This window comes from Leptidea sinapis, chromosome 13 (assembly GCF_905404315.1).
Source record: "Leptidea sinapis chromosome 13, ilLepSina1.1, whole genome shotgun sequence".
Lineage (NCBI taxonomy): Eukaryota > Metazoa > Arthropoda > Insecta > Lepidoptera > Pieridae > Leptidea > Leptidea sinapis.
Window position 1 is genome coordinate 14,717,587 of NC_066277.1, and position 56,637 is coordinate 14,774,223.

At 34.1% G+C, this 56,637-nt stretch overlaps 1 protein-coding gene across 1 annotated transcript; it reads right to left on the reverse strand.

The window, feature by feature from the left end:
- Positions 1 to 15,984: 15,984 nt before the first annotated feature.
- Positions 15,985 to 49,778, reverse strand: LOC126967665 (CCAAT/enhancer-binding protein). The gene is made up of 2 exons (XM_050812249.1): positions 48,799 to 49,778; positions 15,985 to 16,179 (listed from the first exon to the last, which is right to left on the reverse strand). The coding sequence occupies exon 1, from the start codon at positions 49,642 to 49,644 to the stop codon at positions 48,805 to 48,807; it is 840 nt and encodes a 279-aa protein (XP_050668206.1). The 5' UTR covers positions 49,645 to 49,778; the 3' UTR covers positions 15,985 to 16,179; positions 48,799 to 48,804.
- Positions 49,779 to 56,637: the final 6,859 nt, after the last annotated feature.

Below are 56,637 nucleotides of genomic sequence, written 5' to 3' on the forward strand. Positions count from 1 at the left end.
GCACACCATGAAGTAATCCTCATTAAATTCCTGGATGGACGCTGGATTTATATATTATATTAAGATATTTTTAATTTAAAATTTAGTGAATTCTGTGGATTATAATATAATGATGATTATAAAATGTAAATTGGATTTTCAGCGCCATAAAACCTATTTGTTATTACAAAAAAAAACTGTATCACCCGTCTAAATTCATAAAAATCATCAAAATCTTTACTCTCATATAATTTGCAGTTGGGTACTAACTTAACATTGTAGGGATAATTCTGTGTTATAGTTCGGTATATCGCCCTAAGAACGATGACATTAGGCTCACTTTACGAGCAAGCATGTTGAAATTTTTTTTTATATTACCTTATTTGATTTTCCTGCTATTAGAACCGATTTTCCACAAACCAATTTGGAGGAATTACTTTTAATGTTAAACAAAAACTAACCTTTATTATTTTTTCAAAGAGAAAATTTTAATTATGAAGCCGATTTTCTTAGAATTGCATAAAAAACAAATTTAAAACCTATCCAAATTTGCAAAAAAAAAGTAATTATTTGAAGTTATTATTTAACAAACCGTTAATTATTTCTTTATTTAAACATAACCTCTAAAAGTTTAAGCATAAATCTTAAATCTATATACCTACTATTCTTTTAATCAATAATATTGTACTTCATAGAAATTCAAAACTTCTAACTAAATTTATTCGTTATATAATAGTTAACAGCACACTAATAAAGGGATAGCCCTCCACGTGTCTCGCCTATCTTTGTGACCCACTTACACACACAGCCAAATTTATATTTGTTTGTGCGCGTGGGCAGGCCTTTGATATGCATCTCTATGCATTCACTGTACACAAACTTCGCTTGTTTGTGTAAAGTTTTCGTATGTGTTGACTTCAAAGTAACCTTTACGCGTGTGTATGTAAAATTTGGAGTAATGGTTGTCTATGTGTGCGTGGAATTTTTAAAGGGATTGTTTGAGTGTGTGCATTACTTATTATTAGTATTGTTTGTGTGGGTGAGCATTTGGTAGATTTCCTTGTGTTGGGCAGTTTATTATTGTTATGCATGACAGTTCTATTTTCCTGTATCATTTTCTAGTAGTTTTGTATACTATTGTGATTTTATACAAGACTAGTGCGCGACCGCAAGCTTACGCGCGTAAATTCTATCTTATGTTATATTTAAAAAGAATCATGATTTAAATTTTAAACTAAATGATCTTAAGTTATATCTTATAAGTATATATCTAAAACCTGATTCCTGCCGCCGAATTCCACCTTCGTACGACACGCCACAAATAAGAATAATATCATTCCCACCATCTGGATTCCACCACAGTGCGGTTTTAAAGGTTTACTTTCTCCCACGTACAACCAAGCTGTAGAATGAGCTTCCTTGTGCGGTGTTTCCAAGACGATACGACATAGGTACCTTCAAATAAGCGGGTACACTTTTTTAAAGGGCCGGCAACGCTCTTGATTCCTCTGGTCTTGCAAGAGAGTGTGGGCGACGGTGATCACTTAACACCAGGTGACCCGTACGCTCGATTGTCCTCCTTTTCCATATAAAAAGAAACTTATAATTAAAAATTTCTTATATTTAATACTTTTATATCTAACGTATATCACAGCGTAGCCTTAATTTATTATTGTAAGTTAGCAATACTCCTACTATTGTACGTTTACTATTACTAAGGCTGTAAGTTTTTACATCCGAATTACTTGGGTTCAAAAGCGTATTTTTCAAGATTGCCAAATGTATTAAAAAAGGATTGTGTGGTTTTATGAAACCACGGTAAAAGTGAAACTTTTTTTCACATTATAGACATTTAACTAAAAATTTTTGGAATAATATTCCATTAAGGGTATAAAAATCGCTTTATCAATCTTAATTTTATACTTGGAAAATTGGAATGATAATGGGAAATAATAAAAGTAGACTAAGTCTCCAACTAATATTTTTATTGAAATCTGTGTCTTAGCTCTGAAAAGGATTAAAAATGATGAATTTTGAATACTTTTGAATACATTCAATTATTTTTCATGTATATGTGACTGTTTCCCAATACTTTTCAATCAATATTTTTAATCAGGGAGAGTACGACATACATAATACTTAACAATTATTTAGATTATATACACATATTAAGAAAAAAAAACAAAATAGCGTGGAGCACTGGCACAAATGTGTAATAGTCACACACGGTCAGCTGCTGCGAACTATAGGCGCCGCCCGACCGTCACGCGACATGCAACACACAGACGAAAAGTTTGAGACAATGCAATAAAAGTTTCACTTTAAAATTTAAATCTATACTCAATAACGTATGTATAGAACGTCATTGTCTATGGTACTATAACTATGGAATTTATTGTTATATAATTTTGAAATCAGTTGGATAGGTGAATTTGAGCCATAATTGTTTCTGAAAACTCGTACATGTACTGGTAGATATGTACTAATACGACTATGATAAGGTGGTACACAATATCTTACAGATATTTTTACATAAAAATTAATATTATATATCAGTTTCTGAAATATGAGTGAATATAAAAAAAAAAAAACAATATTATTTTCAGTAATTGAACGACGCTGATAAAAAAAAAACTTTCGAGAATTTTTTTTCATAAAAACATAAAATTAATATCAGTTTCAAACATATGCGCAATTGTAAAAAAAAAACTATTATTTCAGTCACTCACTCACTCAGGCACATATCTGAGATACAAAAAAAAATCGAGATTTTTTTTAGAAAACTGATTCATATAATTTTTGACATATCAGCCATTTTGACAAAAAAACTATTGATATTTCAGGAACTGAAGTTAACAGGGAAGCCTCCAATCAGGAAATAATAGGACCTTGTAAGAAAATTAATTAATAGGATACACATTAACAATGGTCCGAAGATATTTTCCTTAACAGTAGCACGCGATCTCATGTTTACGTTTTAGCTTCTAGAATCTAGAGAGCAAGGGATATTGAATAAATTATTCATTGTTTATACCTTATGAAAAGCCCTAGTTGAGTCACAACGAACACGGATTTTGAGTCCAATTTGAAACCATATTTTCAGTAATCGTTAGTTAAATAAATTGTTATTGTCATATTAGAAACTTTAATTCTTTGAAAATTTGTTAAGTATGAAACGTGCAATAAGAAATGACATAAGTTTGAAAAAGTAATTATAATATACTAGCTGGCTCGACAGACATTGTTCTATAGATAATGAAAAAAAATCTGTTTTATAGGAATTTGCCAATAATATTTCAAAACATCAAGAATTATTTCGTAAAATATGCTCCCTGTAGTTATAGTGAAATTGTTTCACGGCAGAATTGTCAAACCGTGCGTCACTAAATACTCTCATAGAAAATATGTCCATACAAAACAAAAATTGGAAATAGAAATAATTATGGGTCCCAAATCGAAATAAAAACTATACATATAAAACTACTGCACTTCATGAAGTAATCCCCATTAAAATCCGTTCATTATTTTAGGAGTCCATCGCGGACAAACAACATGTCACGTAATTTATATATATTAGATTAAGGTAACAGTTGCATAAAACGGAGTGGATTTCGGCTCTCTCCATTTTTAGGGTTCCGTAGCGAAATGGCAAAAAACGGAACCCCTATGAATTCAACATGTCTCTCTGTCCGTCCGTATGTCATAGCCACTTTTTTATTAAAAATAATGAATATATATTGCGAAATATGTAATAAAAAATAATTAATAGTTAATAATTTGTATTTTCCTAAATTGTTATTAACATACTTGATTAGTAAAGTTATGAATTTTCTTAAGTTATATAATAATATGTAAAAAGTTATACTTTTAATTATAACATTATTTATACCCTTAGAAGAATTCTCCAACTAGATACCGCAGGCGTAGTCGCACAGTGCGGCAACCAATACTACCCAAGTGGGCGTACTTGAGCCAGTGTCGAACGATGTGTGAAGTTGACGTGCCACATGTTCTGTTGAACTTTGCTAATAATTGAAACTAAAATGCCAGGTTGCGTAGTAAAACTTTGTAAAAATAATACTACAAAAAATAAGATAGACACTGGGACACATAATATCATCAGTAAGTATTTTGTATTTTATTAACATCAATGTAAAAATCATGAAGCGTAAGTCAATGATATTATAGTATACTTTTAAATATCATCGGCGTATGTTACAAAATTTGAAAGACGACATTGAGTGTCAAGATGCCAGCACACAAGCATCTAATAGTTTTTTTTTTTATATGAGAGGGGGCAAACGGGCAAGAGGTTCATGGGATGGGGAGAGGTGACACATCAAGAAATGCGTTGCCGGCCTTTAAGGGAGTATGCTTTTTTCTTGAAGGTCACTAAGTCGTATCTGTTCGGGAAGACCGCTGCCGGTAGTTGATGCCACAAAATGGCTGTGCGAGGCATGAAATTTCGAACAAAACGCGCGGTTGTGGAATGCCAGACGTCTACGTGATGCGGATGGTACTTTGCACGTAATGTCCGGTGGTGGAATTCGGCCGCTGGAATCAACCCGAACAGCTCCTCTGAGCACTACCCGTGATAAATGTGGTAGAAGATGCAGAGAGAACCCACATCTCTACGCAATGCTAGAGAATCAAGCCAATCGGAGATGACTTGATCGTCGATGATTCGAGCCGCTCTTCGTTGTATGCGGTCAAATGGAAGAAGCTGGTATTGGGGAGCACCCGCCCAGAGGTGAGAACAGTACTCCATGTGAGGCCGAATTGCAGGCGGTGGCTTTTAGTGAAGTACTGTCTCGCCTTACTAACTACACCAAGCTTTTAAGGGGCCAGTTTGGCCTTCTCTTCCAACTCACCACGGAACTGAACGTCGCTCGATATATCGACGCCAAGTATCTAATAGTTGCCGTATTAAAAAAGCTATAGTTTTTTAATTAGTGCGGTTTATACCTATATGTGAAATTATGTATTTAGTTAGATAAGAGTAATAAGATAAGGTTGAATAAATACATACATAAATGGACAAATACAACACTATTTACATATAACATTGTGAGATTTTCTTACCCAGGATACCAATAAAGCCCCAAGAGCCAAAGAGAAAAAGCATTTGTAGGGAGGCGAGTCAGTCGAGAGTCCTATAACTGACTTTTCCTAGTCATCGCTCTTCGTATAATACGAAAGTAACCAGATTTTCACAGATTTCTGGATTTCCCCCAAAACACATTGGAATTTAGAAGACTAATAAAGCCTTATCCCCGAAAACATAACTATAAGGAATAAGTTTTCTGAGACATACATATAAAGCATAATTGTAAGCTGTTATGAAGTAGATTATAAGCACTTTAGCGAAGAACTTTGTAATTTCATTTTTGAAGTGAAAACTTTTTTTTACATCGTTATGATTGTAAAGCTGATAAAACGAAAAAGCGCGACAGTAAAATGAGACAGAAATATAAATTCATAAGATTTAACGTGGGAGGAAAAGAGAGTATTATACACTGTTTTGGTACCAGGTGATCATAGCTGAAGAAGAGATTGTCAGAATATATTCTGACGTCATGCGCACGACGTATCACTACATAGACACCAGGAGAACATAAATAAGGTAGCGGAGATAGTAATGTCTTTCATAGCGGTTGAAATCATGTGTCATCCTAACAACATGTACCAGGAATTCATATGCAGGGTAGAGGTTCACGCACAATTCAGATTTTACTTCTGACATGTGTACTTTGTACGCACGCATTTTTTTTGGTTATTTAAGTATTTAGATCAGTAATAATGAAACGAAAAAACTCGTGCGCTAGAACTAGTATTATAATAAATACTTAAAATTTGGTTCGTGCCAAAATATGGTAGAAACATTGTGAGATTCTCAACATACTCAAAATTCTACTCCGAGAGTGAATGACTACATCACTTGCACTGTTCTGTGACTTCCACAAAATATTTTATCAATCTATAAATTTAGGTACCGTAAAACAGTAAAAGACAGACAGAGTTACTTATGTTAATATCTGCCATTACATATTTTTTAGCTCCAACATCTTGATATGTGTGTGTTTGTTTCAGGCATTTATTTGAAATTTTAAAGTGATAACTTCCATAGATTGCTTTCGAATAGGTTTTTCAATGTATCTTTTCTACACACAATATAGTATTGGGATTCCCACACATAGGTTTATTTTACTGCCTGTGTACCAGATGAGGGCCGCGCAGGGCTGCCCCACAAAACGCATCCCACTTTAGAAATTAGGTCAGTATAAATATACGCTGCACTTGCACGCGTATAGGGCTGTCACGCGTCAAAAATTAATATCTATTTATGTTAAGTGACGTAAGATGAAAACAGAAAATTATATCTGATTACCATATAAATATAATTGGAATATGTTTGATTGCGTAATTAAAAGGCTATTTATATTTGTAACATATGTAACAATAGCAAATAAATAAGAGATAATTATAATAATCTAGTTATAAGCGTCTTATAAAAATAAATACAAAGTAAAATAATTAATTTTACTATTCAAAATACATTTCAAATTTACATAAATTTTATGGGAAAATATTTAAATTTTTAGCACATATTTGTTTTCTACATATTGTTATTGTATACATAGAGAAATAATTATGATATTATATTATATTTTGAGAAGACGCTGGAATATTTTTGTTCAATTTCGTTTTAAGGTAAAATTGTTTATTCATTACAAACCAAACGCTCGTATAAACATAATGTAACGTAAACATAAAACTGAAACTGAAAAAAAAACTACGTTTAAAAAAACTGACTTCAAAAACTGAAATGTATAATGTATAACTAAAAATTTAATTTAATACACTCTCTTGCAAACCTTTACCTTTAATATTAATTAAATACCATTATTTATATGTGACCTACCTATTGAAAGCTATATAGACGAATAAGTCGGTGCCATTCCATGGTCTGGTTTGCATCTTTCGAGAAATTTTTATGACAAACTATCAGCTGATGCATTCGATTTTAATTTGCAACACATTCCGACAAATCAGAACAAGATAATAATAAAATAAATAAATAAATTTTCTTACATTGTGACAACCCTAAAACAGAACAGCGGACGTTGTGGATAGTAACCACGCGGAAAGCAGATCTGTGATACCTACTATAATTTATTTAATATAAACAAATTGTTAACTAACCGTGAATACTTTATATTAATATGTCGTTTGATTAACTGATGATGGTTAACATTATGTTTATTATGTATGTACTAGCTAACCCGACAGACGATTCATAAAAAAAAAAAAAAATTTTGCGGATGAAATTTCGTAAAATCTGTTCTTAGCTGACCTGTACTCGGCGAAAGGAATATTCCGACCAAATTTCAAGTCTCTCCTAATGGTTCCAGAGATATTGTGATAAGTCAATATATATAGATGGAAATCTATTATACCTATATATTACAATAAAGATTCTTTTTATGAAAATATGGGTCGAGACGAGCAGGACGTTCAGCTGATGGTAATTGATGCGCCCTGCCCATTACAATGCAGTGCCGCTCAGGATTCTTGAAATACCCAAAAATTCTGAGTGGCACTACAACTGCGCTTGTCACCTTGAGACATAAGATTTCAAGTATCATTTGCCAAGTAATTTCACTAGCTACGGCACCCTTCAGACCGAAACACAGTAATGCTAAGCCACTACGGCTTCACGGCAGAAATAGGCGCCGTTGTGGTACCCATAATCTAGCCGGTATTCTGAGCAAAGGAGTCTCTCAATGATGTATCCTCCCAATGGTCAGATTATGTAAAAAGTACCAATTTTAAATTCTACTATAGAGATATTATACTAATAGAATCATTATCAATACAAAATATGTATATAACTCGTACGCAAGTCGTCACAAAAAAATTAAACAATAAATTAATTCATAAAAAAATATAATTTCCAGCCAATCTACATTACTTTCAAACGAAGCTTGCTCGAATAACAACAGTGTAACCGGAAAAATTTTAATTTTAAGAATGAATTCACAACATTCACTCAATTAACCAATAATTCAAACAATTTACCAGTGGAAGGCTCCTTTGCACAGGATGCCGGCTAGATTATGCGTACCACAACAGCGCCTATTGCTGCCGTGAAGCAGTAATGTGTAAGCATGACTGTGTTTCGGTCTGAAGGGCGCCGTAGCTAGTCAAATTACTGGGCAAATTAGACTTAACATCTTGTGTCTCAAGGTGAAGAGCGCAGTTATAGTGCAGCTCAGAATTTTTGGGGTTTTTCAAGAATCCTGAGCGGCACTGCATTGTAATCGGCAGGGCGTATCAATTACCATCAGCTGAATGTCCTGCTCGTCTCGTCCCTTATTTTTATAAAAAAAAAAAAAGTGGAAATGGACAGGTCATATGATAAGAGAAAAGACAGAGAAATGGGCAAGACTAATAACTGAATGGCAAACACTAGATAGCAAAAGAAACAGAGGTAGACAGCCTATGAGATGGAAGACGACATCAAGAAAATAGCGGGGCAACTATGGACTCGTACAGCAAAAGACAGGACAGAATAGAAATCTTTGGAGGAGGCCTTTGTCGGAAGACAAGCTGTACCAAAGTTTGCCGATATTATTCAAAGGCACTTTTTACTTTATTTCTTTTTTTTTATGGAATAGGAGGACAAACGAGCGTACGGGTCACCTGGTGTTAAGTGATCACCGCCGCCCACATTCTCTTGCAACACCAGAGGAATCACAACAGCATTACCGGCCTTTAAGGAAGGTGTACGCGCTTTTTTTGAAGGTACCCATGTCGTATCGTCCCGGAAACACCGCACAAGGAAGCTCATTCCACAGCTTTGTAGTACGTGGAAGAAAGCGCCTTGAAAACCGCACTATGGAGACTTGTGGCGTGTCGTGTGAAGGTGGAATTTCATTAGAATTATGTTAAATTTGTACAGCAATACATGCTTTTATTTTATTTATTTATTTGAAAAATACTGAATGATCGAGAAGGACTCGAGATGGAAATACTAGTTGGAAGACTTACTCCAGTATTTAACCCTTATTTAACTTGCGTGGTATCTGGTCCAAAGCTGGTTCCTGCCATTGAATTCCATCTTCGCACTATAAGCCACAAACTTTGATACCATCCCCACCATCTGGATGTGGGATGTCCCTCTACAGTGTGCTTTTCCAGGGTCTTTTTGCCACAAATGGAGCGTGGTGTTACCATAACATTACATGGGTTCCTTTAGAGGAAGAGAAAAATCCTTCCTTAAAGGCTGGCAACGCTTTTGTAATAATTTTGCTAGGCAGGAGTTTGTAGGTCAGCTATACTCTAACAACTTGTGACCTACTATTGCTTGTCTTTCTTTTTTTTCATGAAAATAAGGGACGAGACGAGCAGGACGTTCAGCTGATTGTAATTGGTCCTGTCCATTACAATTAAGTGCCGCACATCTTGAAAAACCCCAAAAATTCTGAATGGCACTACAACTACTCTCGTCACCTTGAGACATAACATGTTAAGTCTCATTTGCCTAGTAATTTCAATAGCGCCCTTCAGACCGAAACACAGTAATGCTTACACATTACTGCTTCACGGCAGAAATAGACGCCGTTGCGGTACCCATAATCTAGTCGGCATCCTGTGTAAAGGAGCCTCCCACTGGTAAGTTATTCCTTAGAAGAAGGTGGCTACTTGGTATAGGCTTTAGAAAAAAAACTTCACATGTTTCTATTTAATCTGGTGTGAACTACGTGTATTTTTCCAGTTATAATCGAATAGTTTGATACCCGTTAATCGCCAGTTGGCCCACTTAACTGAGAGGTTAAAAATAACCAACATTCCCGTTACCTCTGCCAACCGTTTAACCCTGTATAAGCTGAGGATACTGACCTGCGAATAGTTGACAGTCTGATAGTTTAGAGTTAGAAATATAAAAATCAAAAACATTTATTTCGCACTTTTCATATACAAATTAACATTTTATACTACTACTATAAGAGATTAGACTACGCTTGCCACGACGAGATTAGTGTGTTTAAAGTCAATTTAAAAATTATTTATTCCTTAGATTAAGGATTGGTCTCCGCTGTGCTCCAACTAGATACGCATAGATATATATGTCGGAGAATTAGAATATAAAAGTAATATGGCCTGTATGATTATATTCTACTCTGTGTATTGGGCTGAACTGATGGCGAACGTCATCTTTCAAAGTGTGTTTGAAGTTGTCACTGTGCACGTCACTGTCGGTGACGTGATTGAAGTTAGTTGTCCATCAGAAGAGCGCTCATTGAGAAGTCGCAGTCGTCTTCAAGCTAGCGCCCGCCCCGGTTGTGCGCACTGATCGACTTAAAACAACATGGAGATACCAACACCGTGACGCCCGATTTTAAATCCAAATAAATCTCCGAGATATATAAAAAAAACATGCAAAAACGACATAGTATTCGTTAATACCTCCAAAGAAGCTTCACAAGTGGTAGGAAAAGTGCATCGTAATCATAATCCTTCGCCTGTAATGGTTTAATGAGGGTAGACACCCCTATGACCGATCAAGGAATTTTTTTTTGACAGTAAGCAGAGACGAGCAGGACGTACAGCTGATGGTAATTGATGCGCCCTGCCCATTACAATGCAGTGCCCCTCAGGATTTATGCCTGGGCACGAACTACCAACTACCTTCGGCTAGAATTTAACATGGGGACTTTGTAAGAGCTTAAAAATGACCATCGATTAGCACATAGATTAGATTATTAATAGCAGATTAGAACCCTTGAACAAGTAATTATCGTAATACCATTGATTCACAGCCAGACCGAATAAAGGCATGCATTAGAGCCAAAGTTACTGATTTCGTATTCGAATTATTTTATATTTACTTTCGAAATTACATTTCACTGAAACTTCCCGATAGGATCGTCCAGCCACCACAAGTAGGACCCGTTCTCTAGCATGACGCATGGACCAACCATTGCCTTCCTCGACCATATTTTAGGGAAGGGATCGACCCGCCCCACGTCGCCGCCATTAGCACCAACTATAATAATTCAATATAAATTAATTAACTACATTCAATGAATACATAATATAAGTTTTATAACATTTAAATTTGAAAGAAATCCATTTTTTTAAAACGAATTTATTCACTTGACTATGTTTATCATAATACTGAAGAATTGGCAATGGAATTACACGTCAAAGTGAATGAAATCAAAAAATTAAGCTTTAAGCTAACTCTAAATTAATTAGGCACTATTCACATTGCAAATAAATCTAATTATAATTTTAGCTACTTTAATAGCAACCCTTGACCGCCCGATGATTTGTGTCTTGGCAGGCGAGTCTACGATTAGTCTCCGATGTGAATCACTGTGAAGTTAAGGTTGTGCCAGACAGGCGGATGCGTAGTCGTATTATTCAGTAACAAATCTGTTGCTTTGTAAATATTTGTGCAGTAATACTACATTATTATATCACACGACCTTTATATATCACAGTGGTTACGCTGCTCTTTGTGCTAGATGTCCTAAGTTCGAATCTCGGTAGTTGTAAACAATTGTAATATTATAATAATAATTATGTATATTATGTAAAATATATTATCATTGTCTCGCATCCATAGTAAGCAGTAGTTCGTTGCAATATAATATGCGTAGAAGTGCTAATTCACTAATTTATTTCGATTATCTAGCTAAGGGTCACTTATCATTTACGACCAATATATGAATGATGTGAAACTAGAACGTTCTCTTCACTCTGTTCGTCAAAATTTTAATAATTAGAAGGTCTAGCAGAAAATAATATTCTCTAGTTAATAAAGCGCTTGCAATATTTATTGGTTAGATGGACAAATGAATTAAAATAGCACTTTTTACGTATTATTATTAGTTTTTGCAGTGCTATTCATGTCTATTAATTCGGTTATGTAGTTAACATTCATAAACACATGATATTATTTTTTGTTTTTTTAATATAAGTAAAGATAACACTGGGAATTAAACATGCTTCCAATTTTTGAGAACTCGAATAGCAGGCTCATCAACATTATGGAGTCCTGTGCTAGATAAAGCGAGATTATTTGTAACATAAAAAAGTGTGTGTGTACTTATGTATGCACGCAAGAAGTTATACTTATTTGGCCTAACAAAGCAAAAATCCATAAAATTATTTATTCCTCGTGCTATTCTACGTTTGTATAAAGAAAAATATTGTAAAAATCTTGCAACGATGGCTTTGACAATTAATTATTAAATAACGAATACGGCGGTACGGGCTTTAACCCTTTGCCTATCCTAATAATAAACGAAGAAACCAAAAAAAAAATAACGACTGTCGCAAACGTCAGAAAATTTTAAGAAACAACTTAACTCTATTACTTTTGTGTAACAGTGATACGCGCGCATCTTAACATGTCTTAAAATTTTCTTATAATTTTTTCATAACGCACCTAAAGAAGTATAACTATAAAAAAAATTACTAATAGGAACTCTCACAAGCTTTAATGAAATAAAACCATTTAATTACATTAAATAAATTTATTATATATTTAATTGCACCTCATTTAAACAATAACACAATCATTTCAACAGTTTATTGTCCGACACTATCAAGGCCACTTTCATAAAAAGGACTCCGAAACGAAAATATACAAGAACAAGGGAGTATATAAAAACGAAAGTCTTTGGCTCTGAAATCGTAAGGAAAAATTTCAACCATAGCACCATTTTGATATAAGATAGAAAACATTTCGACAAAATATAACAATAACGGGATCATCCTAAATTTGTTGCGTCTTATGATTTGATCAAAAGAATAATAACTATGCAATTTAATAATTAAAAACTAAAGTAATTATTATCAAACTGCGTTATAAGTAAAATATAAATTTGGGTCAACAAAAATAGTATTGAAGATATTATACAATCTGTAAATCATGCCAACGACTTCGTAGTCGCTAGCAAGTAGAGAAAAAATAAATTAAATCTGAATTTACGCTTTAGATCAAAAACTTTTAAATGAAAACTCAGTTTATTATTCCTTTCTGGCAAAAATTCGTTAATACAATAAATACTTTTCCATCGCACATTGTCAAGACGATAACAAGTGTATTTTATGCAGGTATATCGTCTACAAGTGTAGTACGAGCCACGCAAATATTAAACTACCTTCAAACGTATAGTAAATATTGAAACTATTTTTAGATTATGCCATGCTTAAGATTAATTTATTTTAGTATTTATGTTTTTGTTAAATATGTAGGCATCGTTGGAAAGAGCGGTTTTCCTAACAAAGTTTCTGCGAACTTAAAAGGGAAGTCTATTTCTATTTAATAAAATGCTAAATAAATAAATTTTTGACTTGCTTTTTTTACTTTAAGATCAATGTAAAAAAACGTAACAAACAGTGTGATCCGCGTTCAGAAAAAACTCAAAAAAAAGGAGAAACTTCGTTTCATAATGACCTCACATACAAGCACATTGCCACAATACACCTATATAGCAAATATACATTTAAAATAAAAACACGATCGTTAATAACATGTATGTATACAATTAAGTAGTGAAAATATAAAAAATATCTTAAATAATATATTGTTACAAACTTGACATTTATAAGAATATACATAAAAACGGGACGGAGATATTATTATTATAACTAGTTGATTGACATCCGTACACTAATCTATAAATACTTGTGTAAATATTAAATTTCGTAAGTAAACTATTATATAAAAAATGACATAAAAGCTTTTATATAAATTATTAAGCATGTATTAATGAACGGATGTCTATCTATGTGATTGTATACGGTTATAGAATCATTGTGGTAACTATTCGTTTCAAGACCCGTTTAATTTGATCACTGATTTTCAATAACCCGTTACCAAGAGAATCAGTGATCATACATTAATTATCATTATAAAGGATAAAGTTCTATTTTAGCAGCCTTTGACCCGTGAAATTGTACTTACAGGCAATGCCAAGACCGTGTTTTTATTGTCTAACTTAACTAACATCAATGAAGATAAAATTTAAAGGTACTCTTTAGGAATAAACATTTACGCATTCAACAAAAAATATCATAATATCCCAATGCTTACACTAAACTTAAATGAATATTTACATAATTATTTAAGTGCGATAACAAACACGAGAAAATGTCAATAAATTTGATCCTTAATATATCTGTATAAGTAAAATATTAAAGATTGCTCTGTCAGTCGTTTGAGGACATTTTCAAGTTTAGTTTTTACGAAAAGCGAAAGTTAAAATGTAAACTTCGCAAGAACGCAGGAACACAATCTGTATGGAACACCCTTAACATTCTTGAAACATTTTATAATTTGAACTGCTTACAGTCTACGACAGTAGGTAAATTAATAAATCAACGAAAACTTAAACATTTCAATTTATATACAACCAATTTACAGAATAATTATTTAACAATAATATAACCTAATTTCACATTCAGTGCATTGGAAATAAGAGCTATTTTTCAATGTAAAATGACTCTAGCGAATTCTAAAGCCTGATAATTAAATGAAATGAGAATAAAAATAAATAAATTTCGAGACTTTCATGGCAGTGATCATCGGTTTTCTTCAATAGACTTACATTATACTAGCGTATATACAAACAAAGCATGCAAGAGAAAAGATCATCGCTAATAGAGACAGCAAGATAAAAAACCAATTTTAATTGGCAAGTCGTACAAAATCAGCCACGTTAGGCATCAGCTTCTGTATATTTTGAATATTAAACCAGTAGCTAACGCGCAAACCAAAATTGGTTACGGTGCATCGGGCTGTCGCGTCGTCTATACGCTAGTAGTTATATGCTAAGTCTCAATGGTTTTTTTTATAATATTAATGCGAGTAAAAAAGATTAATTTAACACAAACTGACATTTATTTTATACAATACAAAAAAAATCCTTTCTTGTCATTTTCTAGCTTAAATCCTCAAATCATTTATACGTCTAGATAGACTATGACATCTGTGAAAACGTCGAAAAAGATTGAGTCTAGAGTTAACCTCTATTTGGAGCAATGTAATGCAACATTAACACAAAGTGTCATACAAATCGTGTAAGACATAGCTTGCCACGCACACTAAACTAATATTCCTGGCCTGTTTTTATCGGTTTTCTAACAGCAAGAGACTCTATCTAGACGTTTGAATGATCTGAGCTTAAATCAAAATTAAATTGAGCCCATTCCCAAATAAAAATGATATTAGAATAAAGATTTTTTAGGCAGTTGCTTGGGAACAATGTGTACTTCGTTTGTCAACTCCCATTATTTCAATTTACTATTTTTTATTGGGAATGGGGAATCTAAAGCTTGTAGCCTCTTTTTTAGCTTTAAAAAAAATAAAACATGTACATGCGGTTGGTTCCGTTTGAGATCACATTCCTAACCAGCCGCTGCCTAACACGAAGATACTTCTTACTTTAAGGGTATTTATTAAATTGGTTTAGGGCGTTACTACTACAAAAAAAAATTTGAAGAAAGACGAAAAAAAATAAAGTTTGCTGAAGGTAGAAGAAAACTACGTAAGACAAAAACTTATAAATTATCTAATAAAAAAAAACATTTAGCCAAAAGTATACATAGAAAACAAGAAAAAAAGTACTAGGAGAACAGACTTAAATAGCAGATTTCATTATGTTTGTTACTGATTAAGTTGTAAGAAGAATAATTAATATACGTTGAATTGAAAGTACAAATAGACATAGAAAACAAGAAAAAAAGTACTAGGAGAACAGACTTAAATAGCAGATTTCATTATGTTTGTTATTGATCAGGTTTGTAAGAGGAATACGTTGGGTTGAAAGTACAAATAGACATAGAAAACAAGAAAAAAGTACTAGGAGAACAGAGTTATATAGCAGATTTCATTATGTTTGTTACTGATCAGGTTGTTTGTTGTAAAGGAATACGTTGGTTGGGTTGAAAGTACAAATAGACATAGAAAACAAGAAAAAAGTACTAGGAGAACAGAGTTATATAGCAGATTTCATTATATTTGTTACTTGATCAGGTTGTTGGGTTGAAAGTGAAAAGAAGTATCTTCGTAAAAAAATAAAGTTAAAATCACAAAAAATTCGCTAACTAGTTAAACTAATTACAGGTTTTTATTTAGTCTATTTAATGCACGATACCACTCGCCGTTCGATTGTGAACCATCTGAAACAAAATAAATAACAATTATTGCAATTATATTATTACAGTATTAAATTAAACAGTACCTTTGAAAGGGACATGAAAAGAAGTCTCGTGGACAATCTATTTTACTTTTTTTGAATTCTTTGTATGTCCGAAAGGGGTACCGATCTTTATACAGTAGCGGATTTGGTAAGGATTGATCTAACGTGAGCTAGTATTTAGGTATTTCCTTCATATTATACGTATTTCTTATAGATTTGAAATAAGTAAAGCTACAAGCAAACGTACAAAGGGTTGGTAAATTAAACGCACACAATATAATTGAAATTTTACTGTTTCCACTAATAATCACAATTTGGGCAGCGTTACCCCTTAGAATTCACAATAAGTAATACCCACTCGAACTTAGCGCTCTGCACGAGGCACGACCGTCTACCGTGATGATGCTACCAACTGTCAGTTGGCACTGCTGTAGTGCCAACAAAACTTAGACGAATGAAGTTAAATAAAAATCTTAATATTAAATGCTATTATAGTTATTTCTAATCATAGTGATAATTAATGGGTAGTGCTTGTTAAAACATCAAGCTGACACAAATAAGTTCTATCCAAGAAGGGTTTGTAGATGTGAAGTCGGCATCACTACGTACGCATTTGAATCAAATCTAGTAGAGGAGACATTCTACTTACTCTGCGCCGCGTACTCCAAGTGATTTGCAGACGAAACGACTAAGTTTTAATAATGTGGTCCCAGTTGGTTACCTTTCGGAAACAGGACCCTAAAACTATTGAATCGCAATTTAAATGCCTTTTGCTATAATAATTAAAACCAAACCCATGATATAGGGAAACGAATGTAAAACTTAAGTCACATTACATAATTGCAATGTTATGTCTGCTAACTTATGTTTAAGCAAAAAAATCTGAAGTTTTGTAAAGGGAATTTTTTTCGGAATGCCGACTTAATATAACATCGAACTTTTCAAAGGCTTATTTATGTGTAGGGTTTTTGTTCCCTTAAATTCTTTACAATAACTTTGTATCCTGCCATATTCTTTTCTCTTTCTTCGTAAGCTTTCGGTTGAGAAATATCGAAGGTCATAATATAAGGTCAAAGGAAAATATATAAACAAACAGATTTTTTTTTATTTAGAACAACAACCATATTTGTGTAAACTAGTATAGGTATAAAATACCGTACTTAGATATGTGTTGAACAATAAATGAAAAAAAAAAACATGTGTTCAAACACCTTAAAAAGTTTGGCTTCAAAATAATGAGATGAATGTAAAATTTCCGGATGAGGATAATTGTAAGTCGTAGTAATGATCATAGTGATACAAAGTTCGATAATTATTTTAAATTTTATTTGTATATATCGTGTATACTCGACGTTGAAATCCGAAAAATAAGTAGCCATAAACTATCTAGGATACATTTCGAATCGAATGGTCGTAGTTTATTGGCGATACGATCAGTGGTTTAGGCGTGATTGAGCCTCAAACAAAGACCATTTTCAATATATTTATATATAATTTACAATTACATATATTTATTCAGACTCAGAGCTTACATTTACGAATGATACAAGAGGCTTATGATAACTAAAGTATGAAAAAATGCAAACATAAAGGTAAAAATTACTTTGGTCTTAATATAATGGTCAATATATCTTTGGAATACTGCGTCAATTACTGTTTTTGATGTTGTTGTTGATAAAGTGCGACTGCTGAACATTTTATCATTAAAATGGCCGTCCAAAAACTCAATCAACGGAATTGCTGTATCCGATGCAGCATTTACATTAAACCTCTAAACTGCATATGAAGTCCTGGTACATCTTGCTAGTATGACAGATGATTTCAACCGCTATGAAAGACATTACTATTACCACTACCATATTTATGTTCTCCTGGTGTCTAAGTAGTAATGCGTCGTGCGCATGATTTCAGAATATATTACGGCATACTCGCGTCATTCACAAGACAATCTCTTCTTCAACTATGATCGCCTGGTACCAAAACACTATTTACTATTTTAATTTTAAATTAACGTGTTATATCTATCTCATTCTCTCGTCGGCTTCCTTTACCATTTTGTCTCTATCGTCTCGCATCGTTCTTCGTTTCATCGAGTTTCAAATCACAACCACTCTAAAGAAGTTTCACTTCAACAAATACTTCGACAACTTCTATCTGAAGACAATATCTTGAGCACTATGTAAGTGTGTCAGTAAGCCGCGAGAAGCATTACATAAACCACGGAAGCTTGCCCGACCGACTTTCACATTATACGCAACAGCTTACGTAACAGTTCCACAGACCCAATGTTCCAGTGACGATATTATGCAATTATATTTCGGCAGCAAAGTTTAATGCTAATAGAAAGTGGGACGTGTGAAATGTCGAATCGCTATCGGTATTGGTTCAAGTTGATTAGATGAAGTGGGTATGTGGGTAATTTGTACGATAGCGGAGATGTGAAAACCAAATCTAACGCCAAATTACAAGGACGAAGTGAAAATTCTTTATGGCATGGCAGACGCGATCATAACAGAATTGCCTGAAAAAACATTCAAGACATATATAAAAATATAAAAACTGTTTTAATGTGAAAAGATTACTATAATATTAAGGAATATATTGAAGATAAAGATGTTTGGAGTACAGTACCGTGCATATCGCGAGTCTCTGCGACCCTGTAGCATCCACTGACGTATTTTTATTTACTTACGTAATTTACTTATAGACGCTTTTGCGCACTCGTGACCATTTTATTACTATTTACAGATGCTTTTTGTAAGTTAACGTAAATTTTTTTTTTTCATTTTTGTTTAGTTTTGGGCATGTTTACACTTTTATAATAAAGCCCAGTCGCTGTTCAGGCATTATCGATAAATAAATTTGAATTTTTATTAAAAAATGTCTCTGTCGTAAATCCTACTACTCCACAGCTGAATATCTAAGCGATCAGACAGCCTGGGACTAGATTATGATTATTTTATAGCAATAACTTTTGTAATCATTGCATATTTTATTAATAAGAGCGAGTTTAAAATGACCTCAAAAAGAATTCTAAAGAAATTAATTTTGAGAAAATAAATGCCTTTAAATGCTTTTTTTTATTGAAATAGACCGACAAGTTTACAATCGTTCGGGTCAATGGTGACCGTAGACTTACAGTATACTAGCGTATACTACCTGACAAGCTTATAATTGGTGACTAATTTTGAGTCACCAATGTGTGCGTCAGCTAGTGGTATTCAAAATTCTAAGAAGCCATTTTTGACATTAGCTTCTCTCGTTGCTGAAATCTCGAGTACGACTTAAGTTTTTACCAGTGGGAGGCTCCTTTGCACGGGAAGCTGGTTAGGTTATGCGTACTACAACGGCACCTATTTCCGCCGTGAAGCAGTAATGTGTAAACATTACTGTGTTTCGGTCTGAAGGGCGCCTGAAGGTGACGAGCGCAATTGTAGTGCCGCTAAAATTTTTTGGGCTTTTAAGAATCCTGAGCCGCACTGCATTGGACAGGACGTATCAATTACCATCAGCTGAACGTCCTGCTCGTCTACTCCTTTAATTTAATAAAAAAAGTGATAACTTCATCAATGCGATGTTAATACGTGAAATAATAATATAATATGATAGGTATTTAAAAAAATTACAAAATTATGATCTTAAGTTACTAGTTACTGCCACTGGACACTACTAGCAGCAAAAATACTGTCAGCATATCCTAGCATGATAGTATATAGCCTATATGTTGCCCCCCCCCCCCCCCTCTTGTGCAATACATGCAAAATTTCAATTAAGGCGTGACCTTGACTTAGTGACCTTGCTCATACAAAGAGGGCGGGTGACCAAGGCGTATGAGTCGTATTTAAAGTTTAAAATAATTATTAATTAATAATAATTGATGACTTAAAAGTCAACACCCGATATAATTTTCTTTTATGCATATTTGGAAACAAAAATTATGTTATTTGGAGTATTATTTAATCGAACGTTTAGGTTGAAACTGAAAATTCCTAAGTCAATGTAAGATTTTTTTGTTACAACTTATAATTTGAAAAACAAAAAGTACAACCGATGTTTTTATTATTTTTTAGAAATTCTAGTTATACTAATTTAGAGAAAAACGATTTTAAATTGAGTGAATTTTCGGTATTCAATGTTAATTCAGGCCTTTAATCTTTGTTTTACTCGGACATACATACAGATGAATGATGTTATCATGGAGTCCTGTTCTACCCAGTAAAACAGTTTCACTATGAAGTGATCTGTTGTAGCACCAATGGAATGGAGGTGGTTAATATATTCATACCTTAAAACTGTACCTCAGAAAGCATGCAATTTCAACCTACACGAAAGAGTAAGTCAATGTAAATAAACATTTCAACGAATGATGTTATGATTTTATGCTACTATAAAGTAGGTAAAGGACTTAGGAAAGTTAACTTCAACGTGTGTTTTAACTATGCATTTCGCATTCTACTCCAGCTTCAGGAGCTGTTGACTCGCCAAAGTCTGCGATGTAAAAGAGGATATAAATACTGTGTAATAAGGGCGGGACTGCCTAAGTTAAAATTGAAATTTAGTTTAGTATGAATCGTGCAGTAATCTATATATCTCTATATATAAAAAAGAATTGCTTTTCGTTAGTCTCGCTAAAACTCGACAACGGCTGGACCGATTTGGCAAATTTAGGTCTTGAATTATTTGTGGAAGTCCCGAGAAGGTTTAAAAGGTGAATAAATAGGAAAATGCTGCTAAATTAAATAAAAACAACAAATTTGTTTTTCCTTTGATGTGTCCATACATAATTTCTATGAGAATTTATTGACGCACGGTTTGACAGTTCTGCTGTGAAACAATTTCATTACGACAGCAGGGTGCATATTTTACGAAGTAATTTTTGATGTTATGATATATTATTGACAAAATCATATAAAAACATTATTTTATTTATTATATACAGAACAACGTCTGTTGGGTCAGCTAGTTTGACATAAGTTAGAAATAGTATTAATTACAGTACGCCGCGGCGATTGGCGACGAAGTATAATCCGGCTAAGTTTGAAAGTGACTAGTTGCTCAAAATATAGTGGAGTTCGACTATCTCCATTTTTTACAAGATTATAGCCGTCATCTGTCAATCTATCAATGACGGCACGTTGAATACAATCGAGTGAATCGCTTTTTCCTTAGAGAGTTTCGCTAGATTGAAAATCTGGAACTAGAGTAAAGGTGGCTGAGGGATATTGTTGTGTACTGCCCGAGCAATTACGATATGTAATAATTATGTTGTGACCAACGAACAATCAGTCCCCTGCGTCCGCTCACGTTAGCAAAGAATATGTAATAGTACGGTGAAAACAAGCATCACTAGAATATTATTATTAATAAATAAACTGGGATTTATTTAAAAAAAAGTATTTTAACTTAAAATATTTCTGAGAACGGCTGGATCACTTGGCGTTGCGTAGAGACGTCACTTCATTGTGTTTCTTCTACCGCATTTATCACGGGGAGTGTTCCGAAGAACTGTTTCACCTGATTCCTACCGCCGAATCCCAACTTCTCACGACTCGCCCCAAATTAGTGTGGCGATCCTCCACAATGCGGTTTTCAAGGAACTATCATCCACGCACTACAAAGCTGTGGAATGAGCTTCCTTGTGCGGAGTTTCCTGGACAATACGACATGGGTACCTTCAAAAAAAAAGCGCGTACATCTTCCTTAAAAGCCGGCAATGATTCATCTGGTGTTGCAAGATATTGTGGGCGGCGGTGATCACTTAACACCATGTGAGCCCTACGCTCGTTTGCCCTTCTTTTCCATAAAAAACAAATATTTGGAACTAATTTCGTGTCGAATAAAAATTGAAACAATTTGAATGATAACTATTAGATAAAACATCTATGCTATGGAACACCATAAACAAGCGATGCGGGTTCAACGACCTCCCAACCCATGCCGTTGCACTCGGGGCATATTGCATAGAAATTGTGATAAGCACACTTCCGTACCTATATTTTTACAGATAATTATTAATTTTGGACTTATCACTTTTGATGTTGGAGTGATTGACGTGATGCTTTTTTATGACAATAAGGGACGAAACAAGCAGGATAATTGATACGCACGTGTAAGTAGTGTAAGTGGCAGAGTAAGTAGTGTAGTGTGTGTAAAAACCCAAAAATTCTGAGCGGCACTACTATAATTGTTAAGTCTCATTTGCCCAGTAATTTCACTAGCTACGTCGCGTCGCCCTTCAGACCGAAACACAGTAATGCTTACACGTTACTGCTTCACGGCAGAAATAGGCGCCGTTGTGGTACCGATAATCTAGCCGGCATCCTGTGCAAAGGTGCCTCCCACTGTTGAATGATAGCATCATATTATTATATGTCCTTATATGACTATCGGGATATACATTTATCGAGGACCGATGGCAATACATTAATTTGATAAACTTATTCCAATTTTTCAATTTGTAAAATAAGATTTCTGTTAATTTCTATAATCTTCATTTATTGTCTATAAGGCAGGAGTTAATTTCCGCCGTTTCTTCTCTCTCAGAGCACCATTTGTTTCCGAAGCGGTAGTGGTATCTAATTTATTTGAAATGACATCGAAAAGAATTCTAAAGGAATCAATTTTGAGAAAATAAATGCTTTTTATGCCTTTTATTTTAATTTTCAACATTATCTTATCAACCAAAGCATGTATTTTAGTTTTTTTTAAACTACATTTATTTATTTCGTATAGAGTTTGAAGCAGAAATATCATTATTAGACGGTTTCGTGTCCAGTCATTAATTCATCCAAAGTTTTGCTAATCTCATGCCAAAATCGCACTTTTCTCCCAGTTTCAAGAAATCTGATAGTTTTGGCACAAAAAGAAAAAAGAAAAGGCATTTATTTTCTCAAAATTGACTTCTTTATGGCCGTTCCCAATATATATGATAGTGATAAATTACTACCTTCTACTGTCAGTAATTAGCTGTCAATAATCTGAGGCTGTCCCAATATACCCGATAAGAAGTTCTTATCGCCTTATATTGGGACGCGTGAATTGCAATTTCCATACAAACTTCTATCACTGGTAAGCTATACGTCATCCCATTGACAGACAGAGTGTACGGATAAGGTGAGTTACCGTCGATAAGTTCATTGGGACAGAAAAGTCAACGATAGTTACGATTGTTTATCTCAGGTAGGCCACAACATGAGATAGACTGAATATTGGTTACGGCCGTTAGAATTCTTTTTGATGTCATTTCAAACACACACCATCGTTTCGGAAACAAATGGCGATCTAAGAGAAAAGAAACTTTGAAAGAAACTCTCTTAGCAGAAAGAAGCTCGACTGCTCTTTATGGAGTAAATATGAATGAAAATGTAAGGAAACATCGACCCTGCGACCTTTTGTTCTTTCAGGTTTATAAATATGCTTTTGTATTTTCTCATTCGCAAACTGTTTTCTTGGGATCGGCAATAAACTTGACAATAACATTACAAACTTTGGTATTTTTCTTTTTTTTCTTTATGGAATAGGAGGACAAACGAGCGCACGGGTCACTTGTTATTAAGCGATCACCGCCGCCCACAATCTCTTGCAACACCAGAAGAATCACAGGAGCGTTGCTGGACTTTAATTTTTCATTCGGCAATTAATTCAACGTTTCATTGCCTTTGCAGGCCGCCGTTTCAATTACATTGCTCTTTATATTTTTTTGCATCAAAATATTCATATCTACATGACCAAGCCACCTCCTCTTTTTTCTAATATCTCTTACTACATACTAAAGTCTACCATGTTTTTCATTATCTGCTAAAGTGACACCATTTATCGAACGGTGCTAGCTTAAAAGAAATTTTTGGGGTTTTTCAAGAATCCTGAGCCTCATTACCATCAGCTGAACGTCCTGCTCGTCTCGACCCTTATTTTCATTAAAAAACAGAATAGCGGAACGGCTAAAGCACAGTAGAAATATGTCTACTGTGGCTAAAGTGTGCGTAAATACAACGTGAGCATACTTTTCTCATTAGTCGTGTGTCAATCTGACTGAATCAAACTTTTCGAATTGGGTCCTCAATTCAACATACGTAACCTGAACTGAATAAATGTCTTACATTGCTACTTATTGACCAAGAATATTTTAAACAACTGGAGTAAAAGCGGCAATGTATTGTATATCTATTCGATATAATAGTCGAAGCTTATTACGGTGTATTTTGTGGCGTTATTGATTAAATACTAGAAAAAGTGTCACTACTAAGTTGATGTAACAGCAATAACATAAATGCTTCGTCAGCCAAGACGCGTACGCACGAATGTGGGACAATTTTAAAAACCAGCCACGCCCCCGATCACGCACACAAGTATGCAGTGAAAGTGTGTTTTAAGATACAAACTTCAAACTTCGAAGGAGTTCAGACATCAGTGTTATAAACTTTTTGGTCAACTGGTGTTTGTCTATGATCTGATAGTGAAATAATAATGCGTAATAATTCATCTTTCATTCTTCAGAATCATATTAAAGTTTAAATATTTGTAATGTTGTGTAAGTAGCAAGTATATATGTATATTTATGAAATTTTTATTATCCGTTTCAATCCTCTTTCTACTTATCTGATCCTTTCCCGTGTTCCGTATCCTTTTTTAACTTAGTTTCCCAATCTTTTTACGTTATTGGCAAAAAGTAAACGCTATTGCCAAAAGAAGAAAAAAATGCGTAATAATGTAGGTGTTTTATCTGATGTAATATTTTTCTAATACACATAGTTTGGATGCTAAAATTGTATGATTGATTGTATGAAAAATGAATGATATCGTGCAGAAATTAAAATTCAAATATTTCCCCTTTTTTTATGAAAATAAGGGTCGAGACGAGCACGATATTCAGCTGATGGTAATTGATACGAACTGTACATTTCAATGCAGTGCCTATCAGGATTCTTGAACAATTCTGAGCGGCACTACAACAGCCTCGTCACCTTGACACATAAGATGTCAAGTTTCATTTACCCTGTATATTCACTAGCTACGGCGCCCTTCGGAATGAAACACAGGTCAGTCTACCTGGCATCCTGTGCAAAGCAGCCTCCCACTGGCAATTTGCCAACAACTTTCTTCATTCCCATTCTTATCAAATATTGCGACCTTATCAAAAATCTATTAACAATGCTCAGAACGCTAGCAAACTGGAATTATAATATAATCGCTTGCACGGCTAACGTCTACCCTACCTACTATCTGTCTGTATACCCGCTACTTACTCCAAAACCACGGATTTTAACCATTATATAATAAAGATTTTATAATTATTACAATAACTTTATATGGCATACGATAGTTAAATACCAGATTTCGGACAAATTTTTTTTTGAATTCCTTCCTTCATTGCAATGGATGACATATATACATTCGGCAAGAAGATGCAAGGAAGAGTTTCGAATATAGAATGTCTCCATACATTTGCAAAGGAATTGGCGCGAAAATGAGAAAGCCACAGAGAAAACAAAGAATATTAAAATATTATCACGACAGGTTCCAAAATGAAATATATTGTTTTATTTTTAATTAAAACCATATTTATGGCCAGAGGAATTATGTTATTTATATTATTTTACTTTATGTCTGTGATATAATATAATGTAAGGTTGTTATTTCAGAGGTATATGGGTCCGATACCCATATACATCTGAAAAAAAGGTTTGGTACAATCGATTTAATAATATAAACATCGTGAAGATATTTAGGACACACGATAAATAGTTATCAATAAGTAAATAAATAACTCTGTTGTTGATTATTGAGAGATCGTTGGTATTTTCTTATCTTGTACTGCTTTCATTGGGCTGAATGAAAACTGTATATTGGTTCACGACAGTATTCTGTATTGAGTACTGTGAGAATTTAACAAAAACATTCATGAGACTTTTACCTACACACTAAGCAATTCTGAGGTAAGAAAGAAAATCACCTTCTATCTTAAACAATTATCATACTCAAAAAAGGGAAGTCTGCTGTAACCTACTACTGAGCTTCCTTGTGCGGTGCTACCGGGACGATACGACATGTGTACCTTCAAAAAAGCGCGTACACTTTCCTTAAAGGCCGGCAACGCTCCTGTGATTCATCTGGTGTTGCAAGAGAATTTGGGCGGCGGTAATCACTTAACACCAGGTGACCCGTACGCTCGTTTGTCCTCCTTTTTCCATTAATAAAAAACCTACTCACTAAGAATTAAACACACGCACACATACACATAAAATTGTTATTTATTATTAATTTCGTTTGTAATTGCCATTTGTGGAAGAATCACTGACACCGAAGATACAGTTTTAACTACTTTAAGGATCAGAGGTCAAACCCTTTTAATATCACTGCAAAACCGTTTTTCAATGTTATTATTATTACAAATAACATAAACATAAGCTTCAAAGAATTATTCATCCTTGCAAATATTATCGCATAAGTGACTAAGTGTAAAAAGTTTTATTCATCATTAAATATTTTTAAAGGATACCAAAGCTTGGCGGCATTCCTTCCAACTGACAAGCAAGGATTTTATAAATAAGAAGAACGACAAAGTCACGAAAAAAATAACCGATATTTTCACTTCGATACTAACCAATAAATAATTAATGATTGCGAAACTGAAGTGGCAGCGGGCAGGGCACATAGTTCGACGGACAGATGGCCATTGGGGCAGTAGAGTCCTCGAATGGCGACCTCGTACCGGAAGACGCAGTGTTGGTAGGCCCCCTAAAAGATGGACTGACGATCTTGTCAAGATCGTCGGAATACGTTGGATGAGGGCAGCGCAGGGCCGATCGTCGAGGAAATCTTTGGGAAAGGCCTTTGCCCAGCAGTGGACTTCTTCCGGCTGATGATAATGACTAACCAGTAATTTAAACAATATTTAAATAGTCTATAAATAGACCTAGAATATATTTAAATTAATCTTTTCACTTGGCTTACGCAGTTCTAGATCATTATAACTCATTTCATAAAACGCGAGATTATAAAAATATCACATCAATGGCCAGAGTGAAACCCAATAAATGGCGAGCACGTTTTTTCCGTCAAGCTAAAACACGCGGCTGAAAGCTTAGACCTGCGCAATCGCTCTTTGCACTCGGTTGGTAAATTTTGTAGCCCTTTTTAGCAACACGTGAGTTTTTAAAAATATATCCAATGCTAGGGTGAAATCTTAGAAACTGCTGCCGAGATTTTTTATCACATTTAAACACGGGGCCTTATGCGTGCTTTGAATTCGCAATCTTTGTGACAAAATCATCAAGTTTTATTTTCGCAACCTCATAGCTTCAGTACGGATTATGTAATAAATCTGAATTTTTTAAGTCAACTACATACTACTAGTCTACGACAAATCTTATCATAGTATCCATTGTCTTGTTTGTTGGACCCACATGAATTTATAGCTAATATTAATTTCGTGAACTACTTTTTTTTATGAAAATAAGGGATGAGTCGAGCAGGACATTCAGCTGATAGTAATTGTTACGCCCTGCCCCATTACAATGCAGTGCCGCTCAGGATTCTTGAAGAACCTCAAAAATTCCAAGCGGTACTATAATTGCGCTCGTCATCTTGAGCAATAAGATGTTAAGTCTCATTTTCCCAGTAATTTCACTAGCTACGGCGCCCTTCAGACCGAAATAGCAGAAATAGGTGCCGTCGTGGTACCTATAATCTATCCGGCATCTTGTGCAAAGGAGCCTTCCACTGGTAAACTTACTCACTGATGATCATCAAAATCTTTTGGGTACTGCATCCCCGACAATTCGAACACCTCTGCGTTCAAATGGTTCGAGCTGAGGTGCGTCAGATCAGACATGACAGCAATAATCCATATGTAGTGGATCCTGCGCTTTGTTGAGTGCTTAAATGTGGGCTGGCTTGAAGTATTGCCCTGCTCTATTTATGATACCCAGCTTTTTCGAAGCGAATTTGGCTGTGCCTTCTAGATGATCTGGAAATTGGCAATCGCTCGAGATTTCGAGACCCAGTATTCCGATACTCGGCGAGGCATTTAAGGAAATGTTCATGAGGAGTAGTGATATTTTGATAATGAGGATTATAATAAGTTTACCAAAACGAAGAGAATGTGCATGAAAGGTTTAGTGTAAGTCGTTTGGTCGTGTACTTGAGTCAAGACTACTGCTAACCCCATTGGGACATGTTTGTGTCATCTAAGTAAGATTCTTCACATGTTGTTATGATAACATTACTTAAATTGAATGTGTAAGCAAAATTCATGATTAACGCTAAAATCGATCCCGCGACTTTTCACGTTCTGTACGAGCGCTCTTCCACTGAGCCAACCGTTCGAGTGACGTAACGTTAATAATAAAGAAGCCACAACCTGAGAGTTGAACAAGACATATCAAGATGAAGGAGAAGAGAAGAGCACTCGCACGGAACGCGAGAGGTTTCGAGCTCGAGTCCCGCACCGTTCATAATATTTTTTTACAAATTGAATTTGTGTAATTAATCCCAGAAGGGAGGGTTATCACTTTAAAAAACTAACAAATTGTTATGATAACATGGTTATTTCAAAGTTATTGTAAAACTGATCATCAGATAAAATCTACTAGTCTCAAAAGACGATAGTGGGCGATAGATATTATAAGTAAAACACATGACATCTATAATAACATCCGGTCGTTATTTTGAAGAGAAAATTATTGCGCATACATTAACAAAATACTGAAACTGTCTAAAAGTTACTTAGCTTAGCTTAAAAAGAACTTTATAATGTGATTTCAATTTTGAATAATATTTATCATATTAACTTAAAGTCAACTAACATTTTTTCTTTCCAAATTTTAGTAAAATACAATGCAAGCCTACTAAATGTTATAATTTTTACTGCAAGTATTATCAACTTCTGTAGTCAAACAGTCGCTTTATTATTTAAAGCAAACATTATGTTTTATTCGTGTTCCACCGATTCATATATATTTTAAAATTAGATATGGAAAAATGACATGTTACTTAAAGAGCAGACTCGTCAGCAATTAACATAATGAGAAACAGAGAAAAAAGTAAACATTTTTAAGGCTTAAATATTATTTTCAATCGAATGCATAGTCAATAAGACTTTAAACTTAAGGGTCCTAAGATTGATCCCTGGCAAAAACTAAGCCATAAGGTTCGGGAAATAGGCTCTTTAGCTTCAATTACGATTTAAAGATGCAATAACTATTACATTATTAAACTGTTTAACACATCCACATGCATTCCACTGTCAACCCGCGTCCACAGCACATGTAACAATACTAAATATCGAAAGCTCATATATAATCATCATGTAAAAATGACGAAAAAAACAAGCAACTCAATTTTGAATTCGGATGCTGATATTCTGATATAATGAACTGGGATGATTTGCTATCGAGTTAGCCCAAGGCTCGTCCATTTATGACGGATATTAAACAAAACTCGTTAAACAACAAGCTGACTCAAAACAATAACTGTAACGTTTTGGTTCGTATTTTGTTCGTATTTGGCCTTTATCTTCACAGTTGCAAACATTTTCAACCCTATAAGCTCCACGTGACATTAACATTAACTTCAGAAGTGTAACTGAAGCAACATTTTCCACCTCTTTTCTGTAATGGTCGAACACGTGGCCGATGTTAATTCGAGTTATTGCTATTTTTGTACGAATTGTGATATATTACGCAATTTAAAGATTTGATTTTCCAAGAACGAGAACTTTGTTACTTTAAGCGCATTTTTTTTATTTTATTTTATTTGTTTTTGATTATACAATATCCATCAAAAAGTGAATAGGTCTCTGGTAAATTAATGCTTATTCTTTATGGGCTTATTTTTTTTATAATTTTATTTAGCTTTGTAATTTCACCTAAGTATTAGTTTAATGTAAATCATTTTTTTATTTATTTTTTTAGTATAAGAAGGGGCAAACGGGCAAGAGGCTCACGGGATAAGGAGAGGTGAGGCCGTCTTGGACATCCGCAACATCAGGTGTTAAGAGATGCGTTGCCGGCCTTTAAGGTGGGAGAATGCTCTTTTCTTATACAATTTTTACAACTTTTTGCTTCTTAATTACTTGAAAAATTAATTACATTCGTCTTTTTCTGTCACCTATAATTGTGATTCGGTTTGCAGAAGTAGTAAAGTTACTGAGACTCATCATTTCATTTTCTCTGCTCAGAATGCCATGCCATATATATATATCATAAACCTTGGTACATGAGTCTTTGGCTTGGTACATACCTGGGCTAAGCATACAGGGAATCAGCAAGAAGATGATATAGGGAATTCATATTACCATTGATTTGTTCTGTATTAATTTGGAATATTTAAAAAAAAAACTTGTCAAATCACTTGACTCTCAAGTGGGAGATATCGAGCACTAAATACTTAAGTTGTACATGTTGTGTGTTTTAATCTTTTTTATGTAACCTATGTTTTTTAAGCTGTTCATTTTTATATCCGTTAATTCTAAGTTCTATCGCATGACTTATCTGGCAAAATTTGCGCCTGTTAATGGAATTATATGCTTAGTACCTAACAACACTCAAATTATGTAAAAATTTTATGTATGTAATTCTGTAGGTGGTTCTAATAAAATAAATTAAAAAAAAAACCAACAGAATGTGACTCTGTAACAATCACGGGCTCGATTAAAATCTATCAAATGCTATTAAAAAAACCATTTTTGCCAAACGTATAATAATTTCCTTTTTATTTTCTTAGTACATGTCGTTCATTAAGTGCTTTTACCTTATTTATTACAGAAACACAAGATTTATTTGACCTGATTTCTGCCGCCGAATCCCAGTTTCGCGTATCTACGTCACAAACTTAATTAACATCCAGACATATGTGTCGCGCCTCCATAGTGCTCTTTTCAAGAAACTATGGAATTCATTTCCTTGAGCTTTATATGTATCTGAAAGACAACAACTTCTGTAATTTCTCTGGTGTCAAGATAGTATGTGCGGCGGTAATCACTTATGGTTTTGGTTGGTAAATCGCCTTTATCGTAGCTTTGTTTTACTTCGACCAATGTGATCTTTTGCGATACCCACTGTTAATTATAGCTCACTACTTAGATCGATCCATTTCATGAATCCTATAACACATCTTTTACAGTGATGTGATGTATCTCAAGTGGTTGAAGAATTTGTCTTCCCAAATAGATGTTAACGCATTAAAGAACTACATACGAAAGACATGTAGTATGTATAGAATCTACAATTTCTGTGATGCTGTGATCTCTTGCCGTTATATGATCTCCTATACCATAAAAAAGGTTTTTGTATCACTTGGGAGAAATTACAAATCCTACTCGGGTGTATTGACCCTCGATTTCACCTCGTCGTAACCTTCTCCCCCTGGTTACCAAATGAACTTGGTAAACAACTCTTATACAGAGGTAGGGACAGTTAAATATAGTGTATGCGGAACTATTCGAAGTAAGATTTTACTACAGCACTTTTTTTCGCTTCTAGCACAATTTCTTCTCTCAGAGCGCCATTTTTTTGACTTGGCGGAAGTAAATCTTAAAATAAAAATCCAAATTAATCAATTTTCCAAAAAAAAATATGCCTTTTATGACTTTTAGGATTGAAACATTACATTTACCTATAACAATATCGGTAAATAAATCGCATTCAACATAATATATATTATTTATGCGATACCAACGGAAAGTGAAAACCAAAACACTGGACACGTGACTTCTTCTAGCTGGTTCCTTCGATGTCGATCATTTGACACAGATAGCTGTTGCAAAACAGTTACCGCGGTCAGTTGCGCCATCAAGCGGAAAAAGCGCTGCAAATCTGTTTGTTTGAACCCAATTATTTTGTTTGTCCAATACGAGGCGATTTAATGATCATTTTTGGTAGGTAACATTTATTTTATGAAGAGGCGTAATAAAAACAAGCGGTTTTCAGTAACTTTATCTGCGTATATTTCGGTTTCGTGCAATCTCACTATTTATTAGGTTTTTATTCGCAATTCGTTTAAACGGTAATATGCGCGATAAAGCACTGTTGCAAATCTAAAGATTTCATAATATAACGTAAAAATAGGACATGACAAAATATGTTGAGATTGTTAAGTGATGTGAAGAGATTTAATGATTGAAAGTGAATTGACTGCTCACAATTATATTGTAAATGCGAAAGAACAAGAAAGGTCAATCTAGTAGCATAGTGAACGATTAGATCAGTCAGAATATGTAAATGAAAGTAGTCTTGGTGACATTTCCTGGTCTTCTGGGCAAAGTCTATACCTTTTCCATATTTATATATATTAATTTAATAATACAACATACAAAATAAGCTGAACAAATTGTATTCGGCAAACTTTAACGTTTGATGGCGACATTATTATAAAATGGCGTATGGATAAATACGTATATCTGCACATTACAAATCCAATATAATTTATTCATTAAGATGAAAAATTACACTCACTAATGTCAAAACCGAATCTCACGTGTGGGAGAGGAACGTCCCGGCAAATATCACGAAATTTTTTGCCCCCAACATTAACAGCCTCACCACATCTTGAGAATCTGGGTTAAGTAAAATAGGAATGGGTGTTTCGAGTATAATTAGTTAAAAATAAAAATAATTACTCATAAATCAATGCAATCTAGTACAGATAAACTAATCAAGATTATAAGGGCCTACGCATTTACAATAAACTCGCGTGAAAGTTGGGGGGAGTGGCGTGAAAAAATCTCTCGAGATCTCACTAAGGGGAGAAGAAAGATCAAAAAGTCGCTAAAATTGCCTCATAAGGCCTTAGGTTCTCTTATTAAAACTATTTTTTTGTAATACACAATCAAACATTTATAAACGAAAAGACCGAGTTATTGAGTTTATTGCGCTATAAGATTTTCTTCTACATAACTGTAATTATATATACTGATACAACAGATTGGGAATGGAGCGACCGCCCTCAAGCCATGAAATAATAAATTTTATTGCACGATTTCACATTCACGATTACACTGATCTCAGGTCTGAGGCATACTTTTTCAAATGGGTGGTAATTTTTGACTTTCATTAAGTGATATCATATCCTATTTTGAATAAAATATTTAAATTTGAAATAATACCTCCTCATCTTCTCTGATTGTTTTTTCAGTTTTTATTTAAATAAGTATATAAAATTTTACAAATCATATAAAGTTTGATAATTATTAAGTATAAATCTTTAGTAATTTGTGTGTAAAAATACACCTCGACATTATTGCTAATTCCCACCTAGCGTGTTTGCTAGTCTTATTACTGTTACATAGTAATGCCTCAGCGATTTAAAGCGCTGCAGCGATGTAAGCGTTAAACAATTGCTTAGTTTGCCAATTTTAATTATTGTAAAAGTGCACTTTTTCACATACGTCAGTCAAGTGTTACAGATCGTTGCCCTGTGAAGGTTTTGTTGTTTGCTAACGTTGTAATTACATCGAATGTGAAATATGCATCACTATTAAAATTTATTTGTTATGGTTCGCTGATCACCGTTTTTAGCTTGCAGGTCACTTAAGGTGAAATTAAGTATTCTCATTGGAGACTTATACATTATATCTAACCTAATTATAATACTGTAAGCGACATCTGTTTGTAATAATCTCTTGATTACTGCGTTATTAGAGTCTTCTTTTCTTTCTTGTAATATAACACTTATATAGTAACCTGTGGACATTCTCGTAGGTTATGGACTTAGTACTAATTATGTTATTTCTTTCTCTAATGTAATTATCTAGTGTGTAATTGTTTTGTGTCCCAAATAAAATAAAATAATCTGCTACTATTAATTATTGCTATTATAATTATTATCAGTTTTAATCACAACTATATTTTACGATTCAAATGAAACACTTTTAAAGGATTAAAACGCGTGTAATTGTAACTGTGTTGTAAGAGAATATATTTCTCGCAAGTACGTGAAGCCATTGAAATTAAAATACACCCAAATTTCTATAGAGAAGACGGTCTAAAATTATCTAACACCTGGGATCCAATAATCTCTAAGTTAAAACCCACAACTACACATACCAAAAAAGAAAAAGACACTGTCAGTAAATTTTGCCATAACCATCTGTCTATAGCAAATACCACCTCCGAGGCAATAAATGGCGCTAAACTATATAATGACAACTCTTTGACTCATTTCATCTGCAGTCCCCCTGAAAACGAGGTCTGGAAAGGTCTTGAAACGTCGGGTTAACTAAAATAAAAATAAAAAATGTAACTTTGACGCAAAATCTAATGTTAGAACACAGTTACAATTACACGCGTTTTAATCATTTAAAGATGTTTTAGTAAAAATACTATATTTTACAATATAACAGAGTTAAGGCCGCTATCCCAAGAAATCGCCAAATAGCGCATAGTTCAAACTTTTCTCAACGGTTTATATAAAGCTTATATTTTTACAAAAAATAATTAAATGTCTACAGAATATGAGAAGAAAATCCATTTTTTCTTTACATTTCTATCCTTAATGGACATTGCGAATAAAAATCACCAATGTACCCCTAACTTTTACAGTCAGAGCCATGTTAATCATTAAATCTAGATAAAAATTGTATGAATTAACTGTTCACCAATACTATTTAACATGAGATAGATTTGTTATTTTTGTAAAGAAAATTGTATTATGTTTGTAATAAATCAAAAATGCTTCTAATTCTGAATTAAAACAATGGCGATCTTATGCCAGTGAGGTAACCTAGCTCCACTCGATTCCTGAACTTGTTGGCTCTGCCCCAGCCTTAAGAACTTCGTTTGTAAAGGTTTGTTTTACTTCAATGACAATCTCAAGAGTGTGACTGAAATATGTTTTTACTCACAACACATGGTCCATTTCCTAGCGTCAACCAAATCCGTCGCGCGTTAAAAGATGGCTCATTCTAATAAAAATCAAGCGTTTTTCCGAAAACTGTCTCGATTTTGATAAATGTTTCAATTAATGAATAAAAATGCAAAGTTAATTGGCCGTTTTGGGTGACCGTGAAATTGTCTCAGCATACGATTAGAATTGTATTTGAAAAACTCTTGAAGAATCGTTAATAAAAATTCCAAAGAATTTAAGAGATCTTTAAGTTTTAAGATCTTTACTTTCATTCAAAAATACATAAAAATATTCTTAAAACTTCCCTATCCGTCGGTTACTTCAAAAATATACAGTATTCCTAATCATTTAAGAAATCAAATGATAAAAGCAAAGAAAAGCAAGAAAACTGAACACTTCGTCAGTTTATACATAAATAATAAACGAGGTTAAAAGAAAAAACTTTTAAAATCTTCACATAGCCAAATGAAATCCTGTATCCAACGTCCAGAACACAAAGGCATTAACGAAAAAGTGAAAGTGTGTTAACGCACAACTACTCATATAAATTCTACACACACACTCAAACAACATTGAATCATACTTACGTCGGCGTTTAGGAATATTCAATTGAGAATTAGTTTTAAGTGACTTGTGATAATATGTTCTAGGTACATATTATTAAGAATCCATTACTAAAATAAAATGCACTAGCAATGACTTCTTGTACCGCAGCTGCCAAAATGAATTATTGGGTACGGGATCATATTTTGGGGAAATTCCACAGAAAAGGATAGAGTCTTTAAATTTCATTTAGGCCCCACTGATTCCTGTAAACCATATTTTGATAAATTTAAAATGCTTACTTTCCCGTGCTTGTGACAAATGATCAACTATTTAGATACTCTGATAGTAAACGCAGAAAAAATAAAACATGTTTCACGCGGCATACAACGGCACTTTTTGGTAATAGTATATTTAATATAGCTCCTCAACTGTATATTAAACTACCAGCATCATAAGCGGACCAAAACTTAAATATTAACCCCCTTATTCATAATAGTCTGCTAACTAAAAGCATTGCTAATTCTCACTGTCTTCTTCTATTGACCTAAGTCAGAATAAGAAAAAACACTCCTAAGCGGCTGTTTAAAGTTAGCGGACCATTATGAATAAGGGGGTAACTCTTTTAAAAATTAAATTAAGAAATTTTTAATGACGAAGAAATATTATTTAGTTAAAGAGTATTTAACAGACATGAATCTGTAGTCATTAGAATAAGTTAATTTAGATATTTCAAATTGACATTTTTAGTAAACAATTTTTATTTTTCACATTTTAATAATATTATGATGGATAGTAGACTTTTATAAATAATGTGGTTTTTATGTTGCATGTTTTCAGTTGTAAAATATTATTTTTGCATGCCTACCCGGCAGATTGTTAGCACCTATGATTATAATGTAACACCAATGTTGGGTACATTGGTGCATCAATCTATGCAAATAAATGACTTGATTTGATTTGATTTGAAAAATTATCATAAAATATATTCACATATCACTTATTGCTTATTGCTCCTAGTATGCACAATGTATATATTAAAAATATCTATATTTCAAGGTTAAAATTATAACTATAGATATTCATACTGGTCCCCTAACTTAAAACAGCCGCTAAGGAGTGTTTTTTCTCATTCTGACTTAGGTCAATAGAAGAAGACAGAATGAGAATTAGCAATGCTTTAAGTTAGCAGACTATTATGAATAAGGGGGATAATCTTTTCTTTGTTCAAATACAGCATCCTCAAAGAGTATTTTTATCAGTCTTTAAGTGTCTTTACGAGTAGCCCTTAATCTCCTGTCAGTGCTATTTGCTCTGATTTCTATCCCAGCTGTATGTAAAATTTTAATAATATCTTAAATTAATTCATTTGTTATATACACATATTATGCGTGGCTAAATCTTTACAATAAATAAAAATAAATGAACAAAATATGCCTGTTACGAAAAATTACAGTCGAAAACCTGCTTTCAAAATTAGTCCTTAAGAAGCTTTAAAAGAAACTGAACACCTAAGTTGTTTTAAATTTACCAATATGGCTTTAGGTGAAAGTTTAAGAGCGAAGGCTTTTAAAGACGACATTTTAAATAGAAATGGATCGTTAACTTTATATAAGTATTCGTAATATACTCTTGTGTTCAATTGGTTGTGTTGTCTTTGATAAAGATACTTTAAAATTGGAATAAATTACTATTTAATACGAAACTAGAATTCATATATTTATTACTATGTTATGTGATGATTTCATAACAGTAAATTGGCATTCAATTTTGGTCTGTTCATTTACTGGGAAGATAGACAAACTATAATCAAATCAAAATGGAGAAGCCATTGTTTACTACCCTGATGATTTAGACTGGCCACATTGATTCATCATTCAGCAGGAAGACGTCCCCTGATGGACTAAGCCAACTCCCCCAAAGATCTTTTTTTTATGAAAATAAGGGTTGAGACGAGCAGGACGTTCAGCCGATGGTAATTGATACGCCCTGCTCATTAAAGTGCAGTGCCGCTCAGGATTCTTAAAATACCCTAAATGCTGAGCGGTACTACAACTGCGCTCGTCACCTTGAGACATAGGATGTCAAATCTCATTTCCTCAGTAATTTCACTAACTACGGCGCCCTTCAGACCGAAACACAGTAATGCTTACACATTACTGCTTCACGGCAGAAACGGGCGCCAAATGGGTACCACACCCATAATCTAGCCGGCATCCTGTGCAACGGAGCCTTCCACTGGAGATCTCCACGACGATTGTTCCTCCGCTGTCCTCATCGAACTTATCCCGGCGATCTTGACCAGATCGTCGGTCCATCTTGTACCAATACTGCGTCTACAGGTTCGTGGTCGCCATTCGAGGACTTTACTGCCCCAACGGCCATCTGTCCGTCGAGCTACGTGCCCTGCTCACTGCCACATCAGTATCGCAATCATTTGGACTATGTCGGTGACTTTGATTCTCCTACGGATCTCCTCATTTCTGATTCAATCTCGTAGGGAAATTCCGAGTACAGCCCTTTCCATTGCCATTTAGTGCCAAAATGAGCTTCAAAAAACAATTGGAAGTGAAAATATTAAATTAACCATCCAGGCATCAATCTATGTTAGGTGATACCCTGCTTATCTCTCTTCAAAGATCGTCTGCTAGCAAACGTAGGTTTAAATATTACAATTTTAAAACATATTCAAACTTTTTCGATACGGCTACAGTTGAGAATCATCCAAACGCTCTAACAGTTGGTAAGTGGGGCAAAAGGCGAAAATTTTAACACCCACTACGCTATTTGCAGCCTTATTAGCACCTATTAGAGTTGATCCTCGAATGAGAATAATGCATTGAAAATGAAAGTCGAATGTTTCGCACGTACAAATTTGAATACTAAATTCACGAGGCAAGATTTTTGTGTGTAGGTTAATACTATTTTTGGCATATTCTTTTATTCAACGGTCCCGTATCTGGATTTACGGGTAACAAAACTAAGTAATTTGTTATTTTTTTAAAGTGGTTACCACTTACACTACACTACTCGCTTCTGGGATTAATTACACAAATTAATTTTAAAAACAAAAATCTTGATAACTAGAATTATGAACTTTACGTCACTCTAACCATTGGCACAGTGGAAGAGCGCTTGCACGGAACCCGAGAAGACGCGGGTTCGAGTCCCACATTGTACATATTTTTTTTTGTTTTTAAATTTAATTTTGTGTAATGATTTGATTATAAGAATTTTCATAACGATCAGTTGATGTCTAGAAGGAATTTCATTTGTTTTATAATCGTGGCCAGCTGTTATAAAATATTATTATATTAATTTATCTAGATTGAGTTAAGTATTTTTAATAAAGATGGAATACATACATACATGCATATAGTTAAATTACTGGGTAAACGAGACTTAACACCTTATGTGTCAAGGAGACGAGCGCAATTGTAGTGCTGCTCAGAATTTTTGGGATTTTCAAGAATCCTGAGCGACACTGCATTGTAATGGGTAGGACGTATCAATTATCATCAGCTGAACGTCCTGCTTGTCTCGTCCCTTATTGTCATAAATAAAATTATACATACGGGTGACCTGATAGTATGTGATCACCGCAGCCCATATACTGTATTGTAACACCAGAGGAATCACAGGAGCGTTGCCGACCTTAGAAAGCGTCCTATAGACGCACTTAAGAATTAGAAAACCGAAAACACATTGGTTGGCGGCGAGCGAAGATCTAACCGGAGGCTCAGTGGTGACAGTCAATGTTTCTTTCTATTGAGACAACATCAAATTTATTTATTTTTATTTTTAGAGATAAATCGATGCTAATGAATATCTACAATACTAAGTCTTAAGAGGGGCTTCGTATCGGTTCGGGAATAGCCGCATTTGACAGCTATATCACAACTGAAATGAAAGTTTGACTTGATGTCCGAGGATAAATTATTCCAGAACTAATCGTTAACCAATAAGGGCGGGAACGACCATACTGGAGTAAGTCTTACTCGCAAGTAACGTAGTGGATTTCGGCTATCTCCGTTTTAAACAAGATTATAGCCGTCATCTGTCAATCTATCAATGACTGCACATTTTATATAATCGAGGGAATCGCTTTTTTAAACTTTCGCTAGGCTGGTAACTACTGTCATTCAAGGGTTAAAGGTAACGCATTTTACCAACCACTAACCAAAGCATTTGTCAGTTTACAGTTGTCAGAGCAGAGATGTCATTTGTCACCTTGATCACGAATAGAAATAAACAATCTGTCAATATTTGATACTTCACTCTATTATTCTACAAAATTGAATTGTTATAGCATTTCATGTCATGTTAGAAGAAAGAACCGAACATGGATTTTTGTCGGTTAAGACATTCGTTTACTTTTCGTTCATCATTCACTTTCAAACCATAGGATAACAATACCGAGATAGCGAACTCCGCAAGAACGTTGGAAAAACAGAAATGAAAATAGCCAAGAGATATTTTCAAAGAGTAAAATTATCCCCGTTGTTGGTATTTAGTGATCATATTATCGCTATTTCAATGTCTCCTTCCGCGCAAACTTAACGATCCCAGTATACTTTTTGGTGATATTGGCAGTTGGGACGATATGGTATGATAATAAGCGGGACGTTCAGCTGATGGTAATTGATTCACCCTGCCCATTGCAATGCAGTGCCACTCAAGAATATTGAAAAATTCTAAGGGGCACTACAACTGCGTCACTTTGAAACATAAGATGTTAAGTTTCATTTGCCCAGTTATTTCACTAGCTACGGCGCCCTTCAGACCGAAACACGGTAATGCTTAATAGGCGTCGTTGTGGTACCCATAATCTAGCCGGCATCCGGTGCAAAAGAGCCTCTGGTAATCTCCATTCACCTACAAAATCGTATATTTCTTTTGTAAAAGATACCATCATATAGATGATTTAGTCCACAATACCACTCGTGCGAAAAGGAGGTTCTAATCACCAACGCATAGAAAATATATAGTATGTAAAACAATTTAATAGTTAAAAGGAGGTAGCTGTTCTTCTCAGGCCTGAGGTATAAGTCTTTCCAAAGGTGTGGTAAATTTTAACTTACAATCAGTGGTTAAAAATATTGCCCATATAAGTAAGGGAATTTCGATTAGTTTTCTTACTAACCAATAGCATTAGTAAAGAAAATAGCGGGTTGCACTCCGGGAGTGCCGGCAGAAGTCAAAATTTGAACATTAACGTTGTACATTTTTGAATATTTTGGAATGGTTAGGAAATCATTTCCAACGAATTCTAATGTCAGTATAAGGTACTAGCATTTATGTGGTTAAATACAATAATCATTTATTGCGCTATCGTACACTAAAATGACAATTTATATTACATAAAAAAATTAACACTTCAGAATTATTACAATTATTTTACAATAAAAAGTTTATCTCTCAGAAAAATCAACTTTCATCAATAATTTCAACGACAGTCTTACGAATCTTCGATCAGGTCACGTGTCCTGACGCGAGTTTAACATTTTATACTCAAAGAAAAGTGCTCTATGCCGCTAAATAAGTTTTCACCTCAAAAATAATTAGATCCTATGAACTCAATAAACCACGATTAAAGTTATAGTTTTAGACTGGAGTAGAGTCTATATACGTACTTGATAATTATCTTGGTAGGTCCGTTTCCTGAACGGTTCACTCATTAATTTATCACTCTGTGAGGATGAAATAACCTTGGCCCTACGATAAGCTCATAGTATATATTTCTCATTTTAAAATACTTTAATATATGTACGCACACCATCATTCATATTAAATATATTATAACATATTAAGCAATGACAGTTATTATATTACTACCATTTATACATTTTAACTTCAACCTCCAATACTAGTGGGAGGCTCCTTGCAGAGGATGCCGGCTAGATTATGGGTAACATAACTACGCCTTTTTCTGCCGTGAAGCAGTAATGTGTAAGCATTATTGTGTTTCGGTCTGAAGGTCGCCGTAGCTAGTGAAATTACTGGGCAAATGAGGCTTACTATCTTATGTCTCATGGTGACGAGCGTAATTATGGTACCGCTTAGAATTTTTGGGTTTTTAAGAATCCTGAGCGGTACTGCATTGTAATGGGCAGGGCGTATCAATTACCATGAACGTCCTGCTCGTCTCTTCCCTAATTGTCATAAAAAAGTCTCATCATTCCCATTCTAATAAAAATCACCACGTCTCCTTTTTAACTCCATATTCTTTGCACATCTTGAAACTGCATGGAATATAATCTGTGGTATAAAAACTCAATAAATTAGAGTTAAATATTTCAACGTTAGAAACGAATATGATATTAACTTAAGGAACCTTTACACCATTGAAATACAACGCATGAGTATCGACTGACTTTCCAATGGGTTGCGTAAGTAATGTGAATAGTTAGTTGGCACACGTGACAAAACATAGATGTATGACTCAAAGTGGACTGTGAGAAAATTGGAATAAGATAATAATAAAAATGGACATTTTAGAAACTAAAGCAATTATTATATTTATGGACCTGTAAATTGGTTTCACTTATAGAAGTGTTCCACTTACCCAGTGTCTCAGATTTTTTTTATGAAAATAAGGGACGAGACGAGCAGGACGCTCAGCTGATGGTAATTGATACGCCCTGTCCATTACAATGCAGTGCCGCTCAGGATTCTTGAAAAACCCAAAAGTTCTGAGTGGCACTACAACTCGTCACCTTGAGACATAAGATGTCAAGTCTCATTTGCCCTGTAATTTCACTAGCTACGGCGCCCTAAATACCGAAACACAGTAATGTTTACACATTGCTGCTTCACGGCGTAAATAGGCGCCGTTGTGGTACCCATAATCTAGCCGGCATCCGGAGCCTCCCACTGAAAAGTTGCATAATCCATGTTAGCAAAGACTGTTCAAGTTCAGGACATTCTGATAAACGTACACGTTTAAGTTTTCCTTGTCCTTCAGAATATTATTTCGAATTATGTATTCTAGATTAATAGTAGATTTTGGCACATTTAATTCGGCACAGACATCACACTTACCACTTTCCGTTCTCACTTACTGGTAAAGATTTGAGCCTTCGTTTTGACATTTTTCAAATAAACACCCGTGTGATAAGTAAAGCAAAACTATAACTGAAGGCCATTGAGTCACAAAATTACTTACGTAAGTGTGGAATTTGCGGGTAGAATAAAAATAGGTAAGAAAACAAACCTTACCTCTGCTACAGAGGTTTATGCATATTAAATTCAATCACTGTCCGAGTTACATATAGGTAACTATGATGATAAATCGATAGAACGAAACCTAGTTATGAAGGTTTGTTTCGTCCCAATAACAAGAGGTAATTCAGTGCTAAAGTGTTGGGACCTCAGCATAAGCTCCAGCTATGAAGGTTTCACATTTATTCAGGTCCCACTTAACCAAGTTTTGCTGTGTCATAGTGGGTACTCACGATTTTATTAATTTGGTGCCGATATTTCGATCCAACTGCATGAATCGGGAGGAAATTAATAGGGTGGGTGGTTTTAGACTATCGCAAACGTGGAATTTCGTGGTCTCACTCTGCAGTACAAATGCAACAAAAAGACCCAAAAGTATGGACGTCGTCAGTGGTGTTTGTCATGAATTAGGAAATCAGAAATCTCGTGGACGGATTGATGTACTATTAGTGTCAAGTGTCAATGTGTCAAGAGTTTCTCGCCGCCTCCGCAGTTCCGCCGCGACCACGATTCATGCAATTGGATCGAAATTTCGGTATTTTAATAAAATATATATCGTGAGTATCCGTCACAATAATTACAATGTTAAAGTTCCGCGATGATAAAAGTTTAAAAACATATATATAAAGTAATTATGTTTACGAGTCTGCAGGTCGAGCTATACGTTTTTGAGAAACATTAGTTTTTCACGATTATTTTCGCTTGAATCCAAATAAAATTATTTATTATATTACAACTCTAAATTATTTTGTTCAATGAAAAAGTGGACATCAAGATTTCTTTAAATTTCAGTGTACTCGTAAACTATGAAAGGATGGTGAGTGTTTGAGAGCACAAGACATTCGACGAAACTTCATGAAGACGATTATAATAATGGCGAAATGAAAATATTTTTGTTTTGTATTTATTAAGTTTTGCTTTATTTATACAGGGTGTAATCGTTAAGTGTGATCAGGAGATTACTCCGTAACTATTACAGATATAAAAAAACTTTGAACTGAAATCCAAAGTACGTTAACTAATCAGCAATCACTAAAACAAACTTGTGATGCCGGATAGATTATGGGTACCACAACGGCGCCTATTTCTGCCGTGAAGCAGTAATGTGTAAGCATTACTGTGTTTCGGTCTTAAGGGCACTGAACTGGGCAAATGAGACTTAACATCTTATGTCTCAAGGTGACGAGTGGAATTGTAGTGCCGCTCAGAATTTTTTAATTTTTCAAGAATCTTGAGCGATTTTTAAAAACTACCATATATGTATTAAGTCCCGTTGTTTTTTCGTGTCCGTGATGAAATACTAAACTACTGAACCAATTTTAATCAAATATCGCACACGGTGTGCATTTGATCCAACTTGAGAGATAGGATAGCTTTTATTTCGATTCGTGACTCATAATTTTTTTGATATGATAAAAGGCATTTATTTTCTCAAAATTGATACGTTTAGAATTATTTTTATGTCATTTCTTATATACAAGGCACTACTACCGCTTCGGAAACAAATGGTGCTCTGAGGGAGAAAAGCGGCGCAAGAAACTCTCCCAGCATTCTTTTTTTGCGCTCTTTTTAATTAAGTGTACAATATATTGTACTGTCAATGCTATTGCTATAAAATAATCATAATCTAGTCCCAGGTTGTCGGATAACTTAGATATTCAAGTGTGGAGTAGTAGACAAAGACATTTTTAACAAAACAATTAAATTTATTTATAGATAATGCCTGAACATTGGCTGGGACTTTATTTTAAAAGTGTATACATTAATGATAGTATGATTCATTTAATTAAGTCAACTAAATTTATTCAAAAGAAACTTGGCCCGTATATTAAAAAAATATTGCGATATGTTCATCTATACATGCATACATATAAATAAGATTGGAGTGTCTGTTTGTAATATTGAAATAACCGTTTTTTACTACATGTATATGAATATACATACGGTATATACACCAAAATAAAATTTTTTAATTTTGTCGGTCTGTCTGTTTGTTCCGGCTAATCTCTGAAATGGCTGGACCGATTTTGACGAAACTTTTATTGGCAGGTAGCTGATGTAATGAGGAGTAACTTTATTTTAGAAAAATTCTTTTATTTTAGAAAAATAAAGTAATGTTGCAATGTCCAAGAAACGGTTTAACTCTAAAAAATAATTTATGTGGCAAAACACCGTTTGCTGGGTCCGCTAGTTTAATATAAAGTTATTAAACTTTTAAGAAACAATGATTTTTATACGCAGTACGTGCTCAGTCATGAGTGTACGCGGACGACGTCGCGGTTATCAACTAGTCTTATAGTAGTTACCATACGGTCTTTTCATATAAAACAGTCTTTCATTACGTAATCACATGTTCTTACTACACACTGGCCATTTCTGTTTAAAGATGTACGAATTTATTCATTTAAGGAATGAATATTAAATTAATAATAAAGAATATTGTTATAATAACAGAGAAACAATGATATGATCACTATTGAACTATTGATCACAACGGAACCTATCTGTCCGTCCTACTGTCTGTCAAGACCCTTTATCTCGGGAACGCGTGGTGATATCGAGTTGATATTAAAACTATATATTTAATATCAAGTCTACTAGCTCTGGACGTAAATAAATCAAACTTCTAAGTTAACGTAAAAAATAAGATACGGCTGTTTAAGTTGTAAAAACTTATAATTCGACACTCGGGGAATCAAAATTTAATGGGTATTTCGATGAAATTTTGCAAGTAATACCGTCATACAGCCGTTCCCAATCTCCGGTTATAGCCTACTTGAGATAAAAATCGTAACTATTGTTGAATTTTCTGTCCCAATAAACTTATCGACGGTAACTCACCTTATCCGTACACGCTGCCTGTCAATGGGATGACGTATAACTTACCAGCGATAGAAGTTTATATGGAAATTTGAAGTCACGCGTCCCAATATAAGGTGATAAGAATGACTTATCGGGTATATTGGGACAGCTTCAGATTATTGACAGCTAATTACTGACAGTAGAAGGTAGTAATTTATCTCTATCTGTAGATAGGATATTGGGAACGGCCCTTAGTGTACAAGTATAGTGAAAAGTCTGAAAACTATACATTTGTTATTAAAACACTAAAAAATCTTTATAATAAAGGATCTCTATGCGAGAAAAGGCGTAATATGGATGTTTTTTTCCGAGTTATGGATGTTTATTTGTATTTATGTATGTTTAAGTATATTGTATGAAATATATCGTTGTCTTGTACCCATAGTACAGGCTATGCCTAGTTTGGATCAAGATAATTTGTGTAAAAGTGTGTCAATATTATTATTATTATGTACGGAACTCTCTGTGGCTGAGTCCGCCTCACACTTATCCGTTTTTTTCTTATTTCTTATATTAAAATGCCGAGATTGGTTTAAGACTGAGATCTTATATTATAGATAAGAGCGGGCTAAGATTTTGCTTAGACTTTACTTACGTACAACTTTGCTGAGTGTAAGCTGAGCACAATCTTTCATTTCGTTATTTATTATTACGGCTTTAATCAGGAGTTATCGGTGTTTGTACTGACTAGTTTCGGACCACTCAGCCTGATGAAGGCCCTCCGAATGGTCCGAAACGGTACCCAAAAAGATAAAACGTTAGTAAAGCCGTATTAATAAATAAAATAATAGTCTTACGAAAGTCCTAATAACTTTGATTTCGTGTTTATAAGTCTAAGTCTGAGATCAAGAGAGCAAACTAAGACTATGCTCAGACTTTACTTACATAAAACAGAGTGTGTTAAAACGCGAACTTGACTTTTGAATTGGGCTGTTTTGCCTTATGACCGGTTTACATTGTTCCAGTCGAGTAATCCATTAACGCTGGACTGGAATGGCCTGGGCTGGAAGGATCGTCTACATGATTCCACTGTCACTGGATGCACCGCCAATCCGGTCGACAATCGTCAAGAGTTTACTGTACAGATTGTTCTGTCGGCACTGAAATGGCGCTGGATGGGCCGTTCTAGATTCAAAAGTTGACCGCCAATCCAGTTTCTGCACTGGATTGCTCACTGGATCATTTTCATTCCAGTGCCGGTTTCCATTGATCCAGTAGTAATCCAGCTCTGGACTGGAATAATGTAAATCGGGCATTAAGCTCAGTATAACTCCAGCTGTCAAATGACTATAACAACGAAATCAAACATTATATTTAGCTTACACTCATCTAAGTTTTACTTAAGTGAAGACTGAGCAAGGTCTAAGTACGCTCTATGGATCTAAAACTAAGTCCGCGCTGGCAATGTAGCAGGAACTGAGCACAAGTTTGACAATTATCACACTTTTTATTAGTTTCACCTGTATGTATGTTTGTTTGTAAGCGACTAATTTGGGCGCGATTTTGACCCACTTTAAACGGTCAGATTTCGTTCAAAATTTGTAGATTTATCGAAGGACCGATGACAATATATTAATTTGATAAAATTATTCAATTTTTCAATTATTATATATCTATTTTGCAGTTCGGTTTTCTATAATAAACGTGTTATTTAGGTTATTTTTAACTACTATTTATTAATTAAATTAATTTTGATTGATTTAAAATTTTACCCTTTCAGCAACGGGCATTAAATAAAAAATAATTATACCATTAAGGTCGTTTAAATGTAAATGAGATCTATTTAGGGCGATTTTCATTTAAATAATTAACACAAGTGATGATTAATTTATTGATCGTCATTAATTAATGAAGCGTTTTACACGAACAGGTCATTGGACAAGCGATCATCGATAGATACTAATTTTATATTTTTTTTTTATAAATTAGTTAACCATTGCCAAAGTGCACTAAATTTAGCAGTTAGTTAGCTAGTACCTAGTAAAGTAACTAATTAGTGAAAACAATAGAATTTAGAGCAAATCTAATTATATTTTCTTTCTTTTATTTAATATCTGGTTTATAATCTATGAAATCTTTTATTTCGTCATCTTAATATATATAAATTACGTGTCACGATGGATTCCTAAACTAATGAACTAATTATTTTAAAGGGGACTACTTCATGGAGTGCAGTTTAGTCCAACTTGAGAGATATGATAGTTTTTTTTCTATTTGTGACCCATAATTATTTTTTTTCTCCAATATTTGTTTTGTATGGACGCACGGTTTGACAGTTCCGCTGTAAAACAATTTCATTATAACAACAGGGAGCATTTTTTACGAAATAATTCTTGATGTTTTGAAATATTATTCGCAAATTCCTATAAAACAGTATTTTTTATCTACAGAACAACGTCTGTTGGGTCAGCTATAATATATATAAATCTAGTGTCCTGATGTTTGTTTCCAGTGAACTCCTAAACTAATGAACGGATTTTAATGGAGACTACTTCATGGAGTGAAGTTTAGTCCAACTTGAGAGATAGGATAGTTTTTATTTAGATTTTGGACCTATAATTATTTTTATTTCCAATATTTGTTTTGTATGGACATATTTTCTGTGAGAGAATTTATTGACGCACGGTTTGACAGTTCCGCTGTGAAACATTTTCATTATAACAACAGGGAGCATATTTTACGAAATAGTTCTTGATGTTATGAAATATTATTGACAAATTGATAAAAACAGTATTTTATTTATTATGTACAGAGCAGCGTCAGTCGGGTCAGCTAGTATAATACATAAATATGTGTTGTTTGTATAATATTGTTTTAATACGATATACATATTTATATATTCATCATATAAATAAATTAACAATTTATAATACCTACCTGAAATAAAAAATAAAATAAATCAAAAAAAGTTACTGCAGTGTTAGCAATATATATGTGAATAAACCAACGATATTATGCTCATTTCAATAACATTCGAATAACATGAATTACATTGATATAATTTTCCGAGTCGCGAGCAATAAATTGCATAACGTGTAATAAAACAAAAAACCTTTTTACGAACGCATTTTACGACACACACACACAATCTTCTCTCACACACAATCACATAGACACAACGCACACTTACCTATGGTCAAAGTGTATGATCCTGCCCATGCGGGGCACCCAATTGTAGCATTGACCGACACAATTCTGTGATCTCCGGGTGATTCAAGTTAATTAGATGCACATACATCTGCTTGTGGAGACTTAACTCCCCAGTCACCGCTTCTAGCCTCTTCAGTAAAGCCTCTTTTTCCCGCAAAAGCGTTTTCACTTTTTCCTCCACTTCTCTAGAACGAACTTTAGCCTTTTCGCGCGATTTCCTCACAGCTATATTGTTTCTTTCTCTTCTTCTTCTGTATTCGTCTGTTCCTTTGTCAATAGCTTTGCCTGATGAAGATCTGCGAGGGGGTGCAGGTTTGTGTTTTAATAGAGGGGGTAGCAGAGGAGCTCCAAGAGGCGGTAACGTAGTGAACCCTCCGCCGTAAGGCCCACTGACACCCACAGGAGGCTGAGCATTGTACTGGCCTGTATACTGAGCACAAGTGACTGCTCTCCGGAAATCATGAGGTTCAGGTGGCTCTTCCTTAATTGGTGGTGCTTGTTCATGTGAGTTGGCCTGAACTGGTGCCGCGTAAGACGCCCCTGAATGAACAGGCTGCGGCATATACGCCAGCGTGGTCCGCGCAAAAGGCCTCTGCTGGGGCGATCTTCCTCCAGGCAGGATCTCTTGAAACAATGCCATCGTCTCCTCCCCCCTAAACTGGTCCTCAATGAGGTGTTGTAGGTCCAAGCTAATTTCCTGTCCATTGAGCTCGTCTAAGTCTGGAGGCGGGAATGAGGTGCGCTTATCTTCGTTGGTCTTCTTCAGGTCTGGTTGGGGCGGGGGCGGTGGAGCCCCGGCCGCGTCGTACATTTGTGGAGATTCCATCCCGCCCGGGCCAATCGGCCCAGCGGTTCCGTTCCGAGTATCCACTTCAAAACACTAAATGATCACTAGAGCACATGCGTGGCGCGTGGCTGAACACTCGCGGAGCACAGATGCGTGTTGTCGCTCGGACGGCCGGGCACTGACTGAGCGCGGGCGCATCGCTCTCCGGAAGGAAGCTGCACTGAAAGTTTGCGAGTAAAAGTTTAAGCCTTGCACACATCGGCAGCGCTTGACTCATGATATTCATAGCGTTGGCGTTGATGTACTATTAGCCTTAATTAATGTACCTTGCGTTCAGGTGTTCAGTTTATGAATTGATTTAAACTTTACAATAACGTCGCATCTATTATTAGATAATTTAATTATTAATTCGTGTAGAAATTATGTAATATTATATATTTATATAATAATAAAGTATCTGATATAAAATATACATTAATAATCATTATAATATTATACAAAAGTTATAAAAAAATTTGCTTTGTGATAAAGTGAAAATTATTGATAGAGTTGATGCAGTTTTTTTATTCATATATATATATATTTTATTGAAATGCTAAACTAATTTAATCAAAATATTATTTCTGTAGTTGTACTATGAAGAGTATCATTGTATGTATTAGTTGGGAATTTTGGAAGTGTTTCGCTGTCCTAATAAATTTAAATAGTTTTAAATAAAAAAAACTGAGCATGAAGCTTTGCGCAATCAAGTAGTATTTTTTTACTTTTTACTTATCTATGTACGGTCTACCAAACGTTTAAAATTCATCATAAAAATGTTTGATTCGGAATTCAAACCCAGGATTTCTTGTTCATATAATTTATAATATTATTATTAATTTACTACTTATGCTAAACTTAAGTAATCATACGAATTCCAATGAGTTCTACAGCCCAGGATAAACCTGGAAAACCACTGCACTTAGATATCATTTTTATTTATTTTAATTAATTTATTGGAATTACCTACTACATGGAATTGTGTTTAACTAATTGTTATTTTCATTTTTCCATATGTCACTACATATTATTTTGTTTTTCCGATTGGAGACACAAACGATTTTATTTATATTATACATTTCGTCTTCAAAGTGTTGATTTAATTCGAAGTAATTTCAGATTTTTTTGATTTTGTCTAGTCATTATAAACACAACTTAAATATATCTAAAATATAGGATTTCTTAGTAATAAGCGATTTATTTAATATAATTTAATGTAACAGTCTAAAAAAATAGGTGCGATTTCTTCTTAATAATCTCCCCAACCTAGTCAATCCAGAAGAGATCAAATGATTTGAGATAAATTAATGTTTATAAATTTATTGTTAATGAATATTTTTATACTTATTTGAATGTTATTGTAACTTTTGTTCTTTATCCTGACTTGCGCCAAATAACTTAATATAATGTTTTACAGTGAATAAAGATTTTTTTTATTTGAATTTAAATTTTATCGCCTATTTTTCGACAATAACTTTAATAATAAAACTTATTATGACTGCAAAATACATATTTTTTGATGCTGTAAAGAATTTTCACTTGTTCATTTTGTATGTATTTAAAAAAAAATCAATATGTTTTACTCTTATTTTTATTTACATGTGAACAATGCTTTATAACTATATCGCTGACAAATAAATATACATAAGAAAATATATAAATATTGGACAAAGCGTGAAAATTAACTTTTTTTTACGATCGTTTATAGCTCCGTTAGTTAAAATAATAAAAGTAGCTAGTTCGCTTATTAATAATTTCTACCACCTTCGAAGAGAATAGAAGAAAAAAATAATATAAAAAGAATTTTGTATAGTCTTATGTGAAAAATATAAAATGTTTGCGGCGGGAATGGAACCCGTAACCCGATCCTCAATAGGCACACTCAAAATATTTATAATGAATATATTCAATTTTTTTTTTTTTAATTCGAAATAAGACTTGAATGATCTGAGAATGCGCGCAAGGCAATCAGCGGCTTTCTTATTTAAATAATATTTTGTAACAATAAAATTTATAAAATAAATAGCCTGAAAGCAGTCGCTCCATTCCCAATCTGTGATATCATTAAGAAGTTCATATTATAGTAAGCACACAAGTTCTGCAATAAGTCTTTGATGTGGCAGATTTAAGTTTTTTGTCTGTCATAATCATGTCTATTTCACTTTCCAGATAATTCTATGACTAATGGCATGGTAAATATTATTACACACATAAATATTGAAAACAAAATTTTATGAACGATGCGGCACTCGAATCCGCGACCCCTCGCGTTCCGTGCGAGCTCTCTTACCAACTGAGCCAACCGTTTGAGTGACGTATCGTTGATGAATTCTTGTATGCTTTGTTCAACTCTCAGGTTGTGGCTTCATCTACAGGATCTACTTTACAGTTTATAACCTGCTCAACCCCAATATTTGCATATTAGGAAATTGACTTGAGATGTCGCTCTTACAAATCTAAACATTTTATTATGTTTCAAAGTGATAATTACTTCTGAGATTAAATTTATTACACAAATTAAAAATACTTCATTGGCCTAACGAAGTAACAATCATTAAAATGATTTATTCTTCTTGCTATTAATACTAATAAATAAAAAAAGTTCCTACGTTATTAGAAAAATTTTTTGTAAAATCTTGCAAAGATGGCTTTGACAATTAATTATTAGATAATGAATATGGCTGTATGGGCTTGAAGCCTTGCCTGTCCTAAAAATGAACGAAGAATCCAAAAAAAAAAAAAAACGATTGACGCAAACGTCAAAAAATTTTAGGAACCAACTACAACCTGTTACTTTTGTGTGTAATGCGCGCGCATTTTAAAATTTCACCCTCATAATTTTTCATAACGCGCCTAAAGAATTATAACTTCATAAATACAATAATTTAAATATTAATACATAATTATTCTAAATTTAAATAATGAATAGTATAACCACCCCTTACATTCACCCCAGACATCGATAACTGATAACGTTATCACAGCTCTGTTATCATCACGAATCATCGCTCCGAGATATCACGAACTACGATTGTATGATGTGATCGATGTATCGAGATGTGGCACGGACGAATACTAATCGATTTATCTTCTGTCATCTGACGTAAGTTATTGAAGATAGCGCGTTATGAAAAAAAGATGAGAGTCAAATTTAAGATGCGCGCGAATCACTCAAACACAAAAGTAACATAGTGAAGTTGGTTCCTAAAATTGTCTGACGTTTGCGACATCCGTTATTTTTTTTTTGTTGCTTAGACCATTATTAGGATAGGCAAAGGGTTCATGTCCATAAAGCCGTATTCGTTATTTAATAATTAATTGTCAAAGCCATCGTTGCCAGATTTTTACAATATTGATCTTTCTACAAACGTAGAATAGCACGAGGAATAAATAATTTTAAGGATTTTTGCATTATTAGGCCAAAGAAGTATAACTTCTTTCGTGCATACATAATTAAATACACACACTTTTTTTTAATCTTCTTTCTTAAATGGTTTAAGGGCCAAGGTAAAGCCATGCACCCATCGTGAATGTTTTATATGACAATAAGGGACGAGATTAGCAAGATGTTCAGCTGATGGTAATTGATACGCCCTGTCTACAACAATGTAGTATCGCTCAGGATTCTTGAAAATCCCAAAAATTCTGATTGGCACTACAATTGCGATCGTCTCCATACTTGATAGTATTTCTGACATAAAGGGATCGATATGACAATAATGTTTCTAAATTAATTGTAAACTAGCTGACCCGGCAAAAGTTGTTTTGTCATATAAATTAACTTTAGAGTTAGACCGTTTCTTGGACATTGCAACATTACTTTATTTTTCTAAAATGAAAGATTTTTTCTAAAATAAACGTAGCCTAAGTTCACGAATAAAATTAGAAAAACAAAATTTTATGAACGATGCGGGCTATAAAATGTTCATTTTCAAATTTTATTTGTGTATCAATCCTAGAAATGAAGGTTATCACTTTAAAAACATAATATATTTGTAGCCTAAGTTACTTCTTATTACATCTGCTACCTGCCAATAAAGTCTCGTCAAAATAGGTACGGCCATTTCGGAGATTAGCCGGAACAAACAGACAGTCATACAAAAATTGTAAAAAATTTATTTTGGTGTATGTACCGTATATTTATCCATAAGCATGTTGTAAAAACGGTTATTTTAATATTACAAACAGACATCAATTTAATTTATATATGTAATATGTATAGATGAATTCTTGTTTGAATGTTATTATAACTTTTGTACTTCATCCTGATTTGCTTAAATAACTTTTAAAGTTTTACAGTGAATTAAGTTAAAGTTATGTATACCGCCATTGTTACACAAAATATCACGAGACCACTTTATATATAAAACTAGTTAGTATGAATAATATGTGTAATTTGGTTATAGTTATTAAATAAATAATCTTTTTTTTACCAGTGGGAGGCTCCTTTGCACTGGAGGCCAGCTATATTATGGGTACCACAACGGCGCCTATTTCTGTCGTGATGCAGTATTGTGTAAACATTATTGTGTTTCAGTCTGAAGGGCGCCATAGCTAGTGAAATTACTGAGCATATGACACTTAACATATCAAGGTGACGAGCGCAATTGTAGTGCCGCTCAGAACTTTTGGGTTGGCATTGAATTGTAATGGGCAGCGCGTATCAATTACGTCTCGTCCCTTATCTTCATAAAAAAAAATCTTTATTTAGGTAGAGAGAGATAGAAATTTGGTTTTCGAGAACCCTGGGCAGATCTGTGTTATTAGGTAACCACGTAACTCTTCCCGTGAATTATTATCGGAAATAGGAATTAATGCACCGGATTCCAGTTGCTCCTGTTGAAAAAGTAGGAACTTACGCTGACTTGAGCTCTTATAAACTAGTAATGTAACTACTTCACTACGGAACCCTTACATCCTAAACATAAGGTCAGATTTGGTAATTCAAATTCTAATTCAAAAACACTTTATTCATGTAGGTCACGGAAATGACACTTATGAATGTCAAAAAAAAAAAAAAATTGTTTCTTATTGAATTTACCGCTACTTCGTAGAGGGTTGAGCTAATGAGAAGAAGTAGCATGAAACTCATTGCCACTCTTTTAAGTCAACATTTACATTTTAATTGTTTTAAAAATCATTTCAATTACAATATATGCAAAGTGACGCAACAAAAATACTCAAATGTCAAAAACTGAAAGGCTTACACGAGTAAGTCAAAAAAAAGTAAATTAATACTTATAAACACAAGAGTTATTGAGTATAGTAGATGTATCAATCCACACATACCGTAAATAAATAGAGGCATTATGTGAGCATTTCATAAAATAAAGTTTAACTTTAAAGGAAATAATAATAATAGAAAACACATCAAGCAGACCTCCCGGTAACAAGATCATCGAGCCACCACGACGACCGGAACATCAGACAGTCCGGCGTCATACTCGGTACAGTCGATGTCCAACCCAACGTACCATCGAATATGATCTGTAACCAGAGCGCGTCAGATGGTTTGGCCCAGGGGCGCTCAAACGGTCGATCGGGATGGACAGGTCGATCGCAATTGCTTTTTGAGTCGATCTCGAGAAAAAAATCCGGTATAATAAACTAAAATCGGTAATTACGTACCATCTTATGAAAAGTATTTACGCTTCAATATCCAAAGTCACTATTTAGTTAAGCTTAGAACTTTAGAACGCGTTTGTTTTGTAAGAACCAATAAACTCGCATTTTTTAATAACGCTTATGAGTTTTTTCATTGACATTTAAGAGCAGACCTACACTTACCTTGACTAAAAAATGCATATTTTGCGCAAAACTAATATCTATATCATCGTGACACTCTACCTAGACGACAATCCTTCATCACACATACTTGAAGTCTCTCAGAGCCGATCGATCGTAGTCTAACAATTTTGAGATAGATCGCCAGCAGTTCAAACTTGAGCACCCCTGGTTTAGCCGTTCCAAATTCGATCAAGTGTTTAGACTATTACAATATTATCGAACATGTTATCATTATTCATATTATTAATAATAATGTTTGCCTTTGCGATATCCGACACATCATTTTTAGTGCTAATTACAACGGCAAAATTAATGCAAACTTAGCCATTCATTTGGTATCAAACTTAATTTGTAGTATTGCTTTTAGTTGAGTTTTAATATTTTTGTGACTTTTCACAGTTTGAATATTGTGAATCACATTAAATTTTTTGCCTTGTGCTTCCCAGGGGCTCAAAAAGAATAGGTTCCTAGGTCCAAGTGTGGCGTAAGAGGCCATATTTTACCATGGCTTCATTGCACAGGATGCCGGCTAAGTTATTGTTACCACAGCGGCGCCTTTTTCTGCTGTGAAGCAGTAATGTGTAAGCATTATTGTGTTTTGGTCTGAAGGTCGCCGTAGCTAGTGAAATTACTGGGCAAATGAGACTTAACATCTTATGTCTCAAGGTGACGAGCGCAATAATTATTGTAGTACCGTTCAGATTTTTTTTTGTTGTGTTTATGTTTATTCGCTGTAAAGGTTGCTAATGAAATTACTGGAATTCTAAGACGGAACATCTTACGCAAGCGCAATTGCAGTGCCAGGGTTCTGGGTGTTTCAAGAATTCTGAGCGATACTGAATTTGAATGGGCAGGGCGTATTATTATAATTAACGTCATGCTAGCTTTGGAACTTCTTACCATAAAAATAATTACTCACAATACACCCAGACCTTAGATCATTTATGTATAAAGGTGACAGCTGTGAAATCGTCAAAAAAAATTGAGGTTGATTGTTGACCTCTATTTTTAGCAATGCACGCACACAAACACAATGTGAATTTCAAATCGCAATGAATAAAGCAGCTTGTCATGCATCGGTTGTCTAGCTCTAAAGGCTTTATCTATACGTATCAATTATCTAAGACCCAGACATTTATAATGCGGGGAACCAAACTTATAAACTAATATATAAAATTCTCATGTCGCGGTGTTTGTAGTTATACT

Excerpts from the sequence above, each read along its gene's own strand:
- LOC126967665 (XM_050812249.1), bottom strand. The coding sequence starts at position 49,644 with ATGGAATCTCCACAAATGTACGACGCGGCCGGGGCTCCACCGCCCCCG.